This window comes from Brassica napus, chromosome C2 (genome assembly GCF_020379485.1).
Source record: "Brassica napus cultivar Da-Ae chromosome C2, Da-Ae, whole genome shotgun sequence".
In the NCBI taxonomy this organism is placed as follows: domain Eukaryota; kingdom Viridiplantae; phylum Streptophyta; class Magnoliopsida; order Brassicales; family Brassicaceae; genus Brassica; species Brassica napus.
The window spans coordinates 30,622,677-30,693,570 of NC_063445.1; the positions used below are offsets into that span (position 1 = coordinate 30,622,677).

The window sequence follows — 70,894 nt, forward strand, 5'->3', positions numbered from 1 at the left end:
AAGATTTTTATCAGCGGCTAGACTCATCAGGAATCTAAATGTGATCGCATCCATTACAGGAGAATATGTTTCCTCATAATCAATACCAGGTCTTTGAGAAAATCCTTGGGCTACAAGGCGAGCTTTATACCTTGTAATCTCATTTTTCTCATTTCGTTTTCGAACGAAAATCCATCTGTACCCAACTGGTCTCACATCTTCAGGTGTGAGTACAATAGATCCAAACACTTTTCGTTTGTTAAGCGAATCAAGTTCGATTTGTATTGCTTCTTTCCATTTATTCCAATCATGTCTCTTTTGACATTCATATATGGATTTCGGTTCTGGATCATCGGTATCTTCATTTACCTCACCTGACACGATATATGAGAAAGCATCATCAAGATCATTTTGTTCATTTCTATTCCATATCCTTTTATTATGGATGTAATTAATAGAAATCTCATGATTATCTTTCGATTCATGATGCTCTGATTCATCAGAGTCCTTATCATTTATTTCTCCCAAAATATTTTCTGCTATTTTGGGTGCATCATATATTTCAGCTTTCTTCTGTTTCCTAGGATTCTTATCCTTAGAACCAGCAGGTCTACCACGCTTCAGGCGTGTTTTTGGCTCTCGTGTGTCATCCTCCTTTTCTTGTTCATTTGGCATTTTGATACGAGCAGGAGCATTTGCAGCTGGTATATGAGATTTAGTTACCGTCTTGGTATCTGCAAATGCATCAGGTAGCTGGTTAGCTATACTCTGTAAATGCATAATTCGTCGAACTTCTAGTTCTGACTCTTTAGTAGGAGGATCAAGATATAACAATGATGGTACACTCCATTTTATATCACTTCCAACATTTTTGTTTTCTCCCCCTAGAACTGGGAATACATTTTCGTCAAAATGACAATCAGCAAAACGTGCTGTAAATACGTCACCAGTCTGTGGTTCTAGGTATCTTATAATTGATGGAGAATCACAACCAACATATATTCCCAACCTTCTTTGTGGTCCCATCTTTGTTCGTTGTGGTGGTGCTACAGGCACATATACCGCACAACCAAAGATTCTAAAGTGGGAAATGTTTGGTTCTCGACCAAACGCTAACTGAAGTGGGGAATACTTATGGTATGCACTCGGTCTGATCCGAATGAGTGCTTCTGCATGCAAAATGGCATGTCCCCATACAGAGGTTGGAAGTTTTGATCTCATGATCAATGGTCTTGCAATCAATTGCAGACGCTTAATTAAAGATTCAGCCAAACCATTTTGCGTATGAACATGAGCAACCGAATGTTCAACTTCAATTCCCATTACCATACAATAGTCATTGAATGCTTGGGATGTGAATTCACCAGCGTTGTCTAGTCTAACTCTTTTAATAGTATAATCAGGAAACTGTGCTCGCAGTTTGATTATCTGAGTTAGAAATCTCGCAAATGCCACATTTCGAGATGATAATAGACAAATGTGTGACCATCTACTGGATGCGTCAATTAATACCATAAAATAGTGGAATGGTCCACATGGTGGATGTATCGGTCCACATATATCACCTTGAATTCTTTCAAGGAACTTTGGTGATTCTTTCTCGATTTTGGTTGGCGATGGCCTTACGATCAATTTTCCTAGAGAACATGCAACACATGTCATTTTATTCCCTTGAGAAATCTCCTGGATTTTCAGTGAATGACCATGTGAGCTCTCTATGATTCTACGCATCATTGTACTGCCTGGATGGCCAAGGCGATCATGCCATAACGTGAACTCTTCTGGGTTCCGTTTTACTACAAGATTTGATTCGATCTCATCGATATAAGTATGATGTAATCCCGAAGGAAGTTCTGGAAACTTTTCCAATATGTGTTTTCTGCCACATTTTTCAGAAATTACATACATGTATTTCTTTCCATCCTCAGTTGCAGACTGAGTATCATATCCGTGAAGATATATGTCTTTAAAACTCAACAAATTCCTTTTAGAACTCGGAGAATATAAAGCATTATTTATGGAAAATTTTGTTCCATTCGGCAAAGTAAAGTTTGCTTTACCAGTTCCTTCAATCACGTCTGCAGGACCTGATATTGTATTGACGACAATTCTTGTCGGTTTTATATCAGAGAAATATCTCTTTTGTCTCAGAATAGTGTGCGTTGTTCCACTATCTGGTATGCATATTTCACGAATCCGTTTCTTGGATTTTGCTCCATTAGTATTTTGATCCATTTCTGAAATTATCATAAACATTAAATAAAAGTGAAACGTGAAATTTATTCATTGATTATATAAAGAAAACACACAATAATTATACATATATTGTTGTTAAAACAACATTATTCTTTGAAAAACATAATTATTATATATTAGAAATGAGGACTATTCAGGAGTCTTATTAGAAACATTTCCGTACTCTTCAAGAGTATTCTAGTCCAGCTCATTTGCGAAATCAGAGGATTCAAGGTATGAGGTCCCTTCAACGTTTTTCGTGAGGTTCATCTCTTTAGCCTTTCCTTTTATGGATTCTTGATATAACTTGCACAAATGTGGGGGAGTACGACATGTACGGGACCAATGTCCTTTACATCCACATTTGTAACATTTCCACTCTTCAAGAGCGTGAGGGAGATTGATTTCCTTCTGATGATCAAATCTGTCTTTCAAGGCTTGCCATAATACGGCTGGATCCTCAACGTCTCCATAGTCGTGAGTTAGATTCTCATCTAAATGCTTCTTCAGGAAGATTATCGCTTCGGCTATATGCTCGGGTGGCGATTTGTTACCGACTATTATCGCTTCGGTTATATTTTTTTTTTTATTACAAGATAAGGTTTCACATTTGTGACCCATCTGACATAATTTTCGCCGGTTTTTTTCAGAGCCGGGAACTGGAGTTTCTCGACGTTTGCCATTTGTAAAACGCAAAATAATAATTTTATTAGAACTTCATAATTTAAAAACCATTTACATTAACCATACAAGCAATTACAAGGAGAAGCGATGTAAATAAAATTAAACCGATAATCATCTTAAATTCACTTGGAGTAAATTCTCCATCGAATAAACCATAAATAGAAACACAAATAAAAATGGCACATAAAAACAAAAGTGCGCAAATCATCTTTCTTGAAAAATCGGAGGAGAGCGATTTGAAATTTTTTTTTTTGAGAGAAGATGAGATGTTTTGGATGATGAAATGAAGTGAAAATGAGTTGTATTTATAGATGAAAATTACTGTTCATGACCGTTGGAGAAAGGGGAAATTTTTGAAAAATTTTCTTTGTGACCGTTGGGTTAAATCGAGTGCACCAAAAATTAGTCTGAAAATATCGTATTAAACGGTCAATCAAATCTATAAAATTTCATAAAAGTGAAAAATTATGACAATGAAATATTTATGTTATATGACAACAAATCATGCGACGGCTCAGCCGATCAATGCAGAATAATAAATAAATTATACGGCGGCTCGGCCGACCAATTAATAATAAACATAATATAAGGCGGCTCAGCCGACCAATAAATAATAAACAAGATATAAGGCGGCTCGGCCGACCAATAAATAATAAACAGGATATAAGGCGGCTCGGCCGACCAATAAATAAATTAAATTACTAGTAAATAATATAGGCGGTATTCCGGCCATTATAACATGATATAAATAATAGTAGAGGCGGTATACCGACCATTATAACAGGGTATAAATGATACAAATAAATTTTACCGAATCGCAGAGTGATCGTGCTGATAACGTGTTATGAAATAACTTATAATTTATAGTATCGAGAAATTTAAATAAGAGTAGAATTTAATACCCGTAGGAAGCAAATAACACTACTATGAGTGAGAGAGTTTATTATAAGTAAGAAGAAGAAGATGTAATGGTTCTTTGATTATAAACTCTTGTTCTTGTTTTTGGTGTACAAAAGAGTGAGATGAGTGATGGTATTTATAGTGAACAACAATGCATAAAATATCAAAGATGGTGTTTGATTTGGTAAATGAGTGGATGATCATAGTGCTTGATGAGTAGATGATCATAGTGCTTGAGTTGGTAAAGGGGTGGAGGATCATTTCAAAGTTTATCTTATAACAGTTTCAACATTTTAAACTTAAACAATTTTCCAACTCCAGAGTCCAGAATCGTAGTTGTTGAAAAGGTAGAAAGTTTAAACTAGTTTTTGCTTCTGTGTGCATCGAGAAAAAGTAGGCACTGGCGAGTATGGTTTCCCATTATGCCAAAAGCGCGTGTGAGAAACGCATGGAAATGTCAAAGGAGTGTGAGGTTGACAATAGATGAGTCTAGATATTATTCAACGCCTTGCTCAAAAAAAAAAAAAAAAAAAAAGAGATTATTCAAAGCCTTTGACAATATATAAAGTCAATGAAAAACAAGAAACTAGAAACCACTTCTGGTTTTAGTCTCCGACGCTAGGTGACATAGAAAGGATAAGAGCATCTAGATACCCCTCTTGAAGCACATACTTTCTCTCTTTCTACAATTATTCTCTCTATACATAACTCTTATATACATGCAAATTTATAAAAATACATAGTAGATAAATTAACATATATACATGTGATTCCGAGGGCACAATTGTTTCAGTGTGTTCATACAGTCATAGTTAATTTGCTTTATAAACAAGATATTTACTATGTTTAATCTAGTATTATTCTAACCATACAGCACATATATATTTTTAATCAACTGTAAAATAAAACATGTTTACACAAAAAAAGAAATTTGTTTTAGAGGATTCCCAATATATGTTCGGATCCAAAGTCAGATTGCTAGCTAGCTATAAGCAACTCATATTACTCTGTACACTTGTTTCATGTTCACATAGTATTATTCTAACCATACAGCACATATATATTTTTAATCAACTGTAAAATAAAACATGTTTACACAAAAAAAGAAATTTGTTTTAGAGGATTCCCAATATATGTTCGGATCCAAAGTCAGATTGCTAGCTAGCTATAAGCAACTCATATTACTCTGTACACTTGTTTCATGTTCACATGGTATTATCTTATTTATTTACCATATATGTTACTAGTTTCATGTTTATTAATTGTTTTAGTATGTTTACCAAGTAGGCAAGTACCACCTTCTGTACTACATACTCTATAATTTATTTTTAACAGGGCAAATTTCCAAAATAGCACATTTCTAAGTTTATGTCACAAAAATAGTCCTCAAAAACTAAAATGACCAAAATAGCATTTTATCTTTTGAAAATTTTAATTTTTTTATTTTTTTATTTTTCAAAATTTGAAATCTTATCCCAAAACCCAACTCCCCAACTCTAAACCCTAAAACCTAAACTCTAGACCCTAAACCCTAAACTCTAAACCCTAAACTCTAAACCCCACCCCTTAACTCTAAACCCTAAATCCTAAACTCCACCCCTTAACTTTAAATCCTAAACCCTAAATCCCACCCCTAAACTCTAAACCCTAAACCCTAAACTCTAAACCCTAAACCATAAACCCTAAACCCTAAATCCTAAACCCCACCCCTTAACTCTAAACCCTAATGTCTAAATTAATTTACTATTGGGGTATAAGTGTATATTTATCTCTTTCGATAAAACATTAAGTGTTATTTTAGTTATTTTTATTCTTAGAGACTATATTTGTGACAAAAACTTTTTTAGTGCTATTCTGGTCATTTTCTCAATTTAATATGTTAAGCTATACTTTTCTATAATCACAATATAACATCCGGCCACAAAGAAAGCTATTGGAATATTTTCCAAGTAATATTACGTAGGAACTTTATTGTGTACATATCCTTATGAATTAATAAATTAATTAAAAGTGAGATATATAAATGGTTCACATGTGGAATCATTTGCTTTGTCAAAATAAGAGAACAGAACAAAATAGGGCAAATCTCCAAAATAGCACCTTTCTAAGTTTATATCGCAAAAATAACATTCGAAAACTAAAATGATCAAAATAACATTTTATCTATTGAAAAATTTAATTTTTATTTATTTTTCAAAATTTGAAATCTTATCCCAAAACCCCACGCTCCAACTCTAAACCCTAAAACCTAAACTTTGAAACCTAAACCCTAAACTCTAAACCCTAAACTCTAAACCTTAAACCCTAAATCCTAAACCCCACCCTTTAACTCTAAACCCTAATGTCTAAATTAATTTACCATTAGGATATAAATGTATATTTATCTCTTTTGATAAAACATTAAATACTACTATTTTGGTCATTTTTATTCTTAGAAACTATATTTGTGACAAAAAACTTTTTTAGTGCTATCCTAGTCATTTTCTCAACAAAATAGTTGACCAACAAAAAAAGAGAACAGAACAAAATTGTAATATTTGATCAAAAAAACAAAATTGTAGTGTTTCACACTGTATTTAAATATTTAATAAAAATGTCACCTCCATTTTTCAACCCATTTAATTTTCATCCTCTCCACTCTCTTTATAAACACATCTCTCTCTACGCTTAAAAAAGTCAGCGCTCTCTTTTGTCTCCTTTGCTTTCTCTTCTCTCCACAGAGATTCTCAGAAGCCTTTGTCTCTCCTGAGAAATCAAATCAATGGCGGACGATTGGGATCTACACGCCGTAGTCAGAGGTTGCTCAGCCGTCAGCTCATCTGCAACCACCGTCTTCTCTGGCGCCGTTTCATCTCACACGAACCCTATGTTCACCTACGAAGAACAGAGTAAAGCAGTCTTGTTCAGAGATATTCAAGACTTCTACACGCCGTTCACACAAGAATCAAATGTATCCTCGTTTTCTTGTCTGAATTATCCAGAAGAACCCAGACAGAGACAAAACCAGAAACGTCCTCTTTCTCTCTCTGCTTCTTCTGGTAGCGTCACTAGCAAACCCACCGGCTCCAATACCTCTAGATCTAAAAGAAGGTTCGTTTATTTTTCTTACCAGTTCAACAAGAACCACTAAAGCTTAAACCTTTTGACGAACCCATGAAGAAGTTTATGAAATTTTGCGTTTTATTTGTCGAATCCTCCAAGAAATTTTGTGTTTTTTTTGTTGGACCCCATCAACTTATTTTCGAATTTAAATATGTGTAGATAGATGTCTAAAACGTCTCTGTGTTGTGTTGCTTGTTTCAGAAAGATACAGCATAAGAAAGTGTGCCATGTAGCAGCAGAGGCTTTAAACTCCGATGTTTGGGCATGGCGAAAGTACGGACAAAAACCCATCAAAGGTTCACCCTATCCAAGGTACTATACATGAAAAAGATTAATTGTTCTTTAAAGACTTATGAATGTGTGTATTCTTTCGAGACAAAACACTTGTCCGTCTTTGTGACTCTGCTTTAAATGATCTCTGTTTCTATTTCTAATGTACGTCCGTTTAAAACAGAGGATACTACAGATGTAGTACATCAAAAGGATGTTTAGCCCGTAAACAAGTGGAGCGAAACAGATCCGACGCGACGATTTTTATTGTCACTTACACGGCTGAGCATAACCACCCAGCTCCTACTCACCGTAATTCTCTCGCCGGGAGCACTCGTCAGAAATCATCTGATCACCCGACGACCACGATTGCTACTTATTCATCGTCTCCGGTGACGTCAACAGACGAGTTTGTCTTGCCTGCGGAGGATCTAGCGGTCGGAGATCTAGACGGAGACGAGGATTTGTTGTCTTTGTCGGATACAGTGGTGAGCGAGGATTTCTTCGAGGGGTTGGAGGAGTTCGCCGGCGGAGATAGCTTTTCCGGGAATTCTTCTCCGGCTAGTTTTGATCTCTCTTGGGTTGTAAACAGTGGCGCCGCAATTAGCGGCGGAATATGATTCGCGGGGGACTAGACGACGGCTTAGAATAACTCTTTTAGGAATAAGATTATAGTATTTTTTTTTTGTTTAAATTTAAATTTTGATTATATTATGTTTATTTAATATATAAATATTATAATCTATTAAAAAAATATAAATAGTATAATCTATGATTTGTCTGTGATACGCCTGGAATATTTGCCATTTGTTTAGTGACTTAAACGTATTTGAAAATATTCATTTTCAACGTTAGTTTGTGGATGAGAAATGTCGATTGGAATTTAATAGTGTGTGTTTGTTATTATATACCCTTGAAATGCTAATGTAACGTTGCCGTAGGGAGTTTGTGAAGGTTATTTGTTTCATCTGAATGTAAATGTCTGTGCACCAGCATTCGATATTCTTTTTCGGTTTAGGAAATTGTTGTAATTAGAGAGTTTAGAGACTGAATATTTCTGTGTTCTTATTAATGAACAAGGATTCCTTATATAAGGATTACAAGATAAAGATAAATGGAAATAGTACATATCATAATCCAACAGGAAATAGGAAAACTAATAAAACATAGAAAAGGAAAACATCATAAGTTCTAAGTCGGCTAGATCATTGGCCGACTCTCTCTCCTCCTTGCGGCCGCGGTTGGGCTTGATGTGGCCGACAGGCTTTCTTCTCTTGTCTTGGTTAATGGCAATCCACTCCATGATTTATAACACTCCCCCTTGGATGCCATAACCATACAGGTTTTGTAGTACGCTTCATGTTGCCTCATTAAAACCTTATCAGGAAAACCCAGTGGGACAAAACCATGATAAAGGAAAAAGAGTACAACACGCACTACTCCCCCTGATGTGAACCTCAGTGTAGGTTCTACATTCTACGCATCTTGGTGCGTGATATTTCTCGTATGTATAGGATGGGAGTAATCGGCCAGTTTCATTACTGAACCGTAATTAGACCACTTCGACTTCTTAGGTCGTTTCTCATGTCCTTTGACATCGAGTGTCCCGGTAAAGCATATGTGCTAAGCAATGTGAATCACATTGTCCTCGGAGATCACTATTGGGTCTTTGCAAATCGTGTTTGCATATGTGCATAGTCTAGACGTGATCGTCTACTCTTAACTCTTTACTATGGTCGGATAAACCAAGTACTCATGGACAATGTACTAAACATGGTTATCATGAACCTATGTCTCGGTGTATCTTCTATACACAGATGTATATCAATGGCTTTATAATTTTACCATACTATGTCTTATTGGCCAGAACATATTCATGATCCATACATATGGTCATCGATCTTTCTTGCTTTAGGCAATACCATGTGTATTTATCTCGGACATTGTAGTCCTTTATCCATCTCTTGATGGTGTCTCATGACCTCTGTTGCTGTGGATTATATCACACACTGAAATATATATTATTAGGTCATAGATCTCGGCTCTCACAAGCTTATGGACTGCAATACATTTGTATCCGGTTGATCTTTTGTCTCTACTAGCCCGTGATCAAGAAGAAGGGCCAGACGCCTTTTAGTCTTAAAAGTCGGACGCGTCTAGTAGAAGAGCCAGACGTTCTTTGCTGAAGAGCCGGACGCCCTTAGACGGACATAGTCGGACATCTTTAGTTTGAAGGGCCGGAGCCGGACGCTTATGGTTGGACACCCACATAGATTTATTCTATGCCTACTAACCTCTTTTAGGTTTAGTATAATCACAAGGAATTTCAAATATATGGACTGTATTGGATTGTCTTTTATACAACTCCAAGATCAATTTCTTTTACATACTATATGCAGCTGCTTTATGTTCCAGTCCATGAATCAGCTTAGGAACGAAGCTGTTCTTTCTTCTTATCCAGTGATCCATATGCTGCTTACTACATCATTGTATCTAATTTCTTTCTTATGACCAGACCATTGTCAATTTCGAAAATTTGTAGCAGCATCCACCACATAGGAGTTTATCTCCTTATAATCTGTTCCTTTGATCTCTGTGAGTACCTTGTGTAACAAGCTATAATCTAATGCTGTTAAGTAGGAAGACATGAACACTCTTAGACCTCGTGATCATGTACCTTCTCTCACGGTTTCTTTATCTCACAAGATTCATCTATTTCACTGGTTTATCAGATGGCGTTTCTGTATATGTATATGGCCAATACGCCCATCTCTCTTTTAGATACTTTGAACCTCCACGTTTCATCTTTACTAATCTCTATGATCTTTTATGATTGTATGAGTACTCATTCGTGGGTTCATGATCCTCGTTCATCTCTTTATGTTCAAGTGCTATTCTCTTATGTATCTTTATACAAATGTGTGTGTGTGTCGACACTTTCATGTGGTTCCATTATGTTCTAGACATGATCTGATCACTTTGAGATTTCATTATCCAGGACCTTTGTTACCTAGTAGCTTGGCGTCCCAAGACTACATGGTTTAGTACCTTAGATGTGTAGCTGCGCAACCTTTTCTCAATGTCTGTTTGGTTTCTAGTATGATCTCGGATCTATCATTCCATGCACCATTCCTTTCTATCCGAGATCCCTTTATCTTATGGAACACTTGGTCTATCTTGTATAGACTCTATAGCAACTTGATTATGTTTCTTTTAGGACATTCATTTGGTGCTAAGCTGGTTAGTCATTTTTCTTTTCTTTTCGGGTCAGTGTCTGGCCTTTCAATTAGCTTCTCTATTGGCTAGCTTTGTATAATCTTTCTTTGGACGTCTTAAATCATAATCTCTAGTCCGAGGATCTTGCCAAGACAATGATGGTTTAAAACCATTCTTATCATTCTTTATCCAGCTTATAATCTTTCTCCTTTAATATTTGGATAGACGGATGCAATCCGTGTACTTGGCCACAATCTGATCACCCATGTTTGACTCAAGTTTTCTTTATAAATCGTGGGAGAAAGTAATACTCCTATCCAACATATATTCCCAATCCTCTTCTGAGGTTCCATCTTTAGACGGCACATGTATGTATGTGGTGGTTTATTCAAAATCTCTTAAGATGGTGTATGTCTGGTTTTATGACCCGTATTCAATCTGAGATGAGAATATCTATGCTCACTTATATGGCCTGATGCAAATGATCATATTATAATTCTATACATGTAAAATCATAATGTTCCAAGCTTATAGACTTTAGAATCTTAGTCTTATAGATAATGGCTTACTTGGCCGAACCTTTTATGGTAATGGCCTCTCTGGCCGGTTATGGCCCTTGCGGCCGACCTGTTCATAACATGGTCTCTTTGGTCGAGTAATGTCCTTATGGTTTGGCCGTTTTGAAACATGGCCTCTACGGCCGAGGAATGGCCTTTTATGGCCGAGCCATTTATAACATGGTCTTTAGACCATAGTGGTACACGAACTTGTAGTATTGATCATGGGTTTATCCTCTCTCCCCCTCATGACCATACTATAAGGTCATGGTGCTTGGGACAATTAAGCCTAATGAGTTTCCCTTTGTGTACATGTTTCACAACGTGAGATCTTTTACGGGATAACTCTGTGCCTTTTCAATCTTTGCATCGAGTTTAGACTTTAGGATGGCTAATCCTATCATGCCATATAGTGTAAAATTTCGTGGTGTATCTCAATATGGTCACCACGGTTCTTGCCTCTCATCATACTGATCTTATAGCATAGTTTAAATCAGTAGAGATCATTAGGTATAGTCTCGACCACTTTCTTATAAGGTCTTAGGCGATTTTTCTTTCAAAATATGAAGGAACTTGTTTCCTTTTGTTTGCCCATTGTTTCTATTTAGAAACCATATTATCATAACTCAATGGGTCACATATTATTGGGTGTATCTAATGTCCTTTAGACAATGCCTTAGCCATAGTTTCTTTACTAGGCTCACTATACTACTTTCACGATTTCTTACTTGGATATTATGCCCTTTAGGCAATTCTTTATCAGTAAAAACATTCATATGTTCAAGTAAGATCAGGCAAGATATAATGAAATCAAAGCAAACTCTTTTATATATATATAAAAATCGTGAATCATCAAGTAGGTTAAAAGAAAATCATAAAGCAATAAGACAAGTCGTATCGAAAATTTAGTCCTTGAGACAATCAGAAGTCTCAAAGTCCATCTGGTCATTTTTAGCAATGTCAGAATCATTATCGGCCTCATATCCGGAATCGTGAACCATGTGAGCCTCAGGGTTCTTGTTCTTAAGACTTTCTTGGTAGAGCTCACATAAGTGCTTAGGGGTTCTACAGTTCTTGGCCCAATGGTTTCCCATTCCACATCTGTGACAAACGGATTTGGTCGAGTAAGACGGTTTGGATATGCCGCCTCGACCACGGCCATAACTACCTCGGCCACGGCCATAATTGGAACCACGACCACGGTTATTGTGGTTTCCTTTCCGGCCGGCCAAGTACCTATCTCGACCGTTCGAGTAATTGTCACGGTTCCTGTATCCACCACGGCCTTTGCCGTGTGATCTCCTATCATTCTGGATGTAATTGCACTCGTTGGGGTTTTTCTTTTCAACTTCATTGGCCTCTGGTAATGGGGCAGATCCGACAGGTCTAGCTTCACTGTTCTTCATCAGGAGCTCATTGTTTGCCTCGGCCAGTAGCAGGCACGAGATCAGATTAGTGTATGTGGCAAAGCCTTTCATTCGGTACTGCTGCTGCAGGATTATGTTTGAGGAATGAAACGTAGAGAATGTTTTCTCGAGTAACTCTTCTTCGGTTACTACTTCACCACAAAGTCTCAGCATGGAGACCGTCTTGAACAAGACCGAATTGTACTCATCTACTGACTTATAATCCATGAATCTTAGATTCTTCCAGTCATTTCTAGCCTTTGGGAGTAGCACCGTTTTCTGGTGATCATATCTATGCTGTAAAGCATCCCAAAGTTCTAGTGGATTTTCCATCGTGATGTACTGATCTTTTAGACCTTCAATGAGGTGATGGCGTATAATACTTATAGCCATGTACCGATTCTTATCGGTCTCATTGTTTCCCTTGATGATAGTATCACCAAGTTCCTTTGACCTTAAACTGATCTTTGTATCTAGCGCCCACTGCAAGTAGTTATCTCTGGAGAGATTAAGGGCCGCATAGTCTCTGTTTGAGATTTTCGACATCTGAATCACATCATCATTTAAAATTGAGTTTCACAATGTGATCATGCGGCCGCAAGATATATTAACAAGCTCGGCCACAAACATGTCTTACGAATTTATGAAAAACAATCAATCTAGAAACTACCATGGTGCGATCAATTCATCAAGCCACTCGGCCTTGCAGTTATATCTAATGCAACCGGTTTTACGATTGTATAAACTACATGCTGGTTGATTCTTATTTAAACAGTATGAATGCAATCCATATTCAGATCCATATGTATGCAAGAAATCCTTAATCAATCCTAGGGTTTCTGATTTAAACACTAGTAGGATTCGGTTTTAAGATTAACGTTTCAAGGCCTTTTAAGATTTAAAACGAGATTTAGAGTTTTAAACATTTAAACTTTCAAACAATGCCTCACGGCCAAGGTATATGCCTTACGGCCAAGTAGGAGCCACACAGCTATTTTGTTCAATTCAATGTCATCCTTAGAGTAATATCTAGGTTCAATTGCAATCAATCAGGTATGATCAAATTCGATTATGAAAGCAATAAGGCCACACGGCCATGAGATGATATAATCAAGATCTTTATCAAGTTTAATTAGGATTTTTAGTTTAAACATGTCAAGCAATACAGATTCGAGTTTAAACAATCCTATCAATATCTCTAGGTGATCAAACAAACAATCAAATTTCAAATCAAACAATTTTAAAACCGTTTTTCCAAATTAGGGTTTCAGGGGATTTCGAAAACTTTGATCTTTGATCAAGGGAGTTTGATTTGAGATTCAAAATCATTAAGACTTTGATTTTAATTGATCAATGGATCAATCTCGAATTATGGTTTAGGGGATCGGACTTATTCAAGCTCCGATTTACTCTTTCAGGGTTTGATCTATTTGTCTTAAGGCTTTCATCTTAGAGATTAGTTTTTAGGGTTTCAATCTTTACAAACAATCAGGTTCGATTCATGTTCTCAGAATTTAGGATTACCTTTGTTTTGCAGGTTGTAAAAACCGGACCTCCAAGATGAATGGATGAACCTCGGACGCGAGCTGCGACGCGGACGCGAGCTGTCTTCTACCTATCGGGTCTCGAGTTGGTTGATTGGGAACTCAAGCTAACCGTGATACAAACTGGAATCTGAGGTCGTCTAGGATCAGGAACACCTTAGGGCTGGAGGTGATCGGATGCTGATGAGCTGGAACGCAAGCAAGAACAATTTAGGGTTCTTCGGGGTTAGGGTTCCAAAAGACCAAGGCGGCGCCGTGTATTGTTTCTGCGAGCGTGGGCGCGTCTGAGATCGGATCGACGAACGGTTTGCGCTGATGGATTTTTCTCGTCAAGAGCTTCAATTTGATATGTGGCGCGTCGTCTGGTTCCTCAGGGTTGGAGAGATCGATCGATTTTAAGTTGCGCCTGGATTAGGGTTTATGTGTGAAGGATTTTAGGTTAGGTTTTGTCTCAGGGTTTTGGAGTCTATCGTGCTGATAACGTGTTGTAATTAGAGAGTTTAGAGACTGAATATTTCTGTGTTCTTATTAATAAACAAGGGTTTCTTATATAAGGATTACAAGATAAAGATAAATGGAAAGAGTACATATCCTAATCCAACAGGAAATAGGAAAACTACTAAAACATAGAAAAGGAAAACATCATAAGTTCTAAGTCGGCTAGATCATTGGCCGACTCTCTCTCCTCCTTGCGGCCGCGGTTGGGCTTGATGTGGCGACATGCTTTCTTCTCTTATCTTGGTTAATGGCAATCCACTCCATGATTTATAATAGAAATTAATTTTTCTAGATAAGCATGTATTCCTAGAGAAAAAAAATCGGGTTTTAAGACTGCTATAAATATGGGTATAAGAGTTCGTAAGATTATACATTCACATAATAATAAAAAATTTTAAACCAGTATTTGCTTCAATTCGTTTTTCTTTTTCTTTTGCTTTCTTGGAAGATGATTCGCGTTTGTTCACAACTTTATTGAAATGATTTATTGGATGATTGTCAGTTAATGCTTCTGTTTGCATCATACGTTGGGAATAGTCAATATTTTAACTATTTGTTGCAGATCGTGGAAATTGGTGTACAAATTCTTTAGGTATGGAACAATCGAGTGGATATCGAGCATTAGTACTTGTAAGGCGTGTGGGCTGTTGTTTTGTTTGCGGTGGTATAGTAACTCTTCCCAGAAACCATCGTCCAACTCTCTCTCGACTACCATGCCCTTTTTTTTTTTTTTTTTTTTGAATTATACAGAGGTATCTTGTTCCTAGTGATGTCGAAATATTAATTCCCCAGTGGTCGGAATTCGAACTCAGGTGGCAGTACTCACAGCTGTAAGCTCTTTACCACTAGACCTAGAAGCCCCGATTTACCATGTCCTCTCCTCTTCTTCCTTGACATTCTTCTGCTTTCCATATCCTTGCATCTCTAGAGCCAGAACGAACCTCTTCCCCTCTCCGTTGCCTCATCCTCAAGCTCCTTAACCCTCGTATCTCTCTGCTTCAGTAGCTGATACAGAAACGAAGGGCTCTGCATCGCTCTAGCCAAGAACGACATCATCTTCCTCTGTTTCTTCTCTGCTCCTTCAATCCTCTGTTCCATTGCTTTGATGTAGCGGCTCCTGTTTTTCAAAGTAATTGTGAAGATATGCAAGTGTTTCGACATTGTCGGTAGCGCATCAGAGGATCGGATGACAAAGCGTTGAAGATGAAGATAATAATTCTAGGATCCACTTAGCACGTACTTAACAAATCCTATTAGGCCCAAATCTTTTATTAAAAGCCCACTTGACATAACCTCTAAACACACCTGATTAATTGATTTGTACGAAAGCCCGTTACACGTGTCGGCCTGTCAGAGAGTGAGGTTTCACGTGGATAACTTAGGAGTGAGACCAACATTTTTTTATATATATAGATTCTCGGACTATATGTAAAAATAGGAAAAATGTTCTTTGTTATTTTGTCAATTTTTCCTAAATATTTTAGAAAATTGTATATTCTTTTTTTTTTTTTAAGTGGATATTCGTAAAACGTAAAATCATTTTATTGAGGCGAAAAAGATTATGTCATATTCCTTAAACTATTTAAATGTAAAATTTGACTAAGATTTAAGTTTTGATTTACATTAACTATCCTCAATAGATTTATTTAACTGTAATTGACTAGGATAGATATAATTTTTTTACTAAGAAAACCCAAAAGTCAATTATTATTTGAAGTGTAATAAAATATTTAATTTACTCCATTTTAAGTGCTATTTTGGGGTTTAAAAAGTATAATAAAGAAATAGAGATTAGAAACCAATAACTTCGACAAAAAACAAAAACCAATTTAGCGGTTAGTACCTGTATATTTGCAGTTTTATTAAGTTAACCTTACCATTATGTTTTCCTCAAATGGTTATTATATTACTCAAAATTGAGATGATCTGGAAAATTAGATCGGAACAAAACAACACATGTAGTACATGTTCGTAAGAAAAGATCTTGCTATCTTATGAATCAGACGATACATTTTCAGTACGAGGAATAGAGCAATGGAGAACTCTGTGAATCTACTTTTCAGTTTCATCAGCTCTTTCAGTTCAGTTCTGTTGAAAATTTCGGTCATGCTCCCGAATCTTGAATCATTGAAACTAAGTTGTTACAATCGGTGCCAAAAACCTGGCACGTCGATAACTGTAGCATGTACTCAATTGCCTGTGAAAGGGCCTTAAGCTCCGAGTGAAGTGGTGAGATTCTTCTTCATTGGTTCCTTCCTCCCATTAACTGAATTCCTCCTCTTGAATTTATCTGTGTCCATCCATAACCACTGAAAAGTGCGTCGGGAGACCATGATCCATCTATCATACATCTTTCAGAGATTCATACATGTTCATGATGTTGCATTTCCGCTGGTACTTCTTGTTTTTGATTAGATTCAAACCAAGCATGACACTCTGATTCAGTGTGTCAGACAGTTTCCAATTGGTCGATGTCTATCCCTCTGAATAAATTATCATTTCTCGCTTTCCAAATGTGCCAAATAATCCAAGGGTGTGAATCTATATCCAATTCAGAATCTTCAATATCATTTTTTGATATAATAAATAGTTTATATTTGTGAATTGGCTTGCACTCGGAAATACCAATTGTGGGTTGGGGTACCTGCTAAAGCCCATGTTTGTAAAGCTGGCATGCATTCAAAGATGACATGGTGTATATTTTCTTCATCTGCTCCACATCTAGGACAATGATTGTCGCATCGCGTATGACGATGACTTAGGTTGCTTGTCATTACTTCTTGTCCCGAGATCATTTGCCAAATAGAATGTCTGATTTTCGGTTAAGCTTTTATCTTCCAACCAAAGGTTTGGAGCTTTGTGATACTAGTATCTAGCTGTGTCTCTCCATGATTTCCCTGTTAAGCAGGTTTGTTGCTACTCAGTATCCAGATTTAACAGTGTACATACCATTCTTTGTATAGCTCTATCAATATTCATCTCGCTGATGTCCTTGATTTATGGCCAAAGACTGGATCAAAGGGGTATCCTCCGGATTGACGTAATTTTCTAAGAGCTCGGAGTTCCATCTTTTAGGGCTCCCTATTAATAGCTTACTTACTGGCATCATTGGATGAATCACAGGTGCAATAGACATAGCTGGTCTTGCCGGTATCGTTGGAATCCAAAAGACTTCCCAAATTCTAATCTCATGTCGAGAATGTACTTTTTGTCTAATTCCTAATGATACTAATGGATTTGTTGCCATTATGCTCGTCCATCCATATGAGGGATTGTCTGTCTTGTTTAGTCGCAAATGCAAACTACATCTGAAGTATTTTCCCCTCAAGACTCTTGCTAATAAGGAATCAGGGAACTGCATTAGTCGCCACAATTGCTTGCCTAGTAGGGCAAGATTGAATTCATGGATCATCTTGAATCCTATTCATCCCTCTTCCCTCGACCTACAAAACTTTTTCTGTTTTGTCCAATGAATACCTCTTTAGGTGGATTTAAACTTCACCAAAACTGTGTAATGGCACTAGTTAGATTCTCACAAGTCTCAAGCGGTAGTAGAAGAGTTGATATTATGTATGTAGGTAGAGCTAGTAGTATAGAATTTATCAGCACTTCCTTTCCTCTCCTCGATAACCACCGACCTGTCCAACCATGAACTCGATTTTGTAATTGTTCTTTAAGGAATGCAAATAACTTCTCGTTTGAGCCACTGATGTCCTCTGGGATTCCAAGATAAGATCCCATCCCTCCTTCATTTGTAATTCCAGTTGAGGCTTTAACTTCTTCCTTCACATGTCTAGATATCTTCTTACCAAAGAGTAAAAATTATTTTTCAAAGTTAATACACTGGCCAGAGGCTTTCCCATATGTCTCAAGAGCTTTCATGGCTTCATCACATTCACGGGGATCCGCCTTACAGAAGAACAAACTATTATCAGCAACAAGAAGGTATGATACCGGGGGGGGGGGGGGGGGGGGCTAGTGCGTGAGACGCGCATTCCTGTTATATTGCCTTGATTCTCCGCGTGATTAAGAAGGCTAACGAGCGCTTCCATGCATAGAATAAAGATGTAAGGAAACAAAGGATCTCCTTGGCGTAATCTCCTCTCAGGGGTTATATTTCCTCTCGGTTGGCCATTGAAAAGAACATGGTACTTCACCGACGATACACATCGCATTATCCATTCAATCCATAAATCTGAGAATCCCATTTTCTTCATGACTGCACTGATAAATTCCCATTCGAAAGGGCCATAAGCTTTACTCATATCTGTCTTTATTGCCATACACATATTTATTCCGTCGGGGTCTGTCCGAAGAGCGTTTAACATTTCCTATGCAATCAAAACATTATCAGTTATCTGTCTTCTGGCAACAAAGGCTGACTGGATTTCAGATATCAGGTTCGGTAACACCTTCTTTAATCTTTGGCATGACGTTAGATATTATCTTGTAGCTTACATTGCAAAGACTACTGATAGGTCAAAATTTTGACATTTCATTCGGCTTTTCTTTCTTCGAGATGAGACAAATGTTGGCATCGTTGAGTCAATTAGCCATTATTCCATCAAAAATGAATTCATTAACCATACTAGTTAAGTCATCTTTCACAATGTCCCAATTCTTTTGATAGAATAAGGTTGTTAGACCATTGGTTGAGAGGTCTTTTCTGGGTGCATAGAAAACAAGCTAGCTTAACCTCCCATTCTGAATCAAGAGTCATAAGATCCTCATTCAGCCGGTCTGATATTATCGTTGTAACATTTTCCAAGGCTTCATCATTGAGCTCAGGATTGGAAGATCCAAAAGGTCTTTAAGTAAAGCAATAGCTACTATTTTTTCCTCATCCTCCACAAGAATCCCAGCGAAATCTAGAAGTCCTTGTGATTTTATTTCTGGCTCTTATTTGTTTAGTAATAGCCTGGAAGAACTTGGTATTCAAGTCTCCTTCTCTAAGCCAAAATACTCTGCTCTTCTGTTTCCAAAACGTTCTTCTACGTTAAGAGCATCAATCAGTTCTTCTAATGCTATCCCTATTTATCCAGTTGTGGCCTCATCATCCGAATAAAGGATATCCACCTTTGCTTTTAGATCTTCGACTAGTTTCACAGCATTTATGTCCTTTTCTATTTTCCACTTTCCTAGTGCGTTCCTGCAGCTCGTTATATGATCCATTATATTTGCATCAAGAGAGAGGTCTGAAGAGTTCTATCCCTTTACAATTATTTTCCGTATTTCTTCACTATCAAGCCAGCGCTTATCAAATTTGAAAGCTTTTCTTTTCCTGGTACGTTTGGATAGGATATTGCAAGTACCAGACGATGATCTGATCCCCACGTATGGAGGTATTGTACTTTGGAATGTGGAAACTTTTCATGCCAATCTTCGTTCCCAAGGGCACAATCAAGACGACACCAAACATTGCCGCTGGTCCTTGTGCCAGCCCATGACAATTGATTCTATGTACATGGGAATTCAAGCATACCACAATCTGATATCATTTGATTAAACGAAAGAAATGAAGTATCATATCGTCTTTTTCCTCCTTCTATCTCATGGTGTCTTTTTATTTCATTCAAGTCTCCAGTCATAAACCAAAACCAATCTCTAGTTGTGGCAAAATGCGTAAGACGTTTCCAAACCTAATCTCTTCTTTCTAAACATGATTCCCATAAACGAATGTCATGTGAACATTTATTCCATTAATGACTGCTTTTACATCAATCATTCGTTATTCAAAAATAAAACATCAATTTGAAATTCATCCATAAAAAACAAAGCTAAGCCACCGCTTTGGCCAAGTGGCTCAACAGTAAATAATTTATTAAAACCTAAGTCTGCATGAATGTTTTGCAACAGTGGCTTCCTATGCTTTTGACAAATTTCCGTGAGGCGTCTAACGGTGAAGTCGTTCCTTATCATTCGAAAATTTCAACTAAGTGTCTTCATCGATAAAATTGGGGCGGATGTTTGGCATCCACCATACCTCTTTTTTGAGTGATTGAACTTGTCTTTGGCTTCCGTGAAACTGTGGCTTGCAGCTTGCTGCTGTCCCCTTTGAACTCGAGTAACACTATCTCCTTGTGCTGATGTTTTTGCGTTGAGTTAATCTTACCATTAAAAGAGCTTGACAATATCTATATATATATAAAATTGTTTGCCTCATTCCTAGGCTATCCAGCTGGAAACTCGAACTCTGAGGGGCTGACACGTGTCCGACTTCTTCCAAACGCGCCGTATCACTTAAGTTTTAATACTTCGTGTTGGGCTTGAGTTTCCTTATTGGTATTGGGCTTCGGTTTTGTTGAGAGAAAGAGATTGAACCCTAATTCCTGTGTCCGAAGGTCAGGAAGGGAGAAGGAAAAAATGGCACGTGTCCTCTCTGTAACCATCTAAAACTCTTTTCTATTCACTTCTTTCAACCATAACTATCTCTTTTCTTTCTCTGAAACCGTAGACGACCGAGCTTCCATGCATTCACGATAAGCCATCAACTCAAGCTTTAAATCAGGTCTCATAAACTCTTTTCTCCTCATTTATCATCTGCAAAAAAATTTATATACAGTGAGCCTTTGATTTGCTTCAGATCTGAGAAGGCTGTCGGCCCCAATATCAACTCCTATACCGCTTAAGAATCGTTTGATTGGAAGAGGCAGTATTTAAGGTCTGGTTAGATCGAAGATTGATTTTTAGATTTTGCTTTCATCATACTCTGATTATTTTATGAAATCTGATGCAGGCTCTTCAAAAAGAAACAAACTTCAATACTTCAAGCGATTCACTTTTTGAGGTTTTGTTCTTAACCTTCTTCTCCGACAATTTTCTGAAAATCTGATGTTATAACTTATAATGCTTTTAGGGTAGATGGGAAATTAACGGCAAGTAATTTGACTTAGAATGTTGAACAAGTTCAAACATTCCAAGGCAAAACAAACCACTTTGGCCTCTAAACTACCTTCTTCCCAACTTAATTATCCACAGCAACACAATCGCAGGAAAAGTAAGCATGAAATAGAGAGAAAATTAGACACATTACAATAATCGAATTTTTATAGGTGATCGATTACTTATTAACTGAGTTTTAACTGGGTTTGATTGTTGTAGGACATGTTCTTTCACATGTTAATTGTTTTCTGGATTGGTAAGGTCAAATATGATTTGGTTTCCTTAAGTTTCTGATGGCAAATCCAAGGAGGTTGTTGATAGCAGCTTCCGATAGACTGATATTCATATATAATTATTGACAGAAGGTACTTGCAAAAAGAGTGGTGTTGGCAAGCCGATGAAACTTTTGGATTAAATTAGTGCATTGTTGAGGTATCAAGATTTTTTCAAGTTAAGTTTTGCCCACAACCTTTACAATTTCCCAGATTTGTTATTGTTTTTCTTTATTGTTGTCAAGCGTATGTTGCTATTCAAGAAAGAAAGAGTGTTATGGAGTGTTCTTTCTCACCTATGATCTTAAAGTTGTATCTATCTCTCAAGTCTCAAACCATCTGCGTCATATGGAGGTAAAAATTGTTTTTTTTTTGGAGTGATATCTAAATGTGTGTGTTTGCAGGAAGAGGAGACAATTTCATGGAAGAACGTCAATGTTTTGTGCTCGGGCTGTGATATGTTTCTACTGTCTTGGTTACTTTAGAAGATCGTCTGAGAATCATAGGAGGGCACTTGAATCTCGCAGCTGAAGAAAAAGCTCCCAAGAGAAGTAAGCCACCCAGAACGACTCATGTCTTAGACGTGTTATCCAGCTGTAGGTGTTGACGAAAGTGTGGCATGGTGTTACCAGTCCTTCCTTTGTTCATGCAGATGCAGGAGTGGTCTGATCCACTAATAAAAATGGACGCGGTGGGCCACTAATGGATCTGGTCGATGATTTGAATCCAGGAACATAATGTATAGTTGTAATTTTAAGAATTAGAAATGCATAATATAATTGTATTTTTTTGTATTATAATTGTAAGCCTTACTTCTAAAAAGAATGACAAATCCTTCCTATTGAAAATAGAAATTACTTTCCAATCAAAGTAAACTAATCATTTTGAAATACTCAATAAAATTGATAATATATTATGCCAAACCCTAGTCACTCTATATTTAATAGGTAATGTCTTTATGATTAACAAGTTTCGAAGAAAAGCGTTTAGTTTCATTAAATGCCAAACATGGGCACATGATATATTTTGGGTGAAGTATGGGAGAAACAATTCCCATCGTGCTGATTTCACCTTCGACGAGTTGTTTTTAGTATGGAATGAGCCTTGGACTGTTATTCAGGCCCGCATATATAAGTACAACACTGATGATTAATCATTCTGTGTAGTGTATTATACATTGCACTGCACTAAAATAGTGAGAGTGGTAGTGGATGAGAGAGACGCTCGAATCTTGAAGGATGGTCGGTCCAGTAACAATTCGCATCTTATTCACTGCGTTAATCCTCACCCTATATTTTTTGGCAATGATAAAACTAGATAACATATGTTTTCGATTTATGTATAGGAATATACTCTTTTATTTAAAAATCTAATCACTAAATCAAAATTTAAATTCGAATATATATATATATATATATATATATAATTTCTAACTAATATTATTTTGAGAATTTTCTCTTTTTGAAAAAAAAGTGTGTTTATTGCTATTATATGGTATTTTTCTTTATAGACTTGATTTATAACTATTAATATATAGTGATTAATATATATATAGTTATATTCATATTTGTGTATTTATAAGCTTTCAACATCTGTTTCTTCAAGCAGAACGTATAAAAGTGATAATAGTTTTGGGTGAATCTCCTGTAATAGAGAATTTTGAACTAGTTGTTAATTAATATTATCTTGATAATCTGATTCAAGTGGCTGTGATCCACATGAATCGGCTTTCTCATTACTTGCTTCTAAATTCTCCCTTTTAGTTTATTAATTTCCTCCTTAGATCCTGCAACTTTTCTAGGATTTTGGCCTTCTACCGTCGTCGGATTTCATACAAACTTCACAAGTCTCCATGTGCATTTAAAGCTTGTGGTTTAAGTATGTTGACATTATATAATCTCCCAAGGATTAAATTAAGCTAATTCCACTAATCCCTAGGTAAACGTCAAGATAACATAAAGATGAAGTTAAAGTCCATACCTCTGCAACCAGATTTGAGTTTATAATCTTGTAATGTTGTTCAAGAACCAGTTTTGGGGTTTGTGTTGATATTGTGTGTTGTACAGAGTTTGAAGGATGGTGAAGGCGAATGTATTATCGAAAATTAGAGGTTTCAGTGGCGTCAACAGACCCATCTATGTCTTGGCTGGTTTGGCATTTCTCATCTCAGTAGCTACTCTGGCTAAGTTCAACTACATCACACCGCTAAGGTTCTCTGGTCGGTTCTGTAATAATCATGGAAGCTTTGACGGCGACAACTATATCCTCGGAAGCCAAATGAGAAAGACGATAGAATCCGCCATCTTCAAAATCCACCAAGAAATGGATGATCTCAAGGTCTTAGAAGCTAATTCTTCTGCTCCACCATCTGATTCATCAGCTTCAGGATCCATGTTTAGGCATGTAGCTTTCCTTGCTGATGTTCTTTCACTGATTCAGTCAGTTCATATGGAGTTGCCTTCCTTCGAAGAAGTGGATCATCCGTTGAAGCAGAGGAACGGTGACCCTGGCGAGCATTTCATGAGGGAAGAGATCAAGAAGTACATAAAGATCAAACCGAACCGGTTTGGAAAGCAGAACTTCATGGGAGCTAATGGAACGTTCACTTCGATAGGGCACGCTTGCTTTGCCATGAAGAAAGATGTAGAAGAGTATATGGACTATGACGTGGGGGAGATCTGCAACGACGACTGGAGACTAGCTCAGAAGCTTATGGTTCACGGTTGCGATCCGTTGCCTAGAAGACGGTGTTTCTCCCGTGCACCGCAGCTATATTACAAACCGTTTCCGATCAACGAGTCTTTGTGGAAGCTTCCGGATAACCGGAACGTGAGATGGGGACAGTATAAATGCAAGAACTTTACTTGTCTTGCAAGCAACACGACAGCAAGAAAAGGGTTCTTCAAATGCACTGACTGCTTCAACCTCACGCATCACGAGTTGCCGAGATGGGTTAACCGAGGAGAACTCGATCCAGAGACAAACCAAACAGCTGATTTCTCGATACAAGAAGTAATTGAAATCAAACCGGGAGAGATTAGGATCGGTTTGGACTTCAGCGTTGGCACGGGGACTTTCGCAGCGAGGATGAGAGAAAGTAACGTCACCATTGTAACAGCAACAATCAACCTAGGAGCTCCATTCAACGAGATGATCTCTCTGCGTGGTTTAGTCCCATTGTACTTAACTGTGAACCAACGGTTACCTTTCTTCGACAGCACGCTTGATATGATTCACACGACGAGGTTTCTTGATGGATGGATCGATCTGATACTTCTGGACTTCGTGCTGTTTGATTGGGACAGGGTTTTAAGACCAGGTGGGTTGTTGTGGATAGATAGTTTCTTTTGTCTGAAAGAGGATTTGGGTGATTACATGGAGGCGTTTAAAGCTTTGAGGTATAGGAGACATAAGTGGGTTGTGGTGCCTAAGAGAGATAAAGATGATAAAGAAGTTTTCTTCTCTGCTGTGTTAGAGAAACCTCCAAGACCCTTTAGATGATTCAATCATTGCCTAATGCTTTGTGTTTACTATTGTCTTTGTAACAGAAAATGTGAAAATAAGATATAGTTCACTACAAGAAAACGTTTCTACGACGATTTACGAGGAAATTATTTCCTCGTAAATTTACATGGCGTTTACAACGAAATTACGAGGAGTCCAAAATTCGTCGTAAACTCGATGTAACTTTACGACGAAACAGTTGCATCGTAAAGTCAATGTAAGTTTACGACGAAAGTACGTGGAAAGATAAATTCATCGTAACCGTTACATCGACATTACAACGAAACATGTTACCGTTATATTTAGGTGAAAACGTGTATTCTATGTGCTTTAACTTAACTAATTTCGTTGTAAAGTGGTTGTAAGTTCATGTAAAATCGTTGTTATATCCATGTAAAACATTCCTTGTAAAATCGTTTTTATATTTCACCTACCAAACTCGAAAATTTCTCTATATATATGTCATTTCCCACAACTCTCTTCCTCACAACACACAAACGAAAAAAAAAAGTTAGGAAATTTTTTTTTGAAAACAAAATCTAAGAAAAAAAATGGTCGGTGGCGGTAGTATTTACGAGTTACGGAGTTAGATGTATTTGCACAAAGATTCCGACGGGAGGGTGACGAACGCATTTCTGAGCGGGCTAGAGACATTCATGCACCAGGCGGGCTGTACACCAATCATGCAGGAAAGCGGTAAGATGTTCTGCCCCTGTCGGAAATGCAAGAATTCAAAATTTGCACGTAGTGAAACTGTATGGAAGCATTTAGTAAACAGAAGATTTACACCACAGTACTACATTTGGTATCAACATGGAGAGGGTTATGGGGGAAATGAAGCTAGTAGTAGTAATAATAATTTTGAGGATGCTCATCATAATGAAGAACCGAATCATTTGCATAATGAATATAATTATCATCAGGAGGAGCAGATGGTAGATCATGATAGGGTTCAAGATATGATTAGTGATGCATTTTTAGAAACAACTACAACAATAGCTGATAAAATTGGAAATGTAGAAGAACCTAATTTGGATGCAAAAAGGTTTTATGAAATGCTAGATGCTGCAAATCAACCAATCTACACTGGTTGTAGAGAAGGTCTCTCTAAATTGTCTCTAGCAGCTAGGATGATGAATATAAAAACGGATCATAATTTACCTGAGAATTGCATGGATGCATGGGCGGAGTTGTTTAAAGAGTATTTGCCAGAAGACAACGTGTTTGCTGAATCTTATAGTCTTGGGTTGCCTTCAGAGATGATTGATGTTTGCATCGACAACTGCATGATCTACTGAAAGGAAGATGACAAGTTAGAAGAGTGTCGATTATGCAAAACACCACGATTCAAACCGCAAGGCCGTGGGAGGAATAGGGTACCGTACCAAAGAATGTGGTACCTACCAATTACAGACAGATTGAAACGATTATATCAATCTGAGAGGACTGCTGCGTCGATGAGGTGGCATGCTGAACATGTCCAGAGAGATGGCGAGGTTGCACATCCATCAGACGCAAGAGCGTGGAAACATTTCAACAAGGTACACCCAGATTTTGCTACAAATATTCGGAATGTCTATCTTGGGTTATGCACCGATGGATTTAGTCCATTTGGAATGTCTGGTAGACAATATTCTTTGTGGCCAGTCATTCTTACGCCGTACAATTTACCGCCGGATATGTGCATGTAACAAGAATTTCTATTTTTGACCATATTAATCCTTGGGCCGAAGCATCCAAAACGGTCTCTTGATGTTTTTCTTCAACCGTTGATAGAAGAGCTAAAGCAATTGTGGTCGGAAGGGGTGATGACGTACGATTGTTCCTTGAAAAACAATTTTACGATGCGAGCAGTTCTGTTGTGGACGATAAGTGATTTCCCTGCTTATGGGATGTTGTCTGGCTGGACAACACATGGAAGATTATCTTGTCCATATTGTCTTGGATCGACAGATGCTTTTCAACTGAAGAATGGTAGGAAGAGTTGTTGGTTTGATTGTCATCGTCGCTTTCTTCCACTTTCCCATCCGTACAGAAGAAATAAGACATTGTTTCGGCACAAAAAAATTGTCAGAGACAGTCCTCCTCCATATCTCACCGGCCAGCAGATCGAAGCGGACATTGATTATTACGGAGCTCAGGAAACAGTTAAGATTGGAGGAAACTGGCATGTTCCTGGAAATATGCCTGATGGGTATGGTGTCTCTCACAATTGGCATAAGAAGAGTATATTTTGGGAGCCACCCTATTGGAAGGATCTTCTCTTACGCCACAATCTGGATGTCATGCATATTGAGAAGAACTTTTTTGAGAACATCATGAATACAATACTTAACGTCCCTGGGAAGACAAAAGATAACAAAAAGTCAAGGATGGACTTACCTGATATTTGCTCAAGAAGTGAGTTACATATCAAGAGCAATGGAAACGTTCATGTTCCCATCTTCCGGTTGTCATCAGTCGCCAAAACAACTTTGTTTGACTGGGTTGCATCAGAAGTTAAGTTTCCTGATGGTTATGTTTCAAATATGTCAAGATGTATTGAACGAGGTCAAAAGTTCTCCGGAATGAAGAGTCATGATTGTCATGTGTTTATGCAACGACTACTTCCATTTGCTTTTGCCGAGCTCCTTCCAGCAAATGTCCATGAAGCACTTGCAGGTAATTATAAATTTATAATATATATACATATGTTATGAAATGTTATTAATTTGATTACTTTTGCAATATACAGCCATCGAAGCATTTTCAGAGATCTTAGCACACGTACGTTCAAGGAAGAAGTCATCGAACAACTTCATCAGAACATTCCGATCATATTGTGCAACCTGGAGAAGATATTTCCTCCTTCATTTTTTGACATTATGGAGCATCTAGTTGTCCACCTACCGTATGAAGCATTTCTTCGTGGACCTGTTCACAACAGATGGATGTATCCGTATGAGCGACAGATGAAACATTTGAAGGGGAAAGCGAGAAATCTTGCAAAGGTGGAAGGTTCAATAGTTGCGGGGAGTTTGACAGCCGAAACATCTAACTTCACATCATACTACTTTGCTCCAACTGTTCGTACGAGAAAAAGAGTTCCTAGAAGATATGATGATGGTGGAGTACCGACATCATATCCAATTGATGGTGTTCCTGACATTTTCTGCCAAATTGGACGGTTTGGTGGTAAAACGAAAGAAGTATGGTGGTCATGTGAAGAGGATAAACATAGTGCCCACACTTATATTCTGCTCAACTGCGAGGATGCAGTGACCTGTTACTTTGAAAGGTAAATATTTTTGTGAAAGTTAATAATATGAATTGAAGTTAATTATATATGACTTGATCATTTGTTTAATTTGCAGCATGTTTGTATCTCAAGTTGAAGAAGCAATACCAGGAATATCTGCAATCGATGTGGACACACGGAAAGATAAGCACTTGTCAAGTGGTTAAAATCACAGGTACGTAATATATCTCATACATTGATTAATTAAGCAAGTGTTTTGATATTTCAATATTAATTAAGAATATCTGTTTTTTCCAGGTTGATTATGACGATCCATATTATCCCGTATGGTTTCACGATTTGGTTCAAGGTCCAGTTACAATGGTCACCACATCACCTATGTATTTCACACGAGGATTTACTTTTCACACATACGAGTATGGGAGACATCGGGCAACGAGTAACTACGGAATATGTGTGAAAGGTGAAACAGACTTTTACGGGATCTTGAAGGAGATTATTGAAGTGGAATTTCTGGGGTTATTGAAGCTAAATGTGTCCTCTTCAAATGTGAATGGTTCGATCCTGTTGTGAACCGAGGGATTCTGTATAACAAATTTGTTGTTGTGGATGTCAATTTTGGGAGAAGATATAACAAATTTGAGCCTTTCATTTTACCTTCACAAGCCGAGCAAGTTAGCTTCATTCCTTATCCTCGGCTTCGAACTTCCGGGATAAACTGGTTAGCTGCTATCAAAATTACACCTCGTGGACGCATTGTCGCTGGAGAAGAACCGCCCTTGCAAGAAGAAGACGCTATCACTGAAGTTGAAGTACCAGAACAACAAACTGATGAAATCCTTTTGATCGACCCGAAAAACTTTCAATATGAAGATATTCCCGAAGATGCGATAGATGAAGCACGTGAAGACGAGTTCGAGAGAAGCGACGATGATGATTGTAATGATAGTGATGAGAATGAAAACGATTTAGAGTGATGTAATATTGATGAGAACGAAAACGATTTAGAGTGATGTAATATTGATGAGAACGAAAACGATTTAGAGTGATGTAATATATGTAACAAATGTTGTATTTCTCTATTGTAATGTATTTTTAAAGAAATATTGTTTTTATATCATCTTAACGTATGTGTAACAAATGTTGTTTTATATAATATGTATTTCTTTAGTTTTTAAAAATTTATTTGGAGTTTTAGAGTTTAAGTTGGAGAAAGAGTAAGAAGAAGTAAAGAAGAAGATGATGATGTTAGATGGGAACGAAAACGATTTAGAGTGATGTAATATTGATGAGAACGAAAACGATTTAGAGTGATGTAATATTGATGAGAACAAAAACGTTTTAGAGTGATGTAATATATGTAACAAATATTGTATTTCTCTATTGTAATGTATGTTTAAATAAATATTGTTTTTATATCATCTTAACGTATGTGTAACAAATGTTGTTTTATATAATATGTATTTTTTTAGTTTTTAAAAGAGAAAGAGTAAGAAGAAGTAAAGAAGAAGATGATGATGTTAGATGATATGTGACATTGGGGTTTAGGGATTTCATTCTCGGGGTTTAGGGTTAAGCGTAGTAAAATCCTTGTAAAAATAACACGGGCCTGGTAACTTCGGCGTAAATCGTTAAATCGATTCCACGTAATTTCGTCGTAAATGAAAAAAGACGAATCCTGGTAACTTCGTCGTAAATGAAAAAAGACGGGACTGGTAACTTCGTCGTAAATGAAAAAAGACGGGCCTGGTAACTTGGTCGTAAATGAAAAAAACGGGCCTGGTAACTTCGTCGTAATATTACGTGGAGTTTACGACGAATGCCTATCCTATATATTGAGACGCCGCAGAACGAGGCTGCCTCGTTCATTCCTCTCAAACTCCGCTGCTCTCCCTCTAAGGTAAACTCCCTCTCTCTTCTATTTTTTTTTAAGTTAGTTTAGGTGATTAATTAGTTAGGTAATTAGTTTAGGTGATTAGTTAGGTGACGGAATAATAGTTTAGGTGATTAGTTAGGTGACAGAATAATTTTTTAATTATGTCGTAATTGATTAAATTTATTTTAATTTTTTTAGATGGCTCCTAGGAGGAAACCAGCAGCACCTACTTATTCTCAGTTGTTTGGCGATGGTTCCGGTACATCTTTTTCCGGTCCATCATCTTCCGATGCAGTTCCAGACTCTCAGACTTCTCAGAGAGTTTCTTGGAGTCCTCCTCCTCCACCACAGATGCCTCCACCTCCTCCTCCAGCGGCTGCACCTCAGCCTGTCCCAGAAGGTGCAGTTCATCCAGATTTGCGTGTGCCTTCATATGCACCATTCGCGAGATATACGGTGGAGGATTTGCTTGCCCAGCCTGGACGGGAGGGTTTGGAAGTTCTAGACCCCGATAGACCCCGAGGAACTTATTGGTAAGTTATTAATTTTTATAACATTAAAATTTAAATTATTTTTATTTTCTAACAATTAAATTGTTTTTTTTTTCAGGTTTGGGGCTAACAACCGTGTTAGCCGGAGCGTTTCGGCGACGATTAAGGGTTACTACGACGGGGCATATCCGAACTGGAGCATGACACCAAATCACGTTAAGATCACTTGGTTTAAATGTTTTGCGGTAAGATTTTTAAATTTAATTAAATTTTCACTTTTAAATATTACTTTTTATTTTAAAATATTTATTATTAATTGTAATTTCTTCAAAATTTTTGTGTTTCAGCAAAAGTGGCATTGGTCTTTGGGAATCACCGAGAGGGTGAAGAAGGAATTTGTTGCAAAGGCAAAGATCCGCCTTTGCAACACAGTCTCCGATTGGAAGGACAAGTGGGAGATCTACAGGTATGAGGGAAAGCCCACTGAGCTCACGAAGGATGTGTGGGATGGCCTCCTCGCCTATTGGAAGCTACCCTCTTCGATCAAAAAGGCCAATTCGTGCTCTACTTCTCGAAGAACGAAGGATAGAGATGGTCATTTGCCCATGCTTCACAGAACCGGACAAAAACCTCATGCAGAAGTCCGTCTAGAAGCTGTAAGTTTTGTTTTCAATATTTATTTTAAAATTTTCAATTAATTTAAATTTTAATATTTAATTTAATTTTTTTTTTGTAGTTAGAGAAGACGGGAGTCTTACCATCTCTGTCTGAGCTATTCAAGATGACTCACGCCACATCCGACGGAGTTTTTGTGGATCCTGCATCTGAGAAACTCTTCCATGCAGTGGCTGCTCGGATTGAAGAACGAGAGACGCAACTAACCCAGCAGTCTCCCGATGGATTACCCGTCACATTGACCACCGAAGAGGCCGACAGAATCTTCGAAGAGGTACAACTTAAAATTTTTGTTTACATTATTTTTAATATTTTAACATAATTAACTATATAAATATATGTTTTAATTTTATAGGTGGCTCCTAAAAAGAAGGGACGGACAGTCGGCATAGGCTATGTTAACGAAGTTGCCTTCGAGACGGGATGAAGAGACTTCTCAGATGAAAGCTCGAATGAATAGCCAGCAGGTTCGTTTAGACTCTCTTGAGGATCTGCTAGACGTGATGGCGGTGGGAAACCCGACTATGCAGAGAATGTTGAGTGAGAGATGAGCCGCTCTTGGGTTGCCAGTACGAGATCCCGAAGAGTCCGATCCAAACCGTCAACAGCCGAGCAACCCCACCGACTACTTCGAGGATATGTAGTTTTTTATATATTTATGTTTGTATTATGAATTTAAATATTATTTTATGACTTTTAAATGCTTTTTTAAAATATGTTTTTCATTTTCATATTTCGTTTTAAAATTTAAAATATTTTAAATTCTGAATATTAAATATAAATTCAAATTTATTATATACTAATTAATAATAATATAATAAGAATCGATGTAAACTCCTCGTAAACATTACATGGAGTTTACATCGAATGTTTACGAGTGATTAACATCGAAAAATTTACGAGGGTTTTACATCGAAATGTTTACGAGTGATTTACAACGAAAGTATTTACGTGTGCTTTACATCGAAATCATTATGTGGGCTTTACCACGAAATCTTACGTGTCGTTTACGACGAATTCTTTCCCTGCGCTTTACGAGGAATATATTTCGTCGTCAACGTAACGAGTCGTTTACGACGAAACCTCCGTTACGACGGACGTTTAACAACGAAACGTCTTTCAAGGTTAATTCATCGTAACACCCCGTTTACGACGAATTTACAACGAATACTGCCCTCGTAAAAAATATGTTTTCTTGCAGTGGTTTGACTATATGTTCCGATTATTGTTATTGTTCTTCTTACAGATAAAAGGTGTTTTACATATCTGACATTATATCTGTAATAAAAAACACTAAGAGGATGTTATTCTCGTTCATGTATTTTAATTGATTTGTAAACCCACATGTGATTTACAAATCAAACTAAAATTTCTTAAATTACAAATCTAACGCATGGATTTTAATTAGTATTATTATTTATAAATCGAAATATTTTTAATGGGATTTTTTGAGTAATTCGGATTAAATAGATCTAGTAAAATTGTTCAAAACGATGTTTAATATAAGAAGAAAGTATTCTTGGAACTGCTGTTCTTTCAAATTGTTTTACATAAGTTTGGTTTTTCATTTAGTGTCAAAACGGGTCACCTCGCTGGACTAGTTTATCCATCTACAAATTAACTTCTTGTAAAGCTATGGAAACGATAAAGGAGTTGATGATGGTCCAAAAACCCATCAAGTTGAATGAGGGAAATTTCGGACATTGGAAGGCACAAATGAGACACATCATGCGTGGAATCGATGAATCCTCTGCAGAAACCCTTTTGGTCGTTTTGTGACGCCATAAATGCTGGGAACTGCAGATAAACTACATATTTCTTAGAATGTAGTCTCATAACACTATGTTTTGAGACTTTTACCTCATAATATACCCGACTCTTTGAAATATGTGGGATTTTAATCAAGGTTTGCTTAAAATGAAACTTTGAAGAAAATGCACGTTGTCAAGAATATGAACTCACTGTCTCCAATGCCCGAGGATGGGGATACATGGTCTATGATGCCGAGCTGGGTATTACCAACAAGATCCTTCTTAGAGTTTGTCATGTTTTTCAAGGTGCTTGCTTGCTTGTTATAACCCATTTCATTGATCGTCTCAACCAGACCCTCATTGGAAAAAACTGAGTACTTAGTTAGAGAGTGTTTGTCTTGTGTTGCAGGATGCTTGTGGATTCTTTGGATGCACAAATATATGAAGAGCATCATCAAACAAACCGTTGTTATCTGAGTTTGACCAAAGTAAGAAACTCGTTCTTTCTTCTGCCAAACAGATCTATCCATCTGGGTTTTGATTTTTAGTTTTGTCACATTTCTACTCATGGTTACTAGAGCTTATAGTGAAAGTATGGGCTTACCACAACGCGAGACGCAATGTCTACACTCTACATAGATCTTGGGACTGGTTTGATGCAGGAATAACCACAAACAGAAAGACCGGAGAAGGCAAATGTGGGTGAAGTGGTTTGAATACTCAACTCTGAAAACAATGGACGAGGATCTTGCAGAGGAAGCATGCATACTCAGAAGACTGTGGCCAGGTTCAATAGAGAAAGAGAAGCAAAGGATGAATCAAAGAGGAGAAGAAAAAGAAATGTAAAATTAAGCTGAATAGAATGAGAAGTAACAATCATCACCAGAAAGACCAGAAAAATATGTAAAACCATCACCTGAAGACGCTTAAAAGAACAGGTTAAAGATTTATTTTTCTTAGGTCATAAGATTTGTTTCGTTCATTGGTATAAAAAGGTCTCAAGTCTCAATCATTTATCCTCTCGCTCTCGCATCTCTCTTCGACGGCTTTAACTCTCAAGCGGTGAGCTTAAGGAAGAAGAAAGAGAGAAGATGGAAGCTGGAAACACTGAGAAGGCTGAGTAATCGCACGTTCTTGAGATCAATCTCATCTCGGCGCAAGGACTTAAGGAACCGACAGGGAAGCTCCGGCGATTTCAAACTTATGCATCCGTCTGGGATGATTCTTCCAACAAGCTCAGGACTCGGATTGATCGGATCGGCGCTAAGAATCCGATATGGAACAACAAATTCGTTTCCAGGTTACTTCGGAGTTCCTCTTCAGCAAAACTTCTGGCGTTTCCATCGAGATTTGTTCTGTTGCTTACCTGCGCGATCATCTGATCGGAATCGTACGTTTCCTCCTGAGTAACTTCCTCCCAACCGCCACCGTTAAAGTTCCGTTCCGTCTCTCGTCGTGCTTCAGATCCGTCGTTCTTCTTGAAATTTCCACGGCTTTCTTAACATCGCGGCCATGGTGAATTGGTGATCGACGCTTTTGAGCTCCCCGCTGATTTCTTCAAGTCCGTTCAAGAAAAAAGCGGCTGAGAGTCGTTGGGAATGAAAGATGATAAAATCCAGATTTGCTGTCAGTTTCGCTGACCACGGCGGTAGTTCGAAAGAGAATTCGTTATCTTGATCGGTAAATTTCTCAGACGTCGGTACGGACTCAATGTGGTCTTCTCCTCTTAGAGACTGGAACGCAATTCGAAATCAGGCGGGAAAGAATCAAGTGAGTTCGTCATCGGACGGCGGAGGGTTGATGTGCTGTTGCTTGATAAAATCATCGGGAATGATACCAGGAAGTTGATGGACGGCTGAGATCTCTCCGCGTTTGAGAAGCCATTTTGGTTTCTTAAAGCACGCATATTTGGCAGGTGCACCCCTACGGTTCGGTTCAGATCATCCTCGATCATACGTCGTCGTTGGGAAGTTCCCGCGGTTATTAGTCTTCTTAACAAATTCTAAAATTAAGAGCGCATGCAACGGCTGTACGTAGCTGGAATCCTTAAAAAAAAAATTATTATAAAACTATATGGAGTCTACGTTTTTTAGGTTTTTGTGTAGGTTTAAGCTGTTAAATTTTTTCCTTAAATATTCCATCTGGTGGAGTCTGTTAACTATTCACGGACCCCACTAAAACATAAACTTCATTTCTTTTTGTCAAATCATTTCGTTTGTGAACTCTAAATAATTCGTTTCAGTATGAGTAAGAAGAGATATCATATTCCCTCTGTTTTGTCATTTTAGCATTTTTTCTTGTTACACGAAAAATGTTGTTTAACAATTTTAATGCAATTTATATTTACTTTCAACACAGTATTAAGTGTAAAATGCATTGATCTTATAAATAAATTTATTTATCTAAAATGTTATCGGTTAAATAAATGACATTAATGGAAACGTAAATACAATTTAATCAGTTTTTTAATGTGTAATTTCTAAGCCACTCTGAAACGAATAAAGTATATCATAACTCTCTATTTATTCGTCTTAAGAACAAACCATGTATTTTTTAAGCAAAAAAAACCCCATATATTTTTGAATTTGTTAACTTCAGCCTTTTTCGTAACACGTACTTAGGTTGCGTGCGTCTGAAGCAATCATGATATCTTTACTTGCCTATGGTGTATCGTTCTTTCATGCATGTTTTTATCATCTTCACCAGCTGAACTGGGGTCAACTTTTAAATAGATTTCATTGCCAGTGGATCTAAGATAATAGTTTCAGACTACACAAGATACATTGTTGAAACAGGGAGATTGTACAATAATCACATTACAAGAAAATTCCAGATATAAAGATGGTTTATTTTATTATTTTAAAAAGAATCTATTCGGTCCCAGCGATCTTCTTCTTCAAGGAATCAATATCCTCAGCCAGTTCCTTTCTGCTTGACTGAAACAAAGATGAACAGATATAATTTGATTAATGTCAGATCATTGATGCTTTTATAGATTTTATAACCTTAGTCGCAGCTATGTTACCTTGAAGAGGAGGTATCGGTAGACGAACCATCCTGTGTAGCCGAGACCAACAAGTTCCATAACTTTGGGAAGCTACACTCAAAACAAACAAACATCACTCGGGTCAAACCCATTACACTTTCTGATATCTACAACCAAAAGTTTTTTTTCTTAAAAGGATTGTATTGTTACCAGAGGAACAGAGTTGATGGCACCAACAACAATGGAAGATAACCAAACAGCAACAATGGCTCCTCCTCCATATATTATTACAGTCGACTTGTTCTCAAGACCATCCCACTGCACCATAACCGATAAACAAAACACAAAGCCAATCCAAGTCCAACTCAGTTCAAGCAATGGCTTCTTACCTTTTCCTTCAAGTCTGTGAAGAGTTCGTTGGTGTCAATGGACGTTGAGGTCTCATCTGATGAAGAAGCTCTCATCTTCATCAATTCACCCTTCTGCGAACCATTACCTGCGATTTAAACCGTACAAGATCTATTAAACCAAGATTATATAATAAACCGAGCTTAATTTTGAATTTAAACCACTATACCGAACCTGAAACTAGCTTCGGCGGAACAGTGAAAGAGGATCGGCCAAATGAGCGAGGAGGCAGCGGAGGAAGGTAAGGAACGGCGGAGAAGCTGGCGGAGACGGAGGTAACACGTGGAATCATCACTGCCACAGAGGACGAAGCTGCTACTGTCATCGCCATCGAAACACACCAGATAATCTATTCTTCTTCTTCTTCTTCTTCTTCTTTAATTTCTCCACACTCGTTTTTCTTTTCAGCTGCGCTTTTTGACTAGACAAGGTTTCGTATAGCAACACGTGGATGTTCCTCGTGGTCTTATTGGTTGCTGCTCTTATCTTTAGAAATCCAACTCAGTGGTGTTTATAGAATGCAAGGTTTAAGGCCCATTTATAATATGGATCCATTATAAAACCCATTGTATAATCCAACTCTTTTGTCGTATCCTCTCTATGTCTAGTCTAGGTGAGGGAACATAGAAACCTGCATACATGGAAAAAGGATCATTCAAACCGTTGATCTTGGCTCATGCGGATGATACGAGAACTATCTTATACAATAAAGTTGGCTTTGCTCTCTCCTCCTGCTGCCACCTCAGCAATATTCATGGGGCAATTGTTGACACGTGTATTGTATTTTTAACTATCTGAAGTTGCATCTTCCGTTATGTTTTTCATTTGGGTTTTTTGGGTGCCGAAATTGATATTCTTTAAGAAGCCCAGGTCAAATTAGGGTTTGGTTCATTTTTGCTTGTGTCGCTCCAGAGAAAGTTCATGCGTCTCTTCACATCTCTCTAACTCCGGCGTACCTTTCTGTAACCGGTGTGATTATCGACGATTGGCAACATTAATTCAAGCATAACGCCTACTGCACCACTCCTCTCCAATTAAAGCAGGCATCTATCTTCCCAAAAAAAATCAACTAAAGCTTACCGTATAAATGTCTTCGTCGCTTGGGATGAACAGTCATACTGAAACCAAATCCCGAAGGTCTCTCTCTCGCAAACTTCAGATCCATCAATGGCGAATTAGTTTACTCTTCTTGCCTATTTGAAAGCTGATCACTGTTCAAACACTTCCGTATACTCAGTTTCTGGGAGGCAAGGAATGTTAAGAAATACGGCCAACTCATGGATGTCGACATGCTTCTCATAGACAAGCAGGTAACTACGGCGAACTACCACCATGTTTCATTAAAGTTTCTTACTCATTTAACCATTTAGATACTACGTTCTCATTATTTCAGTCTGTCTAGCATTCAACGCTCATCCAAGGAAACGTGAATGACAACCGCATCGAGGGTTCAGTTTACTCGCTTAGCACTTGTCTCTTCTCTGGTGCACCTGTTCTATTCGATTCAGTGAAGGTACGTTTTTTGTGGAAATCAAGGATTCGGTTAAGCAAACTACTGAGCTCTTCAGGTTCTGCAATCACGACCAACTGTTGTCGTTAGCTAATACCAACAAACAACTACCGGGTACTCTTATAAACTTTCTTTCGCTTTAGAATCTTTCCATTGTTCTTACTGACCTCTAATTTAAATTTTTCAAGACATTCTTGGAGAGTTCATTGCAATCAGAGAGACAATCAACGACACAATTAACGTCGGGACACAGGGGACACATCGTGTAATGCTGACTCTAAGCTAGAAAGGTAGCCTTAAAGATTTAAAATTCAGTGTTTGTCATCTCTTACAACTTTGTATGATATCGTATTTTCCAAGAATTTTATTTTCATTGATACTTTACAGGGAATGTGTGTGTTAGTCCGTTCGACGACCTAACTTTCGCATTTCATAACAAATTGGAAAGCTACGGTTCTGAGCCAAAAGTTGTATTGGTCACTAGCATTAATCCCAAGGTTGTTGTAGGTAAACTACTGATAATTTGTAATGTCTCCAGTGTTAAGACACAACTTCATCTGTAGGATTTATTGTGTTCTCAGACCAATATATCACTCAAAAAAACTCACTTTTCATCATGCAGGTAGGCTATTTGTTAACGGCACTTTTCCGAAACCCATCTCTACTGTGACGCTGAGACAGCTGTCGGTCAAGGACTCTATGAAAAGTAAGTACTTGCTTCAGATACAGGTATTAGATATAAACAATTTTATGCAAATTAAAAATATTGGCATATGCTTCCTCTTAACTTTTCTGTGCTGCCACGTTTAAACTCTTTAGGTTGTTTGGGGATGGTTCAACCAGTCTGCCTCTACATCAAAGCTGGTTCATGCCCAAAAAATAGAACCTCTCACCCTTTCTGAGCTTAACCAATACGTGTTGACCTCCGCATCTCAGGTGAAAGTCTTAACTATTTCAAGTTACCCCCTCAATTGTGTATTCTAATTGTTATGGTTCTAACCACCAGACCTTCACCTTCACTGAGCAGCAGCGTCCACCACTCCCAGACTTTGTTATACATGTTGGTACTTAATACTGAGTTTTTTTCTACATCTCTTTGAATTATATATTCATGTTAATCACTTTGATATCACGAGGGAGATGGCCAGGAACCTAATGATGATGTGCCTGTGGAGAAACCGGTAGCATCTAATGGCTCTATTGGTGCTGATAACACTTTGGCAGAGGTAGCAAGTAGTGTGGGAGCAGAAGGTAGTGAAACTACAAGTGCCAACCATAGCCATCCTCATCTGTTGTTGCAGGATTAATTCGCTCTGCATCTACCATTCCCATACTTGACCCACATGAGAATCGAAAAAGAAGTCACGCATGGCATAGCTACTGTTGCCGAAGCAAAATCCCCATTTACTATACTTACTAAGCAAAACTCTATGTTATTTTTACATTAATTTCGTTGTGGCTGTTTGAACTATATCTGCAAGTTTTTTATAACAAAGCTTCGTTTTTATTTTAACACATTTGCACTTTTATGAACTCACGTGCTCTCCAAGTTATATATTTTTCTGAAACAGGTACGAATGAAATGTCGTACCTATATATCAAAAACTGTTATAAAGAATAATACATCGGTGAGTGGCACCATACATTCTTTGGACTTCAATAATTTCTCCGAAATCTTTAAAATAGCATAATATATAAACAATGATGAGCACCGGTCAAAACATGAAAACAATATATTTTACTGTTTTTCCTAATTTGGTAAAATTAGCCTCTGTTAAAATTTGTTTCTCACGCAGTTACAAAAAATAAGAAGAAGATTGTTTTTAACCTATAAAAAAATAATAGTAACTCTCTCATTATAGGGTGTCATATTGTGAATAGATTTTTGGGTTTTACCCTGACTGCGTTCCACAAATGCATATGTTTTATAAAAAAAAATTAGAGTCATCAAAGCATTCACTCAATTTAATATTTAATAGTTTTTTCCTTGATTTACTTTCGTAGTATATGAAATTGGTGTTAATCGAACATACAGTAAATCCAAACCGATTCGAGTGGTATCTGTTTTCTTTATAAATAAGCGTTTACATGTTCATAAATGACTTCCATTCGGGACTGACTAGATTAAACAAAAGAACACTAGACAAATGTCAGCAAAAGAACTTTCTTAATGATAAATCTTTATTCAACAAAATCAAATATTTGTAAAGGAAAAAATACCCCTGAGCTTTTATGTACAATAAAATTAGTTTACTATGAATTTACTAATGGAGTACTTCCCGGGCTACGGGAACTCACCACAAGCTATATCACCTTAAGCTGCTTACAATGTTCAACTCCCATAAATAATCAAAGAATGAAATAACGAACTACTTCTCATTTTATGAGTTCTCACATCAAACAAGATTTTCAGGAACAACTATCCAGCACACACTCCAAGTCTACATCCACATGCTCAACATACAACAAATCTATCATTGATTTCTAACTATTATCTATCACCAACCATCAAGATAATAAATATCGATTTTTTATTCTACTGTCGCTAATCACTATCAAATGAATCAGAAAAAATCTTATTCTCTTTCAACATATATGATTTTTTTTTTTGTAACGGTATAGCATATAAGTTCATGTATTCGCTAATCACTCTCAAATGAATTATAAATTTATTTCAGAATAAAATATACGAATCTGGCGCGTAGCGCCGGAATACCACTAGTATGAACCTAAAGGAGGAATTCGAACAAGGAACCTTAAAATACTAATCTTATCAAAAAAAATTTGAACCACATTAATCTTATCAATTTAAGTTGGCAAAAACGGATTGAAGTCATCTTTCTTTTTCCTTTGACAACACGGATTGAAGTCATCTATAATCCACATCTATATTCATTTCTATATTTTTATCTAAAACAAATAAATTTTAGCACATTTTTGGAGTATTTTTATGTTCATATATATATTTATTATGTTTACCATCGCTCGATTTTAGAGTATTTTTCTCTTGACTGCATCCACCTTAAAAAAAAGTGCTAAAAATATATATATATATATATATATATATATATATATATATTGTAGGAACCTTATTTTACTACTATAGGACAACTGATATTTGTAAAGAATAATAAGAACCTAAATTAAAATTACAATACCGAAATATAAGAATAAAAAAGAATTGCAGAGTCGAGATGGTTAATCTCTTTCTTTAAATCTTTAAACGCTCCGTAGTGTGACGGTTTCATAGCGCTCAGATTCACATGATACAACTGCAGCATTGTTTCTGTTTATCATCACCGAAAAACAGAATCTATCAAACCTAATTTTGTGTTGTACTCTCAGACTCAAAAAAAAAAAATACTAACATTCAAAGTAGGAGAAAGTGATTTGTTGTTCAAAGTCTACTTTTTTCTATAATGCTTACAAGCCCTTTCATAGAAAAATAATTGAAAACACACAAATTTCATTCTTCAACAAAAAAATGAAACTTGCATGGTGCACTAATGGAGATTTTAATTCTTATCAATTAGTATGTGAATTTATTTCACATTTTGACCAAAAAATTAAAGAATAAAATTATTATTGTTTTGACCAATTCAAACAAAATAATATACTTTAAAATGAATTTTTTTAATATATTTTATCAATATAAAAGATCAACATATATTTGATTTAAGTTAATGAACATAAAGTCCAACTAACAAATCAAAACCCAAATCCAAGATCAAATATCTAATGTATGAATGCATTATTCGTATTGTTCAAAAAAATAGTTTCAACATATATATATAACAAACCCCACTAAAATCGAGCGATGGTACAGCTCTTCCTCACCTCATGCTTCCCTAGTGCTTTCAACGACTAACCAATACTCAATTTTATCCTTTTTTGGGCGGAAATGTAAATATAATTAACATGGCAACGAAGGTTTGGTTACAAATGAATTTGAAATCCCATTTGCTATATAGCTAATCCGATCCTAATTAAGAGCTTCAAAGAGTTTTTTTTGGAAAAACCCATAGCATCAAACATAATTCAAAGCTTGGTAACTAGGACGAATCTAAAAAAGTACAAAGAAGCAACAAGCAGCAGCATTATATTTTGTTAAGGTTGACGCACTAGTTGCTGAGAACATGACTCTGAGGTCAAAACTACGCCAACTGAGCGATGAGTCTGAGAAACTACGGCTGGAGAACGAAGCTTTATTGGTAACTGTTTACTCAACATATCACTTATATACGTACTGCAAGTAGTCTACTTGTAGTGGAAAGTCAGCTAGCCGCTTGCTTAGATTTGTAGCTCTCTACATTCCGAGCAGAAATTGATCTAATATCATCCTTGAGCAGAAAAGATTCCTGAGTGCGATCTGATCTGTAACCACTTGACTGGTGATGAAAGATAGGTTTAGTTATATTTTCTAAGCGAATGGACTAGAGACAAGGGGACGTAGTAGTTTATGGTGGCTTTAATTAGAGTACTTTTCATGTGATTTGTGTAAAATTTTCCGAACTTATTCTGTTTACCATTCTATAAAGGGATAGCAAATCTATTTTTATTCATTTCTTTATTTTTATTTCAAAATAGAATAAAGTTTTAACGTATAATTCATTTTAGTTAAGAAGTTATTTTATTAAAAAAATACATTAAACTTATCTAAAGCGTATTAATTATTTATATAAGCCGTTATTTTATTTTGAAGAAAAATTGAGTGATACGAGATGTTAGTTTTATTATGTATATATATATATCAACGTGCTTCCCTCAACCGGTAAACGTGAGCCTGTTTGTGTTACACTGCAAGTTACTTGTGAAAACATTGAGCAGTTCAAGTTCCAGAGAGCCAAAGGGCACGTCAGGTTAATAATTTCAGTAAGTGGCCAAAGTGTCGGAAAATATTTGTTGTTCTTTATGTTGGTAGGATTACGTACAATCATTTATTTGTATTTTATAGACGAAAGATCATATATAAAAATTTTAAATAATCAAATGATGAAAGAGTCATTTTGTGACTATAGTTGATATACATGGAGAAGAACAGAGATCACACAAGTCCTACGCATTCCATGGCCGCGGCAGAGATGTTTCTTAAACCGGTGCTTCAGAAACCACCCGGCTACCATGAGCTTCACGCGCCTCCTGAAACTCCAAACGCATTATCATCTTCATCCACGCTTCGTCGCCGGCCACCTAAGTTTATGATCCCGCCGTCCTTTTATCCGGATAAGAAGAAAAAGTGGAGTCGTTGCCGCGTCTTTTGCTGCTGCTTCTGCATCACCGTCGCCATACTCATCCTCCTCCTTATAATCGCCGTCTCCGTCTTCTTCCTCTGGTACAGCCCGAGACTCCCCGTCGTACGCCTCGCCTCCTTCCGCGTCAGCAACTTCAACTTTTCCAACGGGAAACCCCGCGACGGTTTGTCGCACTTGACGGCGGAGGCTTCTGCGAGGCTCGATTTCAGAAATCCCAACGGGAAGCTACGGTACTATTACGGCGACGCTGACGTGGCGGTGAGCGTAGGAGATGGCGATTACGAGACGAGTCTAGGGTCAACGGAAGTCAAAGGGTTTATGCAAAAGCCGGGGAATCGGACGGTTGTGATCGTTCCGGTTAAAGTGAAGAGAGAAGAGGTGGATGATCCGACGGTTAAGATGCTTTTAGCGGAGATGAAGAGTAAGAAGTTGGTGGTGAAGGTGACAGCTAAAACGAAGCTTGGATTGGCTGTGGGAAGGCGTAAGATTCTTACGGTGGGGATTACTCTCAGATGCGGTGGCGTGACGTTACAGAAGGTGGATAAACAGATGGCTAAATGCACCATCAAAATGCTTAAATGGTACGTACAATTACTACTACCTTGATTAATGATTAGTGTACATAAATAAATAAATTATTTAAATCGCAGGATTAAGTTGCACTCATAAGCAATGATCATGATGATGGATATCATTTTTCATCAAAGATTCATCAGAATTATACGACTCGAAGTGTTCAGGCTTCACGAAAGTGTCACAGTATCTGATTTTTGCTTTCCTTATTGTTTTTTACTGAAAGATTGCATATAAATGATCGAGAAAAAGACAAAAATAGCACTAAATCAAGTTTTTGTTCCCAAACTAGCATTCACAGAGCCGGCCCTTGCGCCAAGCCAAGGAAACAGTGGCTTCCGGCCTCATTATTATAAATAGAATTTCGGCCACAATTTTTCAAAAATTACCTGTAGTCTGGTGGGAACATATGAATGTTGCATACTCTCTTGGCCCAACCTGGGTTCGAAACTCAAAAGAGTGGCCTATTTTTTTAAACTTGAATCTGGTATGGGATTCCTTAGGACCGGCTCTGAGCACTCAAGGTCAAAAATCACAAAAATAGCACTTAATGTTTTATCAAAAGTCACAAATTTAGGGTTTAGAGTTAAAGGGTGGGGTTTAGGATTTAGGGGGTAGGGTTTAGGGTTTAGAGTTTAGGGTTTAGGGTTTAGGGTTTAGGGTTTAGAGTTTAGGGTTTAGAGTTTAGGGTTTAGGGTTTAGGGTTTAGAGTTTAAGGTTTAGGGTTTAGAGATGAGAAATGAGGTTTTGGGGATAAGATTTCAAATTTTGAAAAATAAAAAAATTAAAATTTTCAAAGGATAAACTTAGAAATGTGCTATTTTGGTCATTTTAGTTTTGGAGTGCTATTTTTGTGATATAAACTTAGAAAGGTGCTATTTTGGAGATTTGTCCTAAATGATTTGTGATCCCATATTAAACCATTTCGTTATCATTTTAATTTCGATTGATTATAAATATGTATCTTAGGAGGAATATAAATGTATTCACACATTCGTGTACGTGTGTACATGTGTTCGTGTTCAGAGTTATTCAGACAACTAACCCTGCCACATGCTTAGCAAAATAAAGGTACGTCTTGTTTCGTGCTTTACAATTCAATGAAACCATATGCCGTTTGATCCAGAAAAGACGCTACACATTTCCTTGATAGATCACTAAAACGGCACGCTCTCTTCAAAAACACATGAATTATTCAACTAATCCATAAGAGAAAAATAATGGAAATTTAAGACAACCAAAACCTGTAAGCACAAACTCAGTAGTAGCAAATAGGTTTTGCTATCTATAGTTGGCTTTTCACTTATTTGATTATCAGAAGAACACTCAATCTATAAATAGAAAGAAAGAACGAAAAAAGATGAAAGAAATAGAAAGTCTGGCTAAAGCCCTATAGCCTTTCATCCCTTCAACGGATGCTGGCAGGAGATTCAAATAAAAGCACCTAAGTTTCGAGCTTCTCTTCTGTCTCCTCGGCTACAAAAATAGAAAGTGTGCTCTCTTCTTGAAGATATCATCAAACTGACTCAGTCTGATATCCTAAACTCAACTCCTAAAACGTCTTTCACCATCTCATATGTCACAAATGCAATCGCAATTGATGGTACCACCTATACCAACAACACGACCATACACTCTTGAGAACAAAATGTGTAATCTATAAGAAAAATGGGTTTTGTTAAACGAAACAAACCTTCACTGAGTTGGGGACCAAACCCTTGTACAATGCTCCAAAGCCTTCATGACGAACTGTCTTCCTAAATGCATCAACCATACCGTTGTATTCAGGCGAAGCCTTGCTTCTCCCCTCTCCTGTAACAACAGAGGACGCACTTTTCCACCCCACCATTTGCATTCTCCTACGAATCACATCCAGCGGATAAGCAATCGTTTGACCAACCGTTCCAGCTATAGCACCACAAGAGAGTCTCGTTATAATGGTCAGCTCATTGTTCTCCACCAGTCCGAATGGATTGTCTTTAACTAGCCAGTCCTTTAGAGACTCGTAGACAGCAAAGTTCAAGCCCACATAAGGAACCTGCATTCATGACATGGATGAATTAGTAGTGAATATGGGGAAAAGAGAAATGTGACTTACAACTCCAATCACTGATGGAAGCCAACCACGGTACAAGGCACGTGGACCTTCCTCACGCACGACAGTTGACAAAGCATGTGCAATTCCTCTATATTGATAAGGAGAGTTCGCAGTCTGTTTGAAATATCATCAATGTTTGCAGAGTTAACAAAGATGACTAGTAAGGCTCTAGCTATTACAAAAAAGTTACCTGGACAGCTAGCCTTCCACGAACCATATCCATAGGGTATGTCGCAGACATGGCTATTATGCCAGCAGTTTGTTTATGCAGGATTCGGTTGATTAGAATAATGAACGTATGAATGAGGTGACTAAAGACGCTTTTATTAGAATCAAACAAGAGGTTACAAGATTGACGGGAAATAAGGAGACAAGATCAAAGGTTTAAGCAACAGGATCAAAGAGATGATTAGGAAACCCTAGATCTAGCCGCTTCTGTGTGTGTTGTCCAAAAGTCCCCCTTTCGTTGTCTCCTCATCCCCCTCTTATAGTGTAACCGTCCGTGATGCCTTAATCGTGTCGTCCTTTGGGCCCTGTCGTTAAAGGCCGAGTATGCGGGCCTTGGTACTGTTCTCTATAAGCCGAGCGTATTTAGTCGGCTTAGCTGATCGCCTAAAAGTACTCTGGGTCGAGCCGACACCTTTTGCCGCTTAAGCCGACTAAACTGGTCAAGCTTGCCGGGCTAGGGCCTGTTATTCGATGGGCCTTGTGGAGGGATGTAATCCATCTCCTACAATAAGTCCCCCCCCCCAGTTCACTTGTGAGCGGCATAGCGGTCTCAGTGAATTTGTGGGTCAGGTTCGTTCGTATATCAGGTCCTAGCGTGTTTAGTCGCATGCCGCTTTATTGACGTTTCTAGTCGCTTAGAGTAGTACTTCTTCATGATCTGCTTTGCTCGCCGAGGTTTTTGTCACGGAGGCACGTTTTACTCGGTAGGCGAATTACTTCGATATAAGAGCTCAAGCTTATCTCATCGGTTTTCGTTAGAAAACCGGTTTAGACCGAAATCAGGGATTAATTTCGGTTTGGCATCTCGATTAGAGATCGGTTTGAACGAGAAACCGAACCGTCGCGAGTAAGCCTTTGGGTATTTAGGCGGCCTTTGAGGCCCATTTAGGTTTCTTTAGACCTAATGATTGCGCTTCGGAGGATGTGCCCTTGTTTTTGCTATAAATAGGCTCCTCCCTTTGGCTTTCGTCATTCTTCTCTGCAAGTTCAGGTATTCCGCTTTCTCTCCCTTCTCTCTACTTTTACTTTCTCTCTCTAGGTACATTTCTCTTCACACAGGCTTGTCGGTATCGTCTGGCGGTTGTAGTCGTCCCCTAAATCCAGGATCATGCCTCTGAGAGGTCGTTTGTCGCGAGAAGAAAAAGGGAAGGGCGTCACAGATTCTCCGAGTCCGACCAGAGATGAACGGGCAGCTGACAGCCCGCTGGATGATTTCGACTTGATTCATCGCGACGCTCTTCGGGATTTAGACAATATGACCCTATCTCAACGCCTTTTGGTCGCTGATGCTCATAAGATGATCCGTGACGAACGCGCGGATCGCGTTGAAGTCGGGAGCAGTGACGTGAGCGGTAGCAGCTCTGAAGCGTCTAGCCAAGCCTCAAGGTCTTTGAGACGAGCTAGTCGGGAGATTCCTTTCGACCAGATAGACTGCCGACCCACGATCCATCATCCTGGTGGGATCTTCGAAGAACTCGGCCCACTCCCGTCCGAATTGCTTCGTGACCCGCGGGCTCAGTCGTGGGGGAATGTCTTCGATTCTTGCTCCTCCCACAAGACGGTGAGGGATTTATTGAGGCGAAGTGGAGGTGCCGGCGTTACATACATCATTCCTTCCAAGGGACAGCGTCCTTGGTCGCCTCCGATTGGCTATCAGTGTGTCTATGAGTCTTATTTTGGAGACCATACGAAGCTCTGGTTTCCAATTCCCCGACTGATCACGTCGTACGCATTCCGTCGGGACATCGCCATCTGTCAGTTGCTTAACGGGTCGCTGCGCATCGCGGTTATGCTAATGGTGATGGCAGCGGAGATAGATGTTTCGATGAGTGTGAGAGTATTCGAAGAGTTAACTTTTACGAAGGCGGAGCCACATGGGATATTCTCAGTGAAGATGCGCTCGAGCTACAACGTCTTGTCAGGGCACCCGAACAAGACGAAGGACTGGCAGCGCTCATATTTTTACGTCAAATCTGACGAGCATGCCTTCTCGGAGCCACCTGGGGACGATTACCGCGTTCTATGGAACAAAACGCTTGGTAGATAGTGTTCGTTGTCATCATGCCTTATTCGAGTATCCTAACGGCGTGTTTCTTGTTGTTGCAGTTCGTCACCCGAATACGATCGCATACCCGGAGAAATTCTTCGAGAGTGCTCAGGCGATCGCGGCTCACAGTCATCTTCGTTGGCCTGATCTTAGTCGAGAGTGGATAAGACGCCAAGAAGCTCGGATTGCTAGAGGTGGGTTCATCGATCTTTCTCCGAGAAGTTCTATCAACAACTTAGTCTCTCTTCTTTTTTTTACAGCTGATTGGGAATCGAGGCTTCCTGTTGTGCTCGGGCCCCGTAAGTCGCGTCTGTCCCTTTTTACTCGGAAACAGCAGAAACTTCTGGACGAAGCTAGGAAGATGGACGGAGTGCCGGATTTGAGTGCACTGTTGAAGGGGAAGCTGCAATTGCTTTCGAAGAAATCGATTCCTGCCGATGTGCAAGGGTCGACCAGTTCTGACGCAGGCCGAGCTTCCAAGGAAGGAGCTCCTGGTTTAGTCGACAAAGACGTTGGGGCGGAGCCTCCTGCCTCAAGTCCTAAAAAGAAGAAGAAGAGCAAGAAACCCAGGAGGAAAGCAACCGAAGAGCTTCCTCTTGAAGAGATCGCTTCTCTCGACGAAACCTCCGAGGGTTTGGAAGCAAGGAAGGGAGAGAGAGGAAGGAAGAGGCCTTACGAAGGGGCTACTTCCTCCATTGATCGCGGCGAGGCGCCGGCAGTAGGACGAGTAGGCGCTACAAGGGGTTCCGTCGAGTCTGACCGTTCCGAAGCGGCGCCTGAAGATCGTTCCAGAAAGAAGAAGAAGAAGAAGTCCATCGAGGCAGAGCAGCGTCCTTCTGATGCGGAGACGGGCCTCGTCGATGTTGTCGCGGGAGAAGACGTTTCTCTTGAAACCCCTCCTGAGGAGAGAGAGGTCTCAGCGCGGGGCAGTGATCCTGTTACGGGTGAGAGATCTATTCCTGATCCGTCTGCGAGGAAAGGGTCTCGTTCAGAGGGTTCTACTGCGAGGAGGAAGAAGATCGAGTTCCCCGATCGCGTCGAGTTTTCCTACAACGAGACGACCCCCCTAATCCTTAATCCTCTTAGATGCGCGGAGCTGACGCGCCAAATTCGTGGTGGGACGAAGGAGATGCCACAGTTGGACGACCTTTACTTTAGGAATGAATACATAGACGCTGCTTCTTCGAGAGCTCGGGTAACTGCGCTACCCTTCATACTTTATCTCATTATTCGATTCGTCGGGTTTACTCGTCTCACGTGGTCTGTGTTTGTCGTTTTTGCAGAGTGACGGGAGTATGAACTTTCTCGTTGAGAAATACGATAGTGCTCTGAAACAGACGATGATCCAGTTGGGATCTTCGGAGAAGCTTGCCCAGACGAGGTTGAAGGTCATCGAGAGAGTAAGGGCGGAGCATAAGAAGGCCAACGAGAAGGCCGCAGAGGAGAAAGAGATTCTTCGAGTAAAGTTCGAAGAACTGGAGGGCAAGCTTAAGTCTTCCAGCGCGGCGAGGAAAGAGCTCGTTCGAGAGAAAAGTCATTTGGAGCAAACGGCTGCGAACCTGGAGAAGGAGAAGACCGAGCTAGTCGAAGAGAGAGATGCCGCGGTAGACAAACTAATCAGAGAGAGGCAACGCTTGAGGGACTCCCGGGGTTTGGAGGTTACTCGTGAGAGGGAAAGAGTCGAGGCTGCTATGGCTGAGAAGGCAAGTCGCCGTTTTGATCGCGTGCGCGACCATTTTACTCGTCTGGAGGCTTTTGAGAAGGCGAAGAACCTGTATGGTCAAGCTTCGGGAACGAAGAAGTGCCTCGAGGTTATAAAGGCGAGTGGGACGGAGATCCCCCAAGAAATGATCGATGTCTTCGCTGAGCAGGAGAAACTTTACGAGGCGGAGGTTATGAAGCTCCGAGTAGAGCCGCTGTCCGATAGTGACCTTACACTTTCTCCGCTGGTCCTTCCTTCTCGTTTCGCCGAGGACCGGTTCAGAACGTCATTCGATCCCTATGGGTCGAACGTAAATTTGATCGGGCCAGAGACGGCTTCTCGGCTCGTTACCTCGCTCGAAGTTGTTGAGGAGCCGTCAGAGGAACCACTTGTTGATGTCACGTCTATCCCTACCGAGCCTGTCAAGTCCCCGGTGGGAAGCGGTTTTGACGAGCGCCCAGAGAATGAGAATCTGAAGGGGTTTCCTGGAAAGGACGGCCTCGAGATAGGCGACACTCTGGTTCGAGAGGGAGAGACCGAGAACGCGGGTGTCGAGGATCCTGTGCTCGTCTCGTATTCTTCCTCTGAAGGATGAGAGGATGGGGAGGAGGATAACGATGGGATCGAGGAGGCGTCGCTGCCACGTCCCGCTGAGGAGGAGACGATCTACGAAGCTGGGGATACAGATGTTCCTCCACGTCCCGTTGTAGACTCTCTTGTTTCTATTCCTACTCGGGCGGAGGACCCAACTGCTGCTGCTACCAAGGGTCCTGACGATCAAGATTCTGTTCTTTGACGTTTCACTTATGTTCTTATCTGTTGTGGTCTTGATAGACCCTGTTGTTGTACGATTAGACATGCTTTTATTATTATTTATTATTATTTTTTTTTGGGAAGTCGCTGTTTTAAGCGGACTTTAAATTTGTGGGTTGTGTTTCTCATCTGTACTTGCAAACTTTGTTAAAGTAAATGTCAGTATCTTTAGTGTCTCGCGATGTGTTCGCTTAGAAACAATAGATTCCCGACTTTTGGCTTTTGCAAATAGATAAGGAAACGAACCGTTAGGGGATTTATTCAGCTCTTGTCGCGTTTCGATCGAGACGACGTTTAGGCGCATCGTTCTATATCGAAAACAAGGGACTGGATCTAAGAGTGGAAGGTTCTTTCGTCTGTTTCCTCAATGACAATCGAGTAATTGGGTAGCTAGTCCATTACGCGTTTAGTCGAGGAAAGGTTAAAGATTCACTCCGTTTAGTCGGTCAATGCTCCTTGGTCATAAGTGACTAGCGACTGTTGGGTCCTCAGGCTAAGTGTCTGATCAGGACATAGCCAGGAAATGGAACGATAGTGTCCGCGTATCTTCTGCTGGAGACACGGGAGCCGTTGGGTTTGATAACAGGCATCCACTCAGTAGAAGTTGAGACAAAGAACAAGATTTTGACTTTGATTTTGTTACAGCTGGACCTGTTTAAGGCTGCCTACGTACCTCGGTTGAGGATCAAGCCATTCGTAGTTCGTTTTTCCCGAGTAAAAGTGGCCGTGAGTGGCGCATTTACTCGGTCGAGTAGAAGTGACCACGGGGTGCATCTACTCGGGTTTTTTTTTTTTTTTTTTTTTTGGATACACCTAGGAGTAGAAACGTCTTAGGTGCATCGAGTTCCATGATCGGGGAACTTCTTCGCCACGTGAAGTTTGAAGTCGGTATACTCCGGGTTTGACGACTTTGATGATTTTATAAGGTCCCTCCCACCTGGCGCCGAGTTTACCGGCGTTTAGCTCCTTAGTGTTTTCAAACACCTTGCGCATGACGAGGTCACCGAGTTCCAGAGGTCGGGCACGGACCCTTTTGTTGTAGTAACTCTCGATCTGGTGTTGATAGTTCTGGATGCGCAGCAGAGCTTGATCTCGTCGTTCTTCTATCTCATCAAGGGCGTCGAGTAGCATTTCCTTGTTGAGTTCGACGTATTGAGGCATCTTGGAGCGTCGGAGGCTTGAAACGTTGACTTCAGCGGGAGCCATGGCTTCTACACCGTAGGCGAGGGAGAAAGGTGTCGATTTAGTCGATCCTCGCGGCGTTGTGCGATGGCTCCATAGGACCCCATCGAGCTCGTCGGCCCAGTGACCCTTTTTCAGATCCAGCGCTTTTTAATGCCATCGATGATGAGTTTATTGGAGGATTCTGCCTGGCCATTACCTTGCGGGTAACGAGGAGTGGAGGGGCTTAGTCGAATGTTCCATTTGCCACAGAACTCCTTGAAGTTGCCTGACATGAACTGCGATCCGTTATCGGTAACGATCTCATAAGGTAAACCGTGGCGGCAAATAATATTTTTCCAGACGAAACCGCGGACTTCTTTGTCCGTGACTTGAGCGTATGCTTCAGCTTCGATCCATTTGGTAAAGTAGTCGGTGAGGACGAGGATGAAGCGTCTTTGGCGGGAACAGGGAAGTGGTCCAATGATGTCCATTGCCCATCGCATGAACGGGTATGGAGCGGTGGTTGTTCGCAACATTTCGGTTGGACAATGGATACTAGGTGCGTGCCGTTGGCACTTGTCGCAGCTTCTCGCGTAAGACTCGCAATCTGCGTTCATTGTTGGCCAGAAGAAGCCCAAGCTCCTTACTTTGATTGCTAATGCACGTCCGCCCGAATGATTTCCGCCAGCGCCTTCGTGCGTCTCTGCCATAACCCTTGCTGTCTCGTCGCCATGAATGCATTTTAGGAGTACTTTACTCGCGGTCCAGCGGTGTAGTTCATCGTCAAGAACGACGTAATGGGCGCTGCGTGTTTTTAGTCGGCGAGCTTCCCATTTGTCGTTTGGGAGTTCTCCCTTCGAGAGGTAGTCGATAAACTCAGTTTTCCAATCAGGACCAAATCCGTCGTCATCTGGAGTAGCGGGTTCGATGACCGGGGCAACGAGGGTTTGGTCGATAGGAATATCGATGCTTGGTTTCTCGATACGATGTATCGGGATGGTTCGTTTAACTTGATCACGAAGCTTGCTGCCAAGGGCCGCGAGGGCGTCGGCGCAGACGTTTTCGCCTTTGGGAACTTTGATTAGTTCGAAGAACTCGAACTCTGCTGTCAGGCTTTGCACTATTTTGAGATAGGCATCCATTCGGTCGTTGCGGGCATCGTAGTTGCCGCTGAACTGACTGGCGACTAATTGAGAGTCGCAATAGGCGCTTAGTCGTTTAGCTTTTACGGCTTTTGCTAAGCGGAGTCCGGCGATCAGAGATTCGTATTCTGCTTCGTTGTTTGACGCGGGAAAGCCAAAGCTAAAAGACTGCCTGATTAGCTCTCCGGTCGGGGACTGTAGTTGGACTCCGGTCGACGTGAAGGGTCCAGTTTGAGCTTGGGAGTATAAGATCTTGTTCCAATTCTGGGGCCAACTCGACCAGGAAGTCCGCGAGGACTTGGAACTTCGCCGCTGTGCGGTTCTTGTAGGTAATATCGAGCTCGCCGAGTTCGATGGCCCACTTCGTGAGTCTGCCAGATCTGTTGGTGTTTTGGAGTATCGTTCGGAGAGGTTGATCAGTCAGTACCTCCACTGAATGTGACTGGAAATACGGTCGAAGCTTTCTTGCTGCCTCGACAACTGCTAAAGCCATCTTTTCCAGAGTCGGGTATCGCGTCTCTGGTCCGGTCATGCGTCTGCTTGTGTAAAAAATGGGCTTTTGTTCGCCGCGGTCTTCCTTTATCAGAACGCTGCTGACAGCAGCTTGTGACACCGCGACATAGAGAGATAGAACATCACCTATGTCCGGCTTAGCGAGTACTGGAGGTGTTGTCAGGTATTGCTTGAGTAGAGTAAATGCATCCTCACACTTCTCATCCCAAATGAACTTCTTATTTCCTCGCAAGAGATCGTAGAAGGGGAGGCACTTGTCGGTGGATCTGGAGATGAAACGATTTAGAGCAGCTATCCGGCCCGTGAGCCGTTGTACTTCTCTACTGTTCCTCGGACTTGGGAGGTTCAGGACCGCGGATATTTGCTTCGGGTTTGCCTCGATTCCTCGCTGTGTGACTATGTAGCCGAGGAATTCGCCTGAAGAGACTCCGAATGTGCACTTTGCTGGGTTCAACTTCATGCCGTATTTGTTGAGAGTTTCGAAGCATTCTTGAAGATGACGGAGGTGATCAATGGAATGGAGCGACTTAACCAACATGTCGTCGATGTACACTTCCATAGTGATGCCCAGCTTATCTGCGAACATCTTGTTTACAAGTCGTTGGTAGGTTGCTCCGGCGTTCTTCAAACCGAACGGCATGACCTTATAGCAGTAGGTTCCCTTATCTGTGATGAAGGCTGTCTTCTCGCGATCATCCGGGTGCATCATTATTTGATTGTATCCAGAGAAGGCGTCCATGAAGGTCAGCATCTCGTTTCCGGCCGTAGACTCGACTAAACGGTCAATGTTGGGAAGAGGGTAGCTATCCTTTGGGCAGGCTTTATTCAGATCGGTGAAGTCGACGCAGACGCGCCACTTGCCATTTTTCTTTTTGACGACTACCGGATTTGCCAACCATTCGGGGTAGCGGACCTCAGCGATCGAACCTGCGCCGAGTAGCTTGTCAACTTCTTCGTTTACGGCCTTCGACCTGTCAGGGCCGAGCTTACGTCGCTTCTGGCGGATAGGTTTGAATGTCGGGTCGACGTTTAGCTCGTGAGTCGTTATAGTCGGATCAATGCCTTTCATGTCTGCCATAGACCAAGCGAATGTAGACACGTTCTTCCTGAGGAAGTTCAGAATTGACTGCTGCATTTCCTCAGAAAGGTATGCACCAACCCTTACGGTTTGACTTTGATCGGCGTCGTCAATAGGTAACTCGAGAATCTCGCTTTCCTGGGAACAGACTTTTGAGGTTGGGGGAGACACAAAATTAACGGGTAGAGATGACCGTTGGAGTTTGACTGTGGCGAATAGGAGATCCCTAGCGGCCTTTTGATCCCCTCGTAGCGTTTTTATCCTTCCGTCCGTACCAGGGAACTTGACGCACTGGTGGTAGGTGGAAGGAACGGCTTGCATCGAGTGTAGCCAAGGGGTGCCGAGTATAGCGTGATAAGGAACTTTTGTGCTTACAACGGCAAACTTAACCGTTCGAGTAACGCCACACGCGCGTACCGGGAGGCGGATCGTTCCCAAGATAGTTTCGGAGGATCCATTGAATCCGGTTAATGTCCTGGAAGACGCTTTTATGTCGTCAAGATCAACTCCCATCTTCTGTAGAGTTCCTCGGAAGATGAGGTCGACGGAACTTCCGGTGTCAATGAGGATCTTGGTGACATCATACTCTCCAATTCCAAGGACGACGAGAAGAGGATCATTATGCGGAGCGTGAACTCCTTCAGCGTCGTCCGGTGAGAAGGTTATCGGAAGATGACTTGTCGGTTTAGTCGGCCACTTCTGGGAAGTCGCGACCTGTCGACGATAGTCTTTTACAGAACGGACAGTGTCTCCGCTAGGAGGGGAGCCTCCCATGATGACATTCAACGACTGTCCCTTTTGTACTCGCTTAGAGTCTAGCAAGGTGCGGAGGTCTGTGGATATGTTGGTGTCATGCGCTGGGGGTTGAAAATGACCTTTAGCTTGCTCCAACTGTCGTCGTAAGTCTGTTGGTTTTGAACGGTTGAGCTGTATGCGAAGGTCGCAGGCGCCAGCGTTGAGTTTATCTCGGAGGTCTGTAATTGGCCCTTTGTTGTTGTTAGCGTCGCTTGTCGAGATACGACGAGACTTCCGTGTGTCCAGCATCGTCCGTAGATCTTTGTGCTTGGGACTGCTATCATTTTCGGACTCGAACTTCCGCTTCAGGACGTCTCTCAGATCTCCGAGTACAGGCGCATCGTCGTTATCGTCGTCGGACGACAAAGATTGCTGAGAGAGTATAACCTCGATGCGTCTGCGATTAGCAGGATGCTCTTCGTCGGCGGAGGAGTCTCCCCCACCGTTATCCTTCGGGGTTTCCTCCTCGTCGTCTTGTCGTTGAGCGTCGTTTTGCCGACCTTTGCCGGTGGCTTTGCGCTGGGCTCTTCTTTCCTTGTTCTTGCTCCAGCTCTTGCCATTCTTTGGTTTAGCTTTCAAGGGTTCGAACTTAAATTCACCGCTCGCAAGTGACGAGAGATAATGAGCGTAGAGTGATTTGCATTCTGTGGTATCATGTCCCTTGACGTCGTGATATTTGCAGTGCTTGGTGAGATCGACGGTCCTGGAAGACCCCGCTGCTGACCCGGCTCCGGCTGTTGGTTGTGTGGTGCAAACAGTATCGACTGTTTTGTCGGGCGAATCGAGCTCCCTTACCCACTTGTTACATCCCTCGCCGCGGACTACGAGAGTTGAAACCGGCACGTTGTTCTCGTTGACGACATACATGTATCCGTCTTTGCGGCCGTTTTTGTCGGTTGGAGCATGCTGGCGCTGTTCTTGTCGCGTGTTGGCGTTTTTAGCCGCTGGCGCTTTGGGTGCGTTCATCTTGCTGAGAATGACGTTAGTATCTTCTTCCATTCGGATGAAGTTGTGAGATCGCGCGATAGCGTCCTGGAGCGACGTAGTTAGGTTTTGGTATAAATCCTCCCAGAATTTAGAACGAACCCACAACGTGTTCCGCAAGGCGTCTATGGCGATACCGTCTGGAATGTCAATCCTTGAGACTACGGTTTTGAACTTCTCCATGTAGTCGCGAAGACTCTGGTCTTTGGTTTGGTTGAGGTTCCACAAGCTAGAGGCAGTAGCGCTGCGCTTGGTGAACATAATGTAAGTCTTGAGAAAAGCTGCTGACAAGTCGCGGAAACTTCCGATGGAGTTTTCTTCTAACTGAGAAAACCAGGTTAGGGCTTGCTCGTGGAGAGTTTCGACGAACAGTTGGCAGTAGCCTGCGTCCTTTTCTTCTTTTGGGAGTCAAGCCCGAGCCATCGCAATGTTGAAAGCTGTCATGTGTTCCACCGGGTCTCCGCCGGGTTTGTACTTGGGCAGGCGCAGTTTTTCTATTTTTCTGGGTAGGACGCTGGTCAGAGCACTAGTAAACGGAGTGCGTGAGGTTGCGGCGAGGACGCTCTCGATTTGCGGGGCCGCGCTGGTTACTTGATGGATCTTCTCGCTCATTTGTTGGAAACTGAGTTTGAGCTCGGCGAGCTCGCGTATGGTTGCCAGATCAGAACCTACCGGGGGGTGGTCGGCGAGAAGGGTTTCGTTAGGCTCGGAGTCGTCTGAGAGATGTTCGCCTCCGGTCGCCGTCGGGTTGGTGCTAAAGAGGCGACGGCGTATCTACTGGGGACGGCTTGTTTGGCCGTCGGGAGCTGTGAGGGCCGCGACCAGAGCAGCTAACTGGTCGTTGGTCGTCTTTTGGACTTCGTCTTGATGAGCAAGTCGAGCCATGATAGAGCTCATGAAATCTGTGGTGATGGGCGGCGCGGCTTCGGGCGTTGGGGTTGGTTCGCCGCCTGGAGCGCCGAGGGTGGCGTCGTTTTGAACCATGTAGATCTAGAACGTTACTTTAGTCGGCCCCACGGTTGGCGCCAATTGTTTATGCAGGATTCAGTTGATTAGAATAATGAACGTAGGAATGGGGTGACTAAAGACGCTTTTATTAGAATCAAACAAGAGGTTACAAGATTGACGGGAAATAAGGAGACAAGATCAAAGGTTTAAGCAACAGGATCAAAGAGATGATTAGGAAACCCTAGATCTAGCCGCTTCTGTGTGTGTTGTCCAAAAGTCTCCCTTTCGTTGTCTCCTCATCCCCCTCTTATAGTGTAACCGTCCGTGATGCCCTAATCGTGTCGTCCTTTGGGCCCTGGCGTTAAAGGCCGAGTATGCGGGCCTTGGTACTGTTCTCTATAAGCCGAGCGTATTTAATCGGCTTAGCTGATCGGCTAAAAGTACTCTGGGTCGAGCCGACACCTTTAGCCGCTTAAACCGACTAAACTGGTCAAGCTTGCCGGACTAGGGCCTGTTATTCGATGGACCTTGTGGAGAGATGTAATCCATCTCCTACACAGTTGCACCAGCTCCAAGCCGTAAAACAGGAGTGAGTTGTGCATTTTCTGAATAAACCCATGAGCCAAAAAAATCATGCACAGATCAACAGGGAATTACAAAACTCTTATGCTGAAATCAACAAACCATTTCCTGTCTGCTGACGATACATGTACAGTATACCCCTAACACAGAGAGAGATATTGCATAGATTTTTAGACGAAAATATATAAATTTGAGTAGAATCGAATCGAAGAGAGTATGGAGAAGGTCTTACTTGGAAGCTTGCTCATAGCTAAAAAATTTGACAGCAGAATTAGGAACAATACGAGCACAGTTGGTGCCGTTTCCTTTGAACAGACCACGAAGCCCCTCCGTTCTCCAAATATACTTCAACCCTTGGACTGTCCCATTATACTTTATGTTATGTGGATTTTGGACCTACGTAATTGGCAACGAACGAACAGGTTAAGTCTCCTACCATATATATTTACATGCTCCAAGAAAGAAAAGCAGAGAGTATAAACCTGAAGCAATATCTTCATCCTTTCCAGAGGTGCAACTGCAGTTCGTGACCTAATTAATAATAAAGAAAAAAAAAGAACACGCAATCTCCATTCAGACATTAACCCAAGAAACAAGCATTGAATGTGACAGCTGATCATCAGCAACCAGACTCTACTACATCAATATCTTTCATGTATAAGAGAAATGAAGAGGGAAAAAACGACTCACACCCCACCAGCGACGCCACCGGCGAAGAGAGACTTGCAGATGCTGAGGACAGCATAACCCGGAGCTTTGACTCCTTCCCTCGCTTCCTCCGCCAGATTCACGATCGTTGATACTGCTGCCGATTCGCTCCTCTTCACATCCTCTGTTGCCATCTAATCGCTATCACTCCACTGAGGAGAAGAGAGATCAAAGGCACTTCCCTTTCTCCCTCCCGGCTGCCAGATAATTAACGCCAACCTACTGTTTAAGCCTGTCACGTGACGACGCCGTTTTAACGGCCACCATTTCTTCGGGAAATAGACAAATTATAAACCCTTGAATAAACTATGTTTGTTGACCAAAACAATATAAATCTATATTTTGGTATTAATTTCTAACAAACATACAAAAGCAAATTTACATAATTTAATTATAACATTGCCAATAACTTTTTTTATTTGAAATACAAATCAATATTTTTTAAGAATCTAACATAATCTTTCTTTTGGCATCTTTTTTAAATTGATTTCTGAAAAATATTAAATTAAAATTCTAATTATTTTAAAATATTGTTAGAAATTAAAACTAATTTATTTTCTTATAAAAATTAAAAATTATATAAATATTCTTAATTATATTTTAATGAAAATAACAATTTAAATTGATTAATTTCAAAAATAAGTTTCTAAAGATTTTAGAAGTATATGTTAAAACAAGTTTTCATTTCTATCTCAAACTAAAAAAGAAAAATATTTTATGATTTATTTCATGTGTATTTTTTAATTCGAACATTTTTAAATGTATGTTTTCATTTAATAAGTAATATCGTGACAATAAATTCTTATTTAACTAAACTTAATATAAATGAGGATATTATACAAAATTTAAATACAAAACTTAAACTTGAAAAATTATAAGATTAATTTTAAGATTTATTCAATATATCGTCCATTATAGTTTTGATATAATAAAATTTAAATGTGATTCTATGTGATTTAAAGCATTTGTTCATTAACATACACTCCTTTTATGACATATACACCCATTATTTCATTTAATTTGTTAAACCAAATTGTAAACATATTATTGTACTTTTTCAAACATCCATCTACTATATATAACACAAGATATAAAAACCAGCAATTTAACCGGACATTACATTTCAAATAAACAAACTGAAACATTATAATTCACATGATATAACATTTATGAAACGATGAATCCGATAAGTTTTATATCAGTCTTCGTCTCTCATGGATAATGACAAAACTGGTACAATCTCTCAATCGAACTGGCTAGTTGTATTCCTGAAAATGTAAAAATGATTTTATTAGATATTTAGTGATTTTAGACGTTCGAAATATATTATATTTCCATAATTATTGTTCGGTTGGTTTGTATGGTATAGAAACAGTATAATGATTAATTAATTATAGATAATTTAATGATTTTCACTTCAAAGTTCAAATACAGATAACCATTGATCTTACAATTATTTTGATATAGACTTAAAAACTGATTTTTAAATTTTGATTTCTCCACATACTAACCGATAAATTTGGTTCAAATATTGAATAAATTGGTTTTTAATATACGATTATATACACCATATAAAAGGTTGATTCGAAAAAAGATTGAGAGGTTATACCAATTTTTTCATTATCCATGAGAGACAAATTCTGATGATATAGAACTTATCAGATTCATTATTTGATAAATATTATCTCATGTGAATTATAATGTTCTCGGTTTGTTTATTAGATCGGTTGAATTGCTGATTTGTATATCTTGTGTTATATACAGTAGATGGATGTTTGAAAAAATACAGTAATTTACTTACAATTCGGTTTAACAAAATAAATGAAACAGTGTATTTAATAAATAAATGCTTTAAAGCACATAAAATCACATTTAAATTTTATTATATCAAAACTATGATGGATGATATATTGAATAAATCTTAAAATAAATCTTGTAATTTTTCAAGTTTAAGTTTTGTATTTAAATTTTGTATAACATCCTCATTTATATTAAGTTAATTAATTTTCACGATATTATTTGTTAAAAAAACATACATTAAAAAAAAGATGTTATAAATATAAAATCACACATGAAATAAATCATGACTTTTATTTTAATAGAGAAAATATTTTTATTTTAGATTTGAGATAGAATTGAATACTTGATTGTAACATAAACTTTTAAAATCTTTGTAAAATCCTAAAATTAATCAATTTAAAATTTTATTTTTGATTAAAATATAATTATAAACATTCATAGCATATTTAATTTTTTATAATAAAATAAATTATTTTTATTTTTTATTGATATGTTATAATAATTAGAAATTAAATTACATATTTTTGAGAATAAATTTTTAAGAGATGCCAAAAGAAGTATTTTGTTACATTCTTTGAAAAAAATTCATGTGTTGATAATTTATTAACCCTTTTGTTTGTTCACTAATTTGTTTAGGCATGCACGTTTGGTGTTCGGTTCTATTTCAGTTTTTTTTTTGTTTGGTTTTAGTTCAATTGTGGTTTTTGGTTTTTCCGTTTTTCAATCCAAAAGAAATATGAACTGTTCGATTATTTATGAATTTGAGTTTGAATTCAGTTTGGCTATTTTGGTTTTTAGCTTGCTTCAGATAACAATGTTTGGAGGAAATAGATAAAATTTTGAGTTCAATTTGGTTTAGGTTTGGTTCCCATTTTTCAGATAATTTTAAATAATTCGGATAAAAATGACATTTTTAGTATTTTTGATAAAATACCGGATAGTTCAGATAAATTAAAATAAAATTAAAAATATCAAAAATATATTATAGTATATCTTTGTGATGTTTTGAATAAATTTAAATATTTTTATTTTTACCAAATAATGATGGAACTATGATTAATAAAGTTTTAAGCTTGCAGTAATATGTTGATATTTTACATGCATGGTATCATTAGAAAATAATTAAGTGTATTATTCGTTTTCAAATAAGTATGAATAATTAAGTTTACTGAAAAAATACCGTTCAAATATTGACTGAATCTTGTAAAGAGGGCAAATAGATATATAGGTTGTATTATGGAGTAATTTAAGGAAATAATCAGTTATTTTGTTTAATAAATTATATTAACATTAAAATTAAAAGTAATAGCACTGCTGTAAATACATTCAAAAATCAAGGGGACCTCAAATAAGTACTTCGGTTTTAATGGTATAGATAGATTACAATCATGTTTTGTGGAGAATAGTCTAGGGCAATGGTTGTTTCAAGTTGAGGTCTTAAAACCGATCTACTCGCTTTTTGACTCCACTACCATACTTTGTAAGGTAAATACCATCTCGTAATGTTCACATGTGATTATTTTTTTAGTGTTCCCGCTCAAATTTAGGTGGTGGTTCCATCGCTGGTTGTTCTTTTCCCTCATCGTGGTAGAGCATCCAGTAAAACATGGAAAAATTGTGCTAAAATTATCTTTGTTGTTGGCCCATAATTTGGTTTTTTTTTTTTTTTATTGTAGCGACTTTTTTTTTTAAGTTTTATTCAGGTTTAGGTCGGTTCCTTTTATATTTGGGTCGGTTTGGAATCATAATTCAAATAAATATAAAATACATGTAATATTTGGGTACGTAGCAGGTCTAGGTCAGTTCAGATATTTAAGATCTTAAAAAGATTACAAGTACCCGAAAACTTAAAAATGATCCGAAACTTGAAAAATATTCGAAAACCCAACAAATACCCAAAATATATTCAAATACCTGGAAAAGATCTAAAATACTTCCTGAGATATAACCCAAGAAACCAAAAATACCTAAAAGTCTAGCTGAATACCAAATTTTTTAAAAATCTGAAATTTTACCTGAAAGTTTAACTGAAAAATCAAATCCAAAAAAGAATATCTATAATACCGAAAACCCAAAAAAAGAATATCTATAATACCAAAAACCCAAAAAAAGAATATCTATAATACCGAAAACATATCTGAAATACTCAAATATATCAAATATACACAAAACATTTCATGTACTTTGGGTATCCGACTGGGTCTTGGATACGATCCGTACCGAGCCAAGATCTATTGGTCGAAAAAACTATTCAATATGTACATTTTCCTGGACCGTGAGCCGATCAGGGTTTTTGGATTTGAGTAAATGCCTAGGCTTAAGATATATATATATATATAAATGTACATACAAAATTTTTAAATAACTAATTCATAAATTATATAATTTTAATTAGATTATCTTCTTCGATATAATACGATTTTGTAACATAGTAATGTACAATAATCCCAAAATACTAATTCATATCATACTATGTTTATAATAAAAAAATCATGTTTTTCAAAGCGCGGATCAAAATCTAGTTCATAATTATACCAGTTATATAGTAGCAATTTTTAAGTTCTAAAACTAAGCATGAAGGTAAAGACAAATGAACAGTTCCCACGGCTAATGAAGCAACTCTTCCTCCATTTATCACGCGCAGGTCCACTTGTCATTTCTTCAAAATTCTATTGTTGCTTGGGCCATCCATATTCGTACAAATATGAGCACCACAACCGGTATCCAATACCCAAGAAGTAGGACTGGAAGTAGTAACATTTACTTCTATAGCATTAATACTCGAAGACGATGTTTCAAAAGTCTTCTTCCTTTTCAGTTTTTCCAAGTAGGGTTAAACTTAGGAGAAAATCAAACTGACTAAGATTCGCAATCCAGCTTGGCTTACCTTTTTCTTTAAATTTTTTACCCTCTTGTTTGAGAACAGTTATCGGGTTTCGATACCATTCGAGGAAATTTAATCCATTCAATTTGTCTTTATAAGGCGAATCGCAGTGAAAAAGTATTGTGAGGAGTTAACATTGCTTGAATAGAAGAATAGCAAATATTAATATGTTAAGGAACTAGAAAATCTCAATAGTTAAGAAAACACATATTATATTCAAAACATTTTCTTCAAATTGAATATAATAATCCAAGATCCATATTTCGCTAAAATCCGAGTGAACTTTGGTTCATTGCCCGAATGTTTAGCTATTTAATTAAGCAACACTTTGCTAATTATATCAAATATAATTCTTAGCTGCCAGTCATCATCTTATGTATTATCAAGCATATGTCTCTAAGCCCAAAATTGTTTTGATAGCTTAGTTAAGTAAACCAATCTTGTTTTATATAGTAACCGCTACCATCTACGTCACTCATACAATTGCAGACACCTTGCTTTGGCAAGCCCATCTTACAACGAAACGAGCCTTGATATTTGATAAAATTGGGTAGACATCAAAATACTAAAAATTATTTTATTTATAATTTTATATCAAATATAAAATAAATATAATTGTTACATATCTTATATGTATTAAGTTGGATAATAAATAATTAAACAAATTTTAATCTGATTAAAATTATTTATTATTTATGTTACTAATCTTATTTTATTTTTGAATCTAATCAAATTAGATTTCTAACTTAAACAACAGACTAAACCAATTGGATCCAATCAATTGTATTAAACCAATCGAACCAAACACTTGATTCAATCGGTTTCATTAGTCACACATGCATATAATTTACAATCAGACACAGACATATTTACAATAATTCATTAGCTGCCTCATTAAATAATTATGCATGAACTTGACAGTTTTACGTACACGTGAATAAAACCAAGTATTACGCAAAAACATATTATTTGCATAGTCTCTTTGGTACGGTGGTTTGATCAAGATTTCATTAATGCTTCTACACCATGAGGTATGAGTTTCAATTCTCTGGAAAATACTGATTATGCAGAATATTGAAGAAAATGCTTAGAAGAGATCTTCGATATGGCGTAAGGCGTACCGTCAGTAATAGATCTCATAAGGCGGCTCAAGGTGATGCAGTCAGACGAAAATCTTCGTAAGACAAGTAGATTTTTTTAATGCTGATTTATTATGATCTTGCAATTATGATACGAGAAAGATTACATAGACGATTCGACAACCGAAAATACTACGTGCCTTATGAACACCTACGCCTAACTGCATCACCTGAGCCGTCCTATGAAGATCCAAGACAAGTAGATTTATCGGCTGTAGTATCGTCTATTTAACGTTTCTTATAATTTGTAATAACATAATTAACCGGTGTTAAAAAAAATTCTATCTTAGATACTTTATATATATATGTGTTATTGATCTTTCCTGAAACTCAATATTTATTAAAACATTATTTAATACACATATTTTTATTCAATAAAGACAAATATATGGTTTAGAAATCGACGATACCGTCAAACTAGGTTCTTCTTAACGTGTCAAACACATCTGATTTCAATATTAAACAGTAGGCTGTGATACTACTTTAGAAATTCATATTGGTTTATAAAGATCTATAATTAACTTATGAATTCTATATGCTTAGAATTGCATGCAATATTGAAACAAATCTAAATCTTAAAGTTTTGATTTTGAATATACTTGATTGTTTTGCAGTGGAACAAATAACAAGAACAAAACCGAGGTTATTTAGCACTTCAAACGTCGTACATCTACTGGTATCCACACACATAAACTGGATCGATACGGAATGCTAGTCCCGTTGAGATCAAATCTCAAAACTTGACAAACCCTTTTGTCTCTCTTAGGGTTTTGAAATTAGACGGCCATCACACACTTAACCTCTTATGAAACTTTGTTGTATCAATATATAATGAAGTGCATGTGCCCTAATCTCACGTAATTGTGTTAATGGACCAAGCCCATTAAAAATATATAATCTTTTCTAAAGAGATTGTTTCTTACATAATTGCATACTAGATTTTGATTCGCGATTTGAAAGCGTGGATTAACTTTTGAGAGTTCATATTTCTATGCAATAATTTTATTTGTTTGTTCAAAGTGTGAGATCAAATCTAAACTTAAACGTTTGTGGTTTGATGAACGTTTGCTGTTTGATGACTAAACTTGAGAGTTTAGATATTTCGAAGAATCTTCACTACAAGAAAACACAAGTTTAGCGAGGAAACTTAACGAGGAAAACTAATCCTCGTAAATTTACGTCGACTTTACGAGGAACTAACGAGGAAATATAAAATCAGCATTATTTCCTCGTAAAATAACGACGAAATCATTTCGTCGTAAAGTCGATGTAATGTCACGTGGCTTTTACGAGGAAATACGCTTCCCTCGTAAACTCGACGTAAATCTAGCGTGTAGTTTACAAGGAAATATTTTACGTCTACTTAGCGAGGAAATTTTGAATCCACCAACTTTGTAGTTGTAACATGTTTTTTTCGGCCACCTAACTAAATTTCGTCGTAAATTCCTAGCAAAATTACAACTACCAGATTCAGAAATTTCTTATAAATATGGACGTTTGAACATCATTTTAAACACACCAACAAGAAAAAGAAAAAAACGTGAAAGAAAAAAAATGTCGGGCTCTGGGAATTGGATGTATATGCATAGAGATGCTAACGGGAGAGTGAGGAAAGAATACTGTGCAGGGTTGGAGACATTTATGCATCAAGCAGATTCCACGCCGCTCGCCCAAGAAATTGGTAAGATGTTATGTCTTTGTCGGAAATGCAACAATTTGAAATTGGCAATTCGTGAAAATGTTTGGAAGCATTTAATAAATAGAGGTTTCACGCCAAATTACTATATCTGGTTTCAACATGGAGAAGGTTATAATTATGATCAGAATGAAGCTAGTAGTAGTAATACCAATTTTCAGGAATAACCGGTTGATAATCATTTGCAGAATGAACATAGTTACCATCAGGGGGAGCAGATGGTAGATTATGATAGGGTTCAGGGTATGGTAGCTGATGCATTCGTAGCTCATGATGAAGATAAAGAACCTAATATAGATGCAAAAACGTTTTATGAAATGTTAAATGCGGCGAATCAGCCACTTTACAGCGGTTGTAGAGAATGTCTCTCTAAATTGTCGTTGGCTGCTAGAATGATGAATATTAAAACGGATCACAATCTACCTGAAAGTTGCATGAATGAATGGGCAGACTTGTTCAAAGAGTATTTGCCGGAAGACAATGTGTCTGCTGATTCTTATTATGAGATTCAGAAACTGGTTTAGTCTTGGGTTGCCTTCAGAGATGATAGATGTTTGCATCGACAACTGCATGATCTACTGGGGAGATGATGAGAAGTTAGAAGAATATCGATTCTGCAAGAAGCTACGATTCAAGTCGTAAGGACGGGGACGTAATAGGGTACCGTACCAAAGGATGTGGTACCTACCAAATACAGACAGATTGAAAAGATTGTACCAATTAGTGCAGACTGCTGGAAAGATGAGATGGCATGCCGAGCATACTCAGACGGATGGTGAGATGACTCATCCATCAGATGCAAGAGCCTGGAAACATTTTAACAATGTACATCCATATTTCGCTAGCAATAGCCGAAATGTGTATCTCGGATTATGCACATATGGATTTAGTCCATTCGGAATGTCAGGGAGACAATATTCATTGTGGCTAGTCTTTCTTACGCCATACAACCTGCCACCGAAGATGTGCATGCAACGGGAGTTGCTATTCTTGACCATATTAATACCTGGTCCGAACCATCCAAAAAGGTCTCTAGATATTTTCCTACAATCACTGATAAAAGAGTTGAAGGATTTGTGGTCAACAGGGGCGAGGACGTATGACAACTCAACGAAGACGAATTTTACGATGCGAGCGCTGCTTTTGTGGACCATAAGTGACTTTCCTGCTTTTGTGGACCATAAGTGACTTTCCTGCTTATGGGATGTTGTCTGGATGGACTACACATGGGACATTAGCTTGTCCATATTGTAATGGAACGACAGATGCGTTTCAACTGAATAATGGTAGGAAGACAAGTTGGTTCGATTGTCACCGTCGATTTCTTCCCACTGGCATCCATACCGAAGAAACAAGAAATTATTTAGGCACAAAAGGGTTGTGAGAGACACTCCTCCTCCAAATCTAACTGGAGAACAAATTGAAGCGCAAATCGACTACTACGAAGCTAACGAAACAGTTCGTTGTGGTGGTAATTGGCATGTCCCTTGTAATATGCCTGATTCTTACGGTGTTCATCACAACTGGCACAAGAAGAGTATATTTTGGGAGTTGCCATATTGGAAGGATCTTCTTTTGTGCCACAACCTCGATGTGATGCATATAGAGAAGAATTTCTTTGAGAACATCATGAATACAATATTGAATGTCCCAGGGAAGACAAAAGACAACATAAAATCGAGGTTGGACTTGCCGGATATTTGCTCAAGAAGTGAGTTACATATAAAAAGCAATGGACAAGTTTCCGTTCCGATATTCAGATTGTCTTCAGAAAAAAAGTCGGTGTTGTTCAACTGGGTGGCATCAGAAGTGAAGTTCCCCGATGGGTATGTTTCAAATCTCTCTAGATGTGTTGAAAAGGGTCAAAAATTCTCTGGGATAAAGAGTCATGATTGTCATGTCTTTATGCAACGACTACTTCACTTTGCATTTGCGGAGCTACTTCCAACAAACGTACTTGAAGCACTTGCAGGTAATATATTATAACGCAGTAATTTTACAATGGTTTAGTTTGCAATAATAAATGACTAATAATGTGTTTAATTTTTTTTTGAATATACAAGGTATTGGAGCATTTTTCTGGGATCTGAGCACAGTCGTGGAACAGCTTCAGGAGAACATTCTCATCTTATTGTGTAACTTGGAGAAGATATTTCCTCCGGGATCTTTTGACGTCATGGAGCATCTAGCTGTCCACCTCCCGTATGAGGTATTGCTTCGTGGACCTGTACATTACTGATGGATGTATCAGTATGAGCGAGCCATGATATATTTGAAGGGAAAAGCAAAGAACCTCGCAAAAGTTGAAGGTTCTATAATTGATGGAAGTTTGACGGAAGAAACTTCTCACTTCACATCGTACTACTTTGCGTCAAAAGTATGTACCCGGAAAAGAGCTCCAAGAAGATATGATGATGGTGGTGTCGCGCCAACATATGTAGTTGCTGGTGTTCCAGACATCTTTAGCCAGATTGGGCGACTCGGTGGAAAATCAAAAGAGGTTTGGTGGTCGAGTGAAGAAGACGTTCATAGTGCACACACCTATATTCTACTCAATTGCGAGGATCCATTGATGCGTTATTTTGAAAGGTAACATATATGGACCCTTCTAAACACATATAAATATAAATTATATAATTGCCAAAGATTAATTAATATAAAATGTGATTTTACAGCCTATTTGTTTTGTCAAGTCAAAGAAACATTCCCAGGTATATCCACAAGTGACGTAGACAAAAGGAAAGATCAACACTTTATTAAGTGGTTGAAGAATCAGGTATTAACTCAAACTCTTAATTTTTTCAGGTCGATCAAACTCTTTTTTCATACATGATCTGTATTTCAACGTTCTCTTTTTTTTTGCAGGTTGATTATGACGATGATGCAGATTATCCTAAGTGGTTACACAAAGTAATTCAATCTCCACTTGTAAAGGTCACCACATCACAAATGTATTTCACACGAGGCTATACTTTTCACACATATGAGAATGGTAGACAGCGGGCAACCAGTAACTATGGAATATGTGTGAAAGGGGAAACCGATTTCTACAGGATCTTGACAAAGATTATTGAAGTCGAATTCCCAGGGATATTGAAGCTGAAATTAGAGCTGGAAATTTTAATCATTGCCCGCGGGCCCCGCCCCGTTTGACCCGCCGCGGGGCGGGTGCGGGTCGAACCATTTGAAATTTTTAAATCGCGGGTGCGGGTGCGGGTCGATATTATTTTGAGCGGGGCGGGTGCGGGTCAGCCGAATTTGAATCGCGGGTACCCGCCAACCCGCAAATTAAAAAAAAAAAACATTTTTTCGTAAAATATATAAAAAACAATAAATATTTATATAATTTTAATTATAAATATATTTTTTTAATAGTATTTTTAAAAATAACTATTATATAAATAAAAAATAATTATTTTTAATTAAAATAATTATTATATAATTAGAAAATAATAATTTTTAATTAAAATAACTATTTTTAATATAATTAATATTACCCGCGGGTTTGGCGGGTTACCCGCGGGTTTTGGCGGGGCGGGTGCGGATATAAAAGTTTTTGTTTGCGGGTTATGCGGGTCGAGTTTTTGAATCAAAAAATGATTCGACCCGCGGCGGGGCGGGGCGGGTCGGGGCGGGTTGACCCGCGAACCCAGCACTAGCTGAAATGCATCCTCTTCAAATGTGAATTGTTCGACTCCGTCGTCAACAGAGGTGTTCGGTTTAACAAATTAGGTGTAGTTGATGTCAATGGTGGACGAATGTACAACAAATTCTTTTTTCGCCATACATGAGCAAAATAAATTAATTTATATGTTTTATTTATTTTTGCAGGTACAACAAATTTGAGCCTTTCATCTTAGCTTCACAAGCAGACCAAGTTAGCTTCCTTCCATACCCTCGGATGAGAGAATCGGGAATAAACTGGTTAGCCGTGATCAAAGTTACACCTCGAGGATGAATCATCAGTGGAGAAGAATCACCATTGCAAGAAGAACAGATAAATGAAGTCGAGGAACCTGAACAAGAAATAGATGACATCCTTCTCATTGATCCGCATAATCATGAGTACGAAGATCTTACCGACGATGCCACGGACGAAGCTGTTGAAGACGAGTTTAATGAAAATGATGATGTTTCTAGTGATGACGAGAATGTCGATGTGTCCGATTGATGTATTTGTTTTTAATAAGATTGATTTTCAGACTTAATGCATGTGATTTAATGGATTTAATCATGAAAAACTATTTATCTAATTTGATTTTGTGTAAGGTAATGGGGGTTTGTATTAGAAATAAGAGATTGAGATTATAAGTTAAGGAATTGTGGTTTTAGAATTTGGGGTTTGGAATGGAAAGAATAGATTGAGGTTAAAGGGAAGATGAGTTTGGGGTTTGGAATATATGAAGTAGAAGATAAGGAAGATGGGATTTGGGGTTTCGGATTTTAGGGATTTAAACATAATCCTCGTAATTTCCTCGTTAATTCCACGTAAGCAGAAATCGTCGTACATACCTCGTAACCGGAAAACGCGGGCCTTGCTATTTCCTCGTAAAATAAAAACATGGGTCTTGCTATTTCCTCTCTAATTTGATTAGTTTAGGGTAGATTAGGTGGTTAGTGTAGGGTATTTAGATACTGGAATCTATTTCCTTTCTTAACGACCAATTAGGGAGTACCGTTGCAATATTTGAAAAAAAATAGAAGAAAGATACTGGAATCACAGGTGGGAAGAAACAAGGCGAGACCTACGTAAGTCTAGCCTTG

At 38.7% G+C, this 70,894-nt stretch overlaps 7 protein-coding genes and 1 pseudogene across 10 annotated transcripts; 4 read left to right on the forward strand and 4 right to left on the reverse strand.

Moving 5' to 3' along the window:
• Positions 1–6,247: 6,247 nt before the first annotated feature.
• On the forward strand, positions 6,248–8,040 carry LOC106351662 (WRKY transcription factor 22). The gene is made up of 3 exons (XM_013791430.3): positions 6,248–6,888; positions 7,102–7,212; positions 7,355–8,040. The coding sequence occupies exons 1-3, from the start codon at positions 6,560–6,562 to the stop codon at positions 7,788–7,790; spliced, it is 876 nt and encodes a 291-aa protein (XP_013646884.1). The 5' UTR covers positions 6,248–6,559; the 3' UTR covers positions 7,791–8,040.
• A 12,429-nt stretch (positions 8,041–20,469) lies between these two features.
• LOC106351663 (probable methyltransferase At1g29790) lies at positions 20,470–25,569 on the forward strand. Its single transcript, XM_048748142.1, has one exon. It carries the CDS (start codon positions 23,622–23,624, stop codon positions 25,044–25,046), a length of 1,425 nt encoding a protein of 474 aa, XP_048604099.1. The 5' UTR covers positions 20,470–23,621; the 3' UTR covers positions 25,047–25,569.
• An 8,638-nt stretch (positions 25,570–34,207) lies between these two features.
• Positions 34,208–35,811, forward strand: LOC106350157 (annotated as a pseudogene).
• A 20-nt stretch (positions 35,812–35,831) lies between these two features.
• On the reverse strand, positions 35,832–37,136 carry LOC106422155 (protein CURVATURE THYLAKOID 1A, chloroplastic-like). The gene is made up of 5 exons (XM_013862981.3): positions 36,649–37,136; positions 36,456–36,562; positions 36,277–36,384; positions 36,106–36,177; positions 35,832–36,016 (listed from the first exon to the last, which is right to left on the reverse strand). Exons 1-5 carry the CDS (start codon positions 36,803–36,805, stop codon positions 35,951–35,953), a joined length of 510 nt encoding a protein of 169 aa, XP_013718435.2. The 5' UTR covers positions 36,806–37,136; the 3' UTR covers positions 35,832–35,950.
• Positions 37,137–42,444: 5,308 nt separating this feature from the next.
• On the forward strand, positions 42,445–44,097 carry LOC106351665 (NDR1/HIN1-like protein 6). Of its 2 annotated transcripts, XM_013791433.3 has the most exons (3): positions 42,446–42,856; positions 43,003–43,817; positions 43,887–44,097. In XM_013791433.3, exons 2-3 carry the CDS (start codon positions 43,012–43,014, stop codon positions 43,903–43,905), a joined length of 825 nt encoding a protein of 274 aa, XP_013646887.3. In that variant the 5' UTR covers positions 42,446–42,856; positions 43,003–43,011; the 3' UTR covers positions 43,906–44,097. The 2 variants fall into 2 exon arrangements, with proteins under 2 accessions (XP_048604100.1, XP_013646887.3); XM_048748143.1 differs by having other exon boundaries at positions 42,445–42,856; positions 43,003–44,097.
• Positions 44,098–44,955: 858 nt separating this feature from the next.
• Positions 44,956–47,468, reverse strand: LOC106422163 (mitochondrial adenine nucleotide transporter ADNT1-like). Of its 3 annotated transcripts, none has more exons than XM_013862988.3 (4): positions 46,098–47,468; positions 45,908–46,021; positions 45,503–45,847; positions 44,956–45,419 (listed from the first exon to the last, which is right to left on the reverse strand). In XM_013862988.3, exons 1-4 carry the CDS (start codon positions 46,146–46,148, stop codon positions 45,336–45,338), a joined length of 594 nt encoding a protein of 197 aa, XP_013718442.2. In that variant the 5' UTR covers positions 46,149–47,468; the 3' UTR covers positions 44,956–45,335. The 3 variants fall into 3 exon arrangements, with proteins under 3 accessions (XP_013718442.2, XP_048604102.1, XP_022551979.2); XM_048748145.1 differs by having other exon boundaries at positions 45,934–46,021; positions 46,098–46,113; XM_022696258.2 differs by having other exon boundaries at positions 45,934–46,304.
• A 5,557-nt stretch (positions 47,469–53,025) lies between these two features.
• Positions 53,026–58,818, reverse strand: LOC125581922. The gene is made up of 5 exons (XM_048748144.1): positions 58,594–58,818; positions 58,386–58,434; positions 58,136–58,299; positions 58,006–58,043; positions 53,026–57,926 (listed from the first exon to the last, which is right to left on the reverse strand). The coding sequence occupies exon 5, from the start codon at positions 56,632–56,634 to the stop codon at positions 53,164–53,166; it is 3,471 nt and encodes a 1,156-aa protein (XP_048604101.1). The 5' UTR covers positions 56,635–57,926; positions 58,006–58,043; positions 58,136–58,299; positions 58,386–58,434; positions 58,594–58,818; the 3' UTR covers positions 53,026–53,163.
• On the reverse strand, positions 57,874–58,745 carry LOC106422177 (mitochondrial adenine nucleotide transporter ADNT1-like). The gene is made up of 5 exons (XM_013863002.1): positions 58,594–58,745; positions 58,386–58,434; positions 58,136–58,299; positions 58,006–58,043; positions 57,874–57,926 (listed from the first exon to the last, which is right to left on the reverse strand). Exons 1-5 carry the CDS (start codon positions 58,743–58,745, stop codon positions 57,874–57,876), a joined length of 456 nt encoding a protein of 151 aa, XP_013718456.1.
• Positions 58,819–70,894: the final 12,076 nt, after the last annotated feature.

Bases quoted from the DNA above. Each gene is read 5' to 3' on its own strand.
- LOC106351662 (XM_013791430.3), top strand. From the start codon at position 6,560: ATGGCGGACGATTGGGATCTACACGCCGTAGTCAGAGGTTGCTCAGCC. The intron at 6,889-7,101 runs GTTCGTTTATTT...TGCTTGTTTCAG, and splicing joins ACCTCTAGATCTAAAAGAAG to AAAGATACAGCATAAGAAAG. The intron at 7,213-7,354 runs GTACTATACATG...CGTTTAAAACAG, and splicing joins AAAGGTTCACCCTATCCAAG to AGGATACTACAGATGTAGTA.
- LOC106351663 (XM_048748142.1), top strand. From the start codon at position 23,622: ATGGTGAAGGCGAATGTATTATCGAAAATTAGAGGTTTCAGTGGCGTC.
- LOC106422155 (XM_013862981.3), bottom strand. From the start codon at position 36,805: ATGGCGATGACAGTAGCAGCTTCGTCCTCTGTGGCAGTGATGATTCCA. The intron at 36,563-36,648 runs GTTCGGTATAGT...TTTAAATCGCAG, and splicing joins TCCGCCGAAGCTAGTTTCAG to GTAATGGTTCGCAGAAGGGT. The intron at 36,178-36,276 runs GTAACAATACAA...TTTTGAGTGTAG, and splicing joins CCATCAACTCTGTTCCTCTG to CTTCCCAAAGTTATGGAACT.
- LOC106351665 (XM_048748143.1), top strand. From the start codon at position 43,012: ATGGAGAAGAACAGAGATCACACAAGTCCTACGCATTCCATGGCCGCG.
- LOC106422163 (XM_013862988.3), bottom strand. From the start codon at position 46,148: ATGTCTGCGACATACCCTATGGATATGGTTCGTGGAAGGCTAGCTGTC. The intron at 46,022-46,097 runs GTAACTTTTTTG...TATTTCAAACAG, and splicing joins GTGGAAGGCTAGCTGTCCAG to ACTGCGAACTCTCCTTATCA. The intron at 45,848-45,907 runs GTAAGTCACATT...TCATGAATGCAG, and splicing joins TTCCATCAGTGATTGGAGTT to GTTCCTTATGTGGGCTTGAA.
- LOC125581922 (XM_048748144.1), bottom strand. From the start codon at position 56,634: ATGTTCACCAAGCGCAGCGCTACTGCCTCTAGCTTGTGGAACCTCAAC.
- LOC106422177 (XM_013863002.1), bottom strand. From the start codon at position 58,745: ATGGCAACAGAGGATGTGAAGAGGAGCGAATCGGCAGCAGTATCAACG. The intron at 58,300-58,385 runs GTTTATACTCTC...CCAATTACGTAG, and splicing joins GGATGAAGATATTGCTTCAG to GTCCAAAATCCACATAACAT. The intron at 57,927-58,005 runs GTTTGTTGATTT...GGGTTTATTCAG, and splicing joins TCGTCAGCAGACAGGAAATG to AAAATGCACAACTCACTCCT.